Genomic DNA, 72,089 nt, shown 5'->3' on the forward strand with positions numbered 1-72,089 from the left:
CAATCTTATACTTCTGGTCCATAGAAATCTAAGTTCACAAAATTATGAGACAAAAAAATTACCTCATACAACTAGTGTCAGTTGTATAAGACACAAAACAAAATTTTCCCATAATACTTATTAGTCAGCAGGTAATGTATGACTGGAAAGGTACCAGAAAGTCAGTTATAGATAAGGGTACGGAAAGTGGAGAAAATAGAAAAGAGGAAAAGTTAAAAGAGTAAAGAAAGCACAGAAATATGGAAAGTGGGGACGAAACAAAGCTGAATATGGAGGAAAAGTAAAGCCATCTCGTCACTAACTTTTTGCATGCCCCATGTTAATCAACTTTCATGCCCAACTTTTCTACCTTCTAAGTAATATACTATTATATATATAAGTGGGCGTTTGGACATAAGAATTGTAAAATTCAAAAGAAGTGAAAAAAAATTTCAAGTGAAAATGATATTTAAAAATTAGAGTTCTGTTTGGATATAAATATAATTTTAGATTGTTTTTGAAGTTTTGTGAGTGATCTGAGTGAAATTTGGAAAACAACTTTCCGGAAATTTTCAAATTTTCGGAAAATTTCAAAATACATCTTCAAGTAAAAATTAAAAATTTTATGGCCAAACACTTATTTTGAAAAAAGTAAAAAATTTCGAAAAAAGTAATTTTTTAATGTCCAAACGGGCTCTAAGTATGGTAAAGATAAATAAATATTTCAATCTGAATAAACTAATGAATGTATAGATATATAATTTTAACTTAACCATGATTGAATTAAATATATTTTATCTCATTATTACCTAGTTATGGTAAATAAATTAAATGTTGTTTTCTTATGAACATTGATTGGTGTGAACATTTCCTTTTCCTGTTAGTAACATGTACGTTCGCAAATTATTTTTTTTAGCTTGAACTACATATGATGATTAAACAACTTGAAAGAAATATACATTTATATTACGTTTGTATTTACTGCCAAAAAGTTTTAAATTAATTGGCATTTTAATTTTACACAAATAATTGGGCGGATTCATTGTTTACATTTTTTGATCAATAGACATAAATCGTACACGGTTAAACACATATTAACATGAATTTTGCAACTATTTAAGTTAATTATGTGTTCCCTGGACCCTACTAAGAGATGGCTTAATGACATTTACTTTTGCATAAACTTTTTAGCAACTGAACCATGTTAGTTAACAAAAAAGTACAATGTTTGTAACATGGCCAGCCAGCTTCTTCAATAAACAAAAAGAAGAAGAAATCAATTACGACAAATTTTAATTGGGAAATTAAAGCAATCTTTGGAAAAGGACATGTTAAAACTGATTCCAATGTATCTACTATTATATCCAAAAAAAAAAATACAATGATTTGTTTTGTAAAACTGTCAATTTAGGCTTTTCTTAATATGAAAAGTTGAGTTAAATTGGCCGACTTTGGCACTATGCCAATTAGCATACGACTAGTAAACACATGGAGTACTAAAAAATAAAAATAAAACTTACAACAAATTATTGAATTTCTCAATGATTTGCCAATTATATAATTAGGAAACAGTGATTATATTTATTTGTTTAATTGGTTTAAGCCAACCTTTGATTGCCAAGTGTCTTGCTTTTTTTGTTTAGAGTGGAGAGAGCATGCAAGAAGTGATTATCACGTCCTAATTAGTGGGAGTATTTGATTAGGGGAAGAAATGATCCCTTCAACTTTAGTAACGATTTTGCAATCCCATGTGACATTGTCAAAATTTTATTTATTTTTGGTTTCAATTATTGTTCTCAGACGTGGGTGCATGAACATGACTATACACAAGCAAGTAAAAAGAGAGATAAGCTACTTACCAACTTTATGTTCATCCACCACATTTCAAGATTTGAATTACAACCTTATAATGAGTTTGAATCAAATGATATATTAGTTGGTTTTTTGAAAAAAATAATATTATTCCTTCATATGATACATTAGTTACGTAAAAGAAAGCACATACTGACACATATACGGAGACACGTAATTTTTTTTTTAAATCAATACACGAACAATCTTTTTACACATAATTTAAGTTTTGTACACTAATAATATAAACAAAAATTTACATCGAATTTGATCTGATTACTTAGAAAATAAATTAACACATTCTAATAAATTAAAATATACTGATAATATTATAATTTATTTTTTACATGCATAACATAAATACAGAGAGAAGGAAATGGAGACTAACATCAGGTTACCGTAAAAAAACACTTAACACTACATACAAGGGCGAAGCTACATAGTTTTAAGGATGGTCAACTGATCACTCTTTGTCAAAAAATTACACTGTCTATATCAATAAAATATTGAATTTTAGAGTTATAAAACATATATTGAACATCTTTTATCGGGAATTGTTTTTACTTCTTTCAAATTTGAACACCCTAAATAAAATTCTTGATTTCGCTATTGACTACATAGCTGAAATCCACATCACTTTTTATATTACTTAAATTTGTCCGCGTAGACAAAATGATTATATTACTATGCTTATGTATTAAACTAGGAATTTTTTATGTAATTTAAGTATAATTCATGACACGTGTGCACTCTGACTAACAAGAAAATTGCTAGGAAGGTGAAAAGAAATTGACTAGGTCTACTCGTTGAACGAATGTGCCTTAAGCGTATTTGTATAAACATATCAGTCCACAACAAAATCATTTTAAAATAAAGTAAGAAAGTTTGAAAGATCCAATAAAAAAAATATTATTATTAGTTTAATCCCTTTTATTGAATTTTTTTAATTACAATCAGGATTAATATATTAGTTGGTAGCCTGTGACCAGCTATCCGTCAAATAAGTCGAGTACAACAAAGAAACGTGCATTAGGAAGTTGACTGTACTTCTAATTACAAAAATAAAATACTTTTTTGGAATATTTATTTTGTTTTCGGGGACAAGAAAATCTTTCTTTACTTTTCTTCTTATTTACAAATAAAACCATGAAAGTTTAATCTATCTATATTATATTAAAAGAAGAGTAGTATGCATTGTGGTTAAGCCAAGTGGCAAGCTAAAATGAAGCCACTTGGCAATTTTATGACAACATTAATAATTAAAAATTATAAATGGAAACATAATTAATGAAAGTAGTTTAATAAATCTTATACATAATCCAAATAGATCTTAGACAAATCCAATCTTTATATCTATATTTATATTTATATGTATATTTGTATCTATATATATATGTCTATATATTGATTCACTCATAGATTTTCTTCTATATTAGCTAGAAATATGGAGGTAAAAATTAATTAAAAAACTAGAATAAAAAAACAAAAAATTATAAAAAGACATAAATTGAGATAAGCTATGACTATTTGTACTTTGGAGCTATAAAATATAACTAAAATTTACTTACGATATTAAAAATTTATTGAGTTTAAAAAGTTAAATAAATTCAAGCAACAAATTAAGATCTTACATAAAGTATACAAAATTTATAAGGTAAAAAAAAATTAAATAATCAAGAAAAAAATAGTTTAATAACAAGAATAACAAAGCCATATTAATATTGATAAATCATGCAAACGAATATTTTATACGTAAATATTACTGCAACATTTAGATATAATGTGTTCAAATAATTAAGAAAATATTTTTCTATGATTAATATTTGAATTGAGTGCAGTTAGTTTAAATTTGAAAGCATAACATACTTTTTTAAAATGCGGTCCAAATTAGAAAATAGAATGATGAAAATTATTTGAATTTGAGGTGAGAAAGTTTTTAAATTTTTATCAATATTATATTAGAATGAGTGTGGTAGAAATAGATATTAAATTCAAACAAGCTAATAAAAATTCACATGACAATGTAATAATATTAGTTATTGAATAATATAATATTAAAAATAAAGAATAAATAGAGAAAAAAATTAAAATTCAGATTTTTTATCATAGAGAAAAGGGTAAAACTTATTTAAATTTGAGATGAGAATTTTTTTTATATTATGATAAGAAAAGTTATAATATGGATAAGTCCACATAACTCAAGTCTAATAGATAAAATCAAAAACTAAAATATTGAATAATAAAAATAAATTAGAGATAATGTGAGGAAATTTGTAAATCATAAGTTTAGAAAATAAAATAAATGTAAATAGACAATACTTAAAAAAAATAAAATTTTCGAGAAATATTTAAAAACAAAATAAATATTTATTTTATGATTACAAAAATTTATATATATTAATAAATAGAGAAAAAATAAAAATTCAGATATTTTATCATAGAGAAAAGGTTAAAATTTATTTAAATTTGAGATGAGAAAGTTTTTTATATTATGATGAGAAAAGTCATAATATGGATAAGTCCACATAACTCATGTCTAATAGATAAATTCAAAAACTAAAATATTGAATAATAATAATAAATTAGAGATAATGTGAGGAAATTTGTAAATCATAAGTTAAGAAAATAAAATAAATGTAAATATACAATACTTAAAAATATTATTAAAACTTAAAAAATTTAAAATTTTCGAGAAATATTTTTAAAACAAAATAAATATTTATTTTATGATTACAAAAATTTATATATATTTATCTATATTATATAAAGAATATATATTAATAAATGGAGAAAAAAATTCAGATTTTTTATTATAGAGAAAAGGGTAAAACTTATTTAAATTTGAGATGAGAAAGTTTTTTATATTATGATAAGAAAAATCATAATATGATAAGTCCACATAACTCAAGTCTAATAGATAAAATCAAAAACTAAAATATTGAATAATAAAAATAAATTAGAGATAATGTGAGGAAATTTGTAAATCATAAGTTTAGAAAATAAAATAAATGTAAATATACAATACTTAAAAATATTATCAAAACTTAATTTTTTTTAAATTTTCGAGAAATATTTTTAAAACAAAATAAATATTTATTTTATGATTACAAAAATTTATATATATTTATCTATATTATATAAAGAATAGTAGTGATAATGATATTAAATAAAGTTACAAACATAAAACGTAATAAAACTATATATTAGATTAAAAAATAGCAAAATTATATTAAATTATTAAAAATTTACTATTAGAAAGAAAGGGAAAGACTATTTGAATTTGAGATTAGAAAGTTCTTAAAACTATGTTGAGAATGCTCAAACTATGGAGAATACCACGAAATTGAAGTCTTATTTATGAAAAATTAAAATACAAATACATATTTAAAAATACATAATATAGGTACTAATGAAAATTAGAAATTAAATTTGAATCTTAAAACTAAAAAAGAAATTTTTTTACGTAAAGAAATAAAATGACAGTGAAAATATTACTACAATATTTAGATATAATGTGTTCAAACAATTAAGAAAATATTTTCCTATGATTAATATCTGAATTGAGTGCAGTTAGTTTAAGTTTGAAAGCATAGCATAATATTTTGAAAATGCGGTCCAATTTACAACATAGAATGATAAGTAATTATTTAAATTTAAGATGAGATTTTTTTTATTTCATATTTTTTTTTAAAATGTCATGTAAAGAAATAAAACAGTAGAAATATTACTACTATATTTAGATATAAATTGTTCAAACAATTAAGAAATATTTTTCTATGATTAAATTAAAATTCTAAAAATATAAATTAATTTCTAATATAGGTAATTTTACTAATGATAATTAAAAATTAAATTTGTATCTTAAAGCTAAAAAGAAAAGAAAACTTAACTGCATCTAATACAAAAATAATTATAAGAGAACTCAATATATTTGGAACGTAATAATCAAATAACTTATGTACTAATATTTTAGGCTAATTCAAAGTTACAATTTAAAATAAATATGATATTATTTTGGTTATAGGTAAAATATTAATATAAAAACTATTTAAAATATAGTAGGGAAGAGATGTATAAAAAAATAAAGGTAGTGTGATTTATACTTTAAATTAATTGAAAAATAAATAAATTAAATAATTAAATTATATTTAAAAATATTACTGATAAATTTAAATGATTAAAAAATTCCGAATAAGAGGATACAAGCATAAAAATATACCAAATTTCAAGAATAAAATATTTATATTTATTAAAGACTATTAAAAAGATAATAAGCAAGATATTAATTAAATTATTAAGCTAATAAAAAATTATATGACAGTATAATAATATTAAATAATAAATAATACAATAACTATAAGAAAAGAACAAAAATAAAAAAGAATTTGCATAAAATGATGTGATGAATAAGACATATTTGACTTTCAGTCAAAAACAAAGTGATAATAAGAATTTTCTTAAAATAATATGATATAATGTGCTCAAACAATAAAGATCACAACATGACATATTTAGTATTTTTTAATATTGACACCTAAACGAAATACAAGTACTAAAATCAAGGGATTAGGTTGCTACAAATAAAATAAAAGTTGTTTACTACGAGATTTGAATAGTGATTTCATATCTTGCTTCAAAATTAATATCTAAGTTGACTGTACTTCTAATTACAAAAATAAAATACTTTTTGCACAAGAAAATCTTTCTTTACTTTTCTTCTTATTTACAAATAAAACCATGAAAGTTTAATTACTATTAATTCAAGAGAGAATAGAAGAATGTGTTGGGGGGCGGGGGAAACACGAGCATGTGCAGGCACAGCATTCATTTAATTTACAACTGCTTTCAAAATAAAGATAGATTATTATTATTATTATTATTATTATTATTATTATTATTATTATTATTATTATTATTATTATTATTATTTCATCTCTTGTTTGTTTATCAGCTACGTTATTTTGCTCTTTTTAATATTCTGATAAAAAAGAATGACCTCTTTCCTTATTTGAAAATAATTTACCTTTATGCAATGATTTATAGCCATACAAAATATATGTGCCTCATTTTACATCACAAGTTCAAAAGTCTTCTCTCTTTTCTTAAACTCCGTGCCAGTCAAATGAGTTTGCATAAATTGAAACGGAGAGAGTATTATTTTGGACCTATTATTATTATGATCACACCGAATTTTAATATAATGTTCTAAAGTTTCTTAATATTTTTAGTTTTAAAGTTTTGCAAACTAATACATAAGAATGAGTAGTATTTTTATGTATTATTATATAAGTATATGTTTTAAAAAAAATTAAAATTCAAATTAAGAGAAAATGATACTTGTTTAATTTTAGCCTTTATTCTTTTATTTTAAAGGACGAGTTCGAGCCGTGAAAACAACAATATACTTTTATTAGCCGACCGTATTAACACTCATGCGCTCGTTGAGACAAGGAGACTTTCTTTCTGGGAAAAAACTATTTTACTTTTTCAAATATTGAAAAGTAAATGTAAAAAATGAAACAACATTTGAAATAAAAATATGTATGAAGGGTTAAAGTTAGAAGGAGCTTTAGCAATATAAGTATTTCTTGAGGGAGGCTATTGTAATAAATAAGAGAGGGTAGCAACAGTGTTAGTATTATTATTACTCTTCCACACTCTTTGTGGATTTGGTGGGCTACTTAACCAATCCTATTTTCCGTACCCCAAAAATCCTATCTTTCTTTGGTTGGTATTTTTCTTTCTCACTCAACACACTTATCTTGGTTTTCCTGCTTTTTTTGATTCCTTAAAAATTAGATTCTTGATACTAAAAACTGTCTTTTGAATCTTTACTAGGGAGAGGAAATTGAAGCAAGTATGGGGGAGAAACCTGAGGTGTTAGATGCTGTCTTAAAGGAGACTGTCGATTTGGTAATGGATCTGATACTACACAAATATAATTGCTGATTTTGTTGTTGATTTTAATGGTTTTTCTTTTATTAATTTTTTTTGTGTATATGTGTGTTGTGATTGTAGGAGAACATACCCATTGAAGAAGTTTTTGAGAATTTGAGATGTACAAAAGAGGGTCTTACCGGTCCTGCTGCCCAAGAAAGGTTGGCCATTTTTGGTTACAACAAACTTGAGGAGAAAAAGGTGATGATTAATTACTCTTTTTTGCAAAAATATACTCTTTCATCTCCTCTTTTAGTACTATAGTATTTTCAGCTCTCTTCTTGTTTGAGCTTTGAATTGGTATCTTTTGGGCTAAAAATTAAATGACCTTACTTGAACTAGATTGGAAGAATTTAGTGTTTGTTTTTTTACTAAAAAGGTTCATTTCTTTAAAAAGTTGGACTGTTATGATTGTTGAAGATTACTCTTTTGATGGCGTTATAGGAGAGCAAATTCTTGAAATTTCTGGGGTTTATGTGGAACCCTCTATCATGGGTTATGGAAGCTGCTGCTATTATGGCTATTGCTCTTGCAAATGGAGGAGTAAGCACCCGCACCCGCATTCTGATTTACCATTCTATTTAATATTTTACTGGTTCTTTTTGCTTTACATATGTTGCATTTTTGTAGGGAAAGCCTCCGGATTGGCAGGATTTTGTGGGCATCATTACGTTGCTTGTGATTAACTCGACAATTAGTTTTATTGAGGAGAACAATGCTGGAAATGCAGCAGCTGCTCTCATGGCTCGGCTCGCTCCTAAAGCCAAGGTTCTACATTCACCAGCCATAATCTGTTATTCTACTTGCAGTTAGACAGCATGTGACAGTTTTTAACTTACATACTTAACTTTGATGGAAGTCTGGAGTTGAGAAACTTATTGGAAGTCGTCCTTATTGCTTGCTCTTGTTGATATGCAGGTTCTTCGAGATGGAAAATGGGATGAACAAGATGCTGCTATTCTTGTTCCTGGGGACATAATCAGTATTAAACTGGGAGATATTATTCCTGCAGATGCTCGACTGCTTGAAGGTGATCCACTGAAAATTGACCAGGTGATTAAGTTTTTTTGATTTGATGAGTGGTTGCTCTAAGCATTCAATACTTCGTCTTTAACTGCACAACTAAAATTATCTTTTACTTGCAGTCTGCTTTGACTGGTGAATCTCTTCCTGTAACAAAAGGTCCCGGAGATGGTGTCTACTCTGGTTCCACCTGTAAACAGGGAGAGATAGAAGCTGTCGTCATCGCTACTGGGGTTCATACCTTTTTTGGGAAGGCCGCCCACCTTGTTGACAGTACAAACCAAGTGGGACACTTCCAGAAGGTGAGCAGAACTTGTACTGTCTTAATTAATTGCTTAAAATGTTAGTTAATAGTCTCATTCTTCTGAATCTCACGTTCTACGATGTTGTTGATGTCTTCTATCAGGTTTTGACTGCTATTGGAAACTTCTGCATCTGTTCTATTGCGGTGGGGATGATAATAGAGATTATTGTAATGTACCCCATTCAACACCGCAAATATCGTCCTGGGATCGACAATCTTCTTGTCCTTCTCATTGGTGGAATTCCAATTGCCATGCCAACAGTCCTTTCAGTCACAATGGCAATTGGTTCTCATCGCCTTGCTCAACAGGTTTGGTAGTTACCATTGTTATCTTGAGGTTATAGTGTTTCAGCGTGTCTTCAATTGTGAGTTGTCGTAGTTCAGAAGTTCTGATATGTGATTTCATACTTCACCATTTTAACTATGCAGGGTGCTATTACGAAAAGAATGACTGCTATAGAGGAGATGGCTGGCATGGATGTGCTTTGTAGTGACAAGACAGGGACCCTAACACTAAACAAACTTACTGTTGACAAAAACCTTGTTGAGGTGAGAATTAGAGTTCAGACCAATTCCTATGTATAATTAAAAAAAAGAAAGGAGAGTGCAGTCCAATCCCTTATTGCACAAGCAGACTCTGATTTTCTTTTGTTAATTCCTATTAAATGTTCAGGTTTTTGCCAAAGGTGTCGATGCGGATACTGTTGTTCTGATGGCAGCTCGAGCATCTCGAACAGAGAACCAGGATGCTATTGATACTGCTATTGTTGGGATGCTGTCTGATCCAAAGGAGGTAACTTTAGAATAGCATGACTATGTGATCAGCGCATCCATTCTAGCTGGAAAACTGTTCTAATGCTTTCATTTATGCAGGCACGTGCTGGCATTCGTGAAATACACTTCCTTCCTTTCAATCCAACTGACAAGCGAACAGCACTTACTTATCTTGATGGTGAAGGAAAAATGCACAGGGTCAGCAAAGGTGCACCAGAGCAGGTATGAGTTATCATCTAAGTAGTCCTTCTTTGCTGCTTTTTACCTTCTATGTTTCCATTTCCTAATCACCAGCTGCAATATGGTTTTAGATCCTAAATCTTGCACACAACAAGTCAGACATAGAACGTAGAGTTCATGCGGTAATCGATAAGTTTGCTGAGAGGGGCTTGCGCTCACTTGGTGTGGCATACCAGGTATTTTGCTTTTCTTTTATCATCTGTGGAACTCATCATGTTATAAATAAGTTGAATCTTTAACCATTGAATTAATCAGTTATCTTGGCAGCTTAGGCATATAACCTAATACTTTTATAGTGGAGAGGAGGGATCACTTACCTTTATCTCCAAGTCCAATCATTGTGATAATAAAAAAAGGAAAAGAAAAAAGATAAGGCTTAATTTGTTTGATCCCGTACACCTTAATTTTCCATGCAGGAAGTTCCAGAGGGAAGGAAGGAGAGTACTGGAGGACCATGGCAGTTCATTGGTCTGCTGCCTTTGTTTGATCCACCAAGACACGACAGTGCAGAGACTATAAGGAGGGCTTTGAATCTTGGAGTGAATGTTAAAATGATCACAGGTACTTCTGATTTTAGGAAACCATGTTCAATGTGTTGAAATATCGTTAGCGAATTGACTGCATGCTATATTGGCAACTTGGTAAAAGACAGGAGTTAAAGGAAAAATATTTATTCAATGAAATTAGGTTTCCGAAGATTGTCATCAACTTAAAATGGTAATGCACTCTGCTGCTAATTCTTGGGTATTCTGTAAGCTTGTTGGATCAAAGACTACTTTTGATTCATTCCAATATCTTAATTGGACTGTGCCATTTCTTTTTTGTTTTTTTATGAGGACAATATGATAGTTGGTCTGAATTATGGTTCAGTTTAGAAGCACAACCCAGTCTTATTGCTTGCTTGAAGAGTGGTGTCTATGCTTGTCCCTTGGCATTTCATTTATTTTGTCAATTAGGATTTCGGGCATTCATAATTGAATTTTAAGACCTTGAAGGGGAGCATTGGCGTAACTGGTAAAGTTGCTGCCATGTGACCAAGAGGTCACGGGTTCAAGCCGTGGAAACATCCTCTTGCAGAAATGCAGGGTAAGGCTACGTACAATAGACCCTTGTGGTCCGGCCCTTCCCGTACCCCGCGCATAGTGGGAGCTTAGTGCACCGGGCTGCCCTTTTGATAATTGAATTTTAAGACCATTAGTTTATGTCATCTACTTGTGTTTTTTCCATCAACTTGTATTTACCAAGATGATATTGCTTTTGGATATAAAAATCTCTGAAGTAATTGGACAGGTGTTGTCTTACTAGTTGTGCATTTTTTTCTAGATCAAAGTTTTGACATGCGTATGTGCTACTTAAATTGCTTTGATGTCTGTCTTGGCAGGGGATCAACTGGCTATAGGAAAAGAAACAGGGCGCCGCCTGGGAATGGGAACAAATATGTATCCTTCATCTGCTTTGTTAGGACAGACTAAGGATGAATCAATTGCTTCTTTACCAATTGATGAATTGATAGAGAAGGCTGATGGTTTTGCTGGAGTTTTCCCTGGTATGTATCTTCAGAAAATTCTTTTGCTTCTTTAATTCCGGTATTCACTAAGGTACTTGTTTATCAGAAAATATGTTGATACCTTGTGTTGCTCATTTCTTTAGAGCACAAATATGAGATAGTAAAGCGCTTGCAAGCTAGGAAGCATATCTGTGGAATGACTGGTGATGGAGTCAATGATGCTCCTGCTTTAAAGAAGGCAGATATTGGTATAGCTGTTGATGATGCCACAGATGCTGCTCGTAGTGCTTCTGACATTGTTCTTACTGAACCTGGTCTCAGTGTCATCATTAGTGCTGTTTTGACTAGTCGAGCAATCTTTCAAAGGATGAAAAACTACACGGTATATTTCTGTTTTGTTAGTTCTCTGAGAGGAGTAATATTTGGATCCTTGTACATCCTGATTTTCTGCAGTATCTTAGCATCTGTTATGTAAATCGTGGTGCCATGATTTTAGTCCTAAATGAGCTTAATGCTTTTACAACCTGTCTCTGATGTACGATATTGATAAACATATTTGTCTCTTTTTTTGGCATTGGCAGATATATGCTGTTTCCATCACAATCCGTATTGTGGTAAGTTATGTTTGGCTGCTGCTTCTTTTCTCCTCTATCTTTATGATTCTTATATGATATTTGACCTTCTTCTATTTAATTCACAGCTCGGTTTTATGCTTCTGGCCCTTATCTGGAAGTTTGACTTTCCTCCTTTCATGGTGCTTATCATTGCAATCCTCAATGACGGTTGGTCCTTTTCACTTATAGTAATCATCTTAAGAGAACCCCTAATTTTGTCTCAAATTATTGAGCGTATTGAAATGAAACTTGCAAAAATAGAGGGGAATTGTATAAGTTTGTGACTGAGGCGTAGTTATTGCAGTTGTGCAAGTGCAATCTTTCATTTTAACTTCTAACTGGTAAACTTCACGGTCAAACACATTGTGGCAAAACTAGATGATGCAGTAGATTTGTCATTACCTTATTATCAAAAGAAGATGATAAGGGAGATTTTAAAATTGTTACTAGTCGTTGTTATCATGTCTTTCAAGTTTCATGTGTAGGACCTCTAAGGTTTAGTATCCTAAGGTCCCGTATCATTTTTCAGTGACAAGGTAATACTAATCTTGCTATTTTTTGGGACACGTTCGCATAGATGCGGTATACCAAAAAATAGAGAACCTACAAAAAAGATGATTCTTTACAGAAAACACTATCTTCTATACAAATCGGAAACCATGGATGCCCCAAAAAGACATAGGAATACGAGGCAATCAATCAAATGTAGAAAATCAGTTTCTAATTTCTTTTCCATCAATAGCTCTCCTATAAGGTTTAGCAACTTGTGCCACGGAGTTCTAGTTTGTTCCCTTGTCTTTACACCAAGTCTTCTCTACGTCTAACTTCTAAGTGTTTATAATCTCAGGTACCATTATGACTATATCAAAGGATAGGGTCAAACCATCTCCTCTGCCTGATAGTTGGAAGCTGGCTGAGATTTTCACTACTGGAGTTGTTCTTGGTGGCTACTTGGCAATGATGACAGTCATTTTCTTTTGGGCAGCATATGAAACCGATTTCTTCCCGGTGAGCATATGCGTGTCCTGTATTTTATCATAATCAGTGTTCAGTTATCTCTAATGGATTGAGTGTAAGCCTTACCAATAGTTGACCACTGTTCCGTATTCTATTGCTCCTGCTTTTCTCTCTTCTTATTTCTGGGGGCAGGATTTCTGGAAAGAGGGGGGGCTGAGCCGTGCAAATGCCCATTTGTATTGACTTTGACTCGACAATGAACACGGCCACAATATTAATAAAAAAGATGCAGGGGGTCTGAGATGTACCTGTATGTATACATATAATGGAGCTAACGAAAGAATGCTGTCCACACACACACACACTGGCCATTGTTATCTACGAACAGTGATTCAGACCTTTAATCTTACAGAATTTTGATAATCGTCTTGTTACTGTTACTGTCTGTATGTGAAACTAAACGATGTGTTGTAATTGCTGTTTGGAGTGTTAGATGTTGAAGTTGGTGTTGGTTATGTACTGTTCTTAGTTTGTAGTCTCACTCAGTTTGGTCAATTTCCAGCGAGTATTTGGGGTATCAACACTTCAGAGGACAGCAACCGATGACTTCAGGAAACTTGCATCAGCAATTTACCTTCAAGTGAGCACTATCAGTCAGGCCCTGATATTTGTCACAAGATCTCGAAGTTGGTCGTTTGTTGAGCGTCCTGGTTTGTTGCTTGTGGTTGCTTTTCTGATTGCCCAATTGGTGAGCCATCTCTCATTCATTCTGGCAAAAGTTTCCCAGCTTCATCTATTATCTAAATTGTTTGGTTACTAAACCGTGAACAGGTTGCCACCTTGATTGCTGTTTATGCAAGTTGGGCTTTTGCTGCAATTGAAGGAATTGGCTGGGGTTGGGCTGGAGTGATCTGGCTCTACAATTTAGTATTCTACTTCCCCCTTGATATTATCAAGTTCTTGATCAGATATGCTCTCAGTGGAAGGGCCTGGGATCTTGTTCTTGAGCAAAGGGTATGCGTTATGCAGTATGATATATATATATATATTCTTGGTCATCATGCTATTATCGTCCAATGGTATATGATGGTTTTTCATGGTATTGCAGATCGCTTTCACGAGGAAGAAGGATTTTGGAAAAGAACAACGTGAGCTTCAATGGGCTCACGCACAAAGGACTCTTCATGGGCTGCAAGTTCCTGACACCAAATTGTTTAGTGAAGCTACCAATTTCAATGAGCTTAACCAGTTGGCTGAGGAAGCAAAGAGGAGGGCTGAAATTGCTAGGTAAGTGACTTTGAGTGTGTTGTTTGGCAACAGAAGCATAGTGGATTAATATATTCCCATTTATGTTTCTAACAATGATAGTCCAATATGAAGTTGAACTTGCATACGGGGGAATTTTACTCTTCTCCCTTTCCTCATATGGCCATGCTACATCACCACATCAGCAGTGCTTACTTTGCTTTATCTCTACTCAGTTTTTTTCTGCTAAACACATTTTGAGTTTGCGTGACTTCTGGAACCTCAAAGCTACATTGTTCATTGCAGGCAACGTGAGCTGCATACACTGAAAGGTCACGTCGAATCAGTGGTGAAGTTGAAGGGTCTTGACATAGAGACAATTCAGCAATCATACACTGTTTGAAAGGAGAGTATGTTCGACAAGTGTGATTTAACCGGTGAGTGGTGATAGGAGTGAAGACATTATGAGGATGTGATTGTGAGTTACCTGTGGAAGAGACAAGAAGTTCATAGTAGCAACATCTTAAAAAGTGCCTCATATATTTGATATATATTCTTTAAGTTGGTTTTGCTTTTCCTATTTTCAAGTCTTGGCTCCATGAGATGTGCCAATTTGACCAGAATGAATATTAAGCTATAACAACATTCATTATCTATATTCTTTACAAGTTCTCTATTTCATGGTTTAGCAGCATCTAATTTTTGTACTTGTCTGCCTTCATCAATTGATTAATGATATTTACTTGAGGGAGGTTTTGTGGAGATGTTTGGAGGCTAGAGGTTACCGGTTGCCTATGTTAGGTTGATTAAAGACATGTATGATGGAGCAAAGATCGAGTGAGAACGATGGGTGGGCACTCAGACTATTTTCCGGTTATGATGGGGTTGCATCAGGGGTCGGCACTCAACCCTTTTTGTTTGCTTTGTGATGGACTTACTGACGTGCCACATCCAAGGGGAGATGCCGTGGTGCATGTTATTTGCAGATGATATTGTATTGATTGACGAGACGCGAGACGGTGAACGTGTAATTAGAGGTATGGAGGCAGACCCTGGAATCTAAAGGTTTGACCAAGACAGAATAGTTGTAGTGTAAGTTCAGTGGCGAGACTCAAGGAGGGGAAGGGGAGGTGAGGCTGGACTCGCTGATCATCCCTAGGAGAGGAAGTTTTAAGTACCTTGGGTCTATTATTCAGGGGGATGGGGAGATTGATGAAGATGTCACCCATCGTATTGGAGCGGAATTGATGAATTGGAGACTAGCTTCCGGTGTTTTGTGACAAGAAGGTGCCACCGAAACTTAAGAGTAAGTTCTACAGAGTGGTGGTCAGACCAACAAAGTTGTATGGGGCTGAGTGTTAGCCAGTCAAGATCGCTCATGTCCTGAAGATGAAGGTAGCGGGGATGAACATGTTGAGATGGATGTGCGGGCACACCAGGTTATATAGGATCAGAAATGAGGTTATTCGCAACAAGGTGAGTGTGACCCCTATTGAGGACAAAATGCGGGAAGCGCGACTTAGGTGGTTTGGTAATGTGAGGAGGAAGAGCACAGACGCCCCGGTGAGGAGGTGTGGGAGGTTGACATTGGAGGGCCTACGGAGAGGTAGAGGTAGGCCAAAAAAGAGGTGGAGAGAGGTAATTAGGCAAGACATGACACAACTTCAGCTGACCGTGGACATGACCCTTGATAAGAAAGTATGAAGGTCGAGGATTAGGGTAGTAGAGTAGGTAGTCTAGAGTGTTCATAACAGTAATATTTGCACGTGGTCTCGCTTTCTATTGGTAGTAGATTTTTATGACTAACCGTTGTTTTCTTTCATTGTTGATCAACTTACCGTCTTGTTGTTATTCTGCTTTTATATGGCTTTTTGGTACTATCCCTTGTCTATATTTTCATTAATGTGGTGCTTATGCTTTCGTGAGCCGATGATCTATTGGAAATAACCTTTCTATCGTCATAAGGTAGGAGTAAGATCTGCGTACACACTATCCTTCCCAGACCCCAAACCATCAGTCATCATTGAGCAGATAATTTATCAAGTCGCACTTAATTTCTTTCCTGGCTCAGCTTATGTGGCTTCAAACTAAGGATTCTTTTTGCTTCTTTTTTAACGAAACTGATATTGGTAACTACATATGAAAAGAAGAAACTGAAAACTAGAAGAAACATACTGTCCACATGCATTGTTAAACTTTTTAAGTTTTGATTGACATTTATCAATATCCCTATAGTTAGAACTTGGGGTGGCAAAATGGACAAAAGAAATAGTAGTTATTCATCCATATTATCAACCAAAAAATTGGTTGGATAATGAATTTTTTAAAAATTGGTAAAATATGAATAAGAACTATATTACCCACTTAAAAAAAATGGATAACCAATAAATTTAACTTTTACTATTGTAAAGACTCACATTGGAGGTTTCTCAAGTTTGAGAAACTAAGAATTTTCATAGAAGTGATCATATTCAAGAAGCTATGGATAATATAGATATCCATATTATTCGCCGGTTAACACATTTTCTGTACTTATTAAATATAGTCAGGTCAGATATTTTATTCATTATCCATTTTCGATCTGCCCGTTTGCCACCCGTAGTTGAACCCACTATTCTTTTCTGGGTACTCCCAACTTAAGGTGATATGTTTATTTATTACATTTCGGGGTTCATAATTGATCTGGTCATTCTAATAGTTCATCTACTGTTGCACTGCATCATAATATCTAGCCGATCGCTTTTACGACTCGAAATTATTGCAGGAGTGTTATCGAGCATTGCAGATTTATAGCCTATTTAGCCAAGCTTTTTTTTGGGCCAAAAGTGCTTTTGACCAAGAAAAGCACTTTTGGCCAAAAGTTGAGGTGTTCGGCCAAGGAAAAAAGTGCTTATGAGGAGAATCAGAAAAAAATAGCTTCTCTCCAAAAGTACTTTTTTGAGAAGTACGTTTGAGAAAAATACACTTAGAAGCAGTTTTCAAAAGCTTGGCCAAACACTAATTACTGCTCAAAAGTGCTTTTCAAATTAAATTAGCCAAACACAAACTGCTTCTCACCAAAAACACTTTTTTTAAAAGTACTTTTGAGAAAAGCACTTTTCAAAATAAGTTGATTATAAAAGCTTGACCAAACAGGCTATTAACATAATGTTATTCCCATCATTTTCAGTCGTGGTTCTTTGATAAGAATTTATCTCTTGCTGCCTGGATCCTTGCTAACCTTAAAATGAATGATTATGGTTTTGAGTTTCTTGGAATACCCTCTTCGGAGTTAGTTGTTAATTAGCTCATCTGGAAAAGTGCAATGGAATTCTTTTTAATGGACTTTGTAGAGCTATTCCTGATATAGTTGATAATATTATTTCAGAAGCTATTTAATCGCACGATTGAGGCCATAAAAAATCTTCAGGTTCATATACTTTGAGGAATCCAATCTCGGTCTTTTGGAAATGTCCACCCAATTTTTTTTCAAGTCGAACCCTGATGCTTAAGCCGAGGGTATTTCGAAAACATCCTCTCTATCTTCATAGGTAGGGGGTAAGATCTACGTATACACTACCCTCCCCAGACTCCACTTGTAGAATTTCACTGGGTTGTTGTTGCTGTTGTTGTTGTTGAACTCTGATTCTTCAATCAGAGAGGGTTCTAATCAATGCTGTTGGAGGCAGCTTGTTGTGCAATGCTAATGGTGTTTGGCAGAGGGGGCTTGTTATGTTAACAAAAGCCTAATTCTGCAAAACAGTCCAGGCTCAAACACTGCATTGACCCGGCATCCCACTTCATGACCCAACACAAGTCTTTATAACTTTATACTTTAGTTCATATTACTTAATTAATTTGTATATAAGTGAGATGTACTCTCTAGAATAGATTTTTATTCATTTTTTGACAATGTAACTTTTGAGAATAATAAAAGAGTTCAACCTTCTTCTATCCTAAATTCTACGATTTTCATTATCAATTTCTTCTCGCATAGATCAATCTCTAAACTTAACATGGTATCAGAGACGAGGAATGGATGATCCTCGATCAACTCTTTCGATCGATGGTACCCTCATCGATTTTCATGGAGGATTTCACATCGTCAAGCTTTGTCTGCTTCTATGCATTGACCCTCGAGTTTTGGGTTACGGTGTCTTCTCAGCAGCGTTTATCGATCATTTAGGGTTTTAAAGTGGTTCTCCGGCATTTTACTGGTATCTCCGGTGTCCTCTCATTCTGCTGATCTTCAGTCGACATTTTTTCTTTCTTTTTCAAGGCCTTACCTTCTTTAGGTTGCAAAGAGGGTCAATAATTTTTCTTCCACTACTTCTGTGAGTTATTAGTGTTAGTTTATTGTATCAGTCTTCCTATTTGGGATTTGCATATCTAGGGTTATTCATGGGTAGTCAAGAAGTCAGTTCTTCCCCTGTGTTGGATGGATTTGATGATTTCATTATACCTCAATCTCACCCATTCTATGTACATCCTTTTGACAGTCCTGGTATTCATCTAGCTTCTCCCCCTTTTGATGGAAGTGATTTTATCATTTGGCGCAAGAATTTGTTCACTGCCCCCTCTGCTAAGAATTAATTAGGGCTTATAGTAGAGTTCCCAAACTTGAATTTGACTCACCTTATTATTTGTTTTGGAAAAAATATAACGACATGGTTATTGCATGGATAACAAATTCCCTATCTAAAGATATAGCAAATAGTGTAATGTGTTTTGACACTACTAAGGATATTTGAGTTGATATTAATGAAAGGTTTGGGACATCAAATAGTTCAAAGTACATTCAATTACAAAGGGAAATCAGTGCTGCAACCCAAGGATTTTTAGACATTGCCACCTATTTTACAAAACTCAGGGGACTCTGGAATGAACTTAACACTGCTTATGTAGGACCAATATGTACCTGTGGGGCTTTACCAAAATTTATTGAGCAACAAAAATTATATCAATTTCTTAGTGGCTTACATGAGTCATATTCCACTTGCAAGAGCAACACTCAGATGATGCCATCACTTCCATCATTGAGTAAAGCTTATTCTATGCTCCAACATGATGAAAAATAAAAAGAATCTTCAGCTCTTATTCCAGTTTTTCAAATAAGTCTGCCTCTTTGAATGCTTATAGCATCCTGTTCATAGCAGCCCTATACAACCCCCAGCTAGGAGTTTCACTCAAAGGTTTCAGTTTGAACAAAAGAGAGGATTTGGTTCTACCTCTTAATTTCTTGAAAATATTGCAAAAAGGCTGGCCACACAATTGAGAAATGTTATAAACTTTATGGGTTTCCTTCTGACTTCAAATTCACCAAATCCAAAAGGTTTATTGCTTGTGTTCAGTCGGAAGGTACTATCCAACACTCTTCCTATACCAATGGGCAGTCTTCTGAGAACAATGGCCACGGGTTCAATAAAGAGCAATATGAGCATCTCATGACCCTCTTCCAATAGCTGCATCCTCCTGTTATGCATTCTGAACCAACAGGTTCAGAGAACATTGGGTTTGCACACTTTGCAGGTGCATTTAATTATCACCACATGCGTACGTAGATCCCTCAACAAGTAGCACATATTAAATACATCATCTAAGGGGTAGTTTTACCCTCACAGGGTTAGACAAGAGATTTACCTCGCTCCGAAATTCGATAACCAGCTCCAACGCCTTTCTAACACCTCAAACTGATGCCAAACGATCCAAAACTAATCAAACAATGTGCAAACCAATCAAAATATACTCCAATACGCGTAATTTAGCAATTAGAAACAAATTCCCAACTCCTCAAAAAAAGTCAACAAAGTCAACCCCCAGGGCCACGCATCCGGATTCCAAAAATTATCGAAAATAATTAATACCCATAAACTATATAGTATAAATTCGAAAAATCATCCAATTTAGTCCATGAAGAGCAATTTTTTGCGTTGACCGGTCAACCCAGAAATCCTTCTTCGCATTCGTGGAACCTCTCTCGCGTTCGCGAAGAACAAAGGTTCGCACCAGAAACCAGCAATCTTTCCTGACACGGGAAAGAGCATACTCTCTCATACGACATCAAAAGTTGACAATTCTTGTTTTTATGGTTCCGTTATTGCGATACAGATCTAATGGTTCAATAAAATCACAAATCAAAGGTCGTTTTCTCAATATAGTATCCTTTACACCTAAGGAAACAACGCTGAAACATCACATAAGAGCGTGACACAAGCCAAACACATCCGAAATATATCTGAGGCACTCGAGACCCTGTCCAATCACACAAATCAGTCCCAAAACATACGAGCCTATTCAATGCCTCAAATCACACCAAACAACATCAAAACCACGAATCGACGATCAAATCCTCCTTTTAACTTTCAAACAGTCAAACTTCAACAAACGCGTTCGAATTACACTTAAACATTCTGGAATAACGCCAAACTTTACATACAATTAATAAATCATGATACGAACCTATTCCAAGGCTTATAACCCCAACCGGACATCGATAACACCAAAGTCTGCTTCAAACCAAACTTAGTAAATTGTAAAACCTTCGAATTGCCAACTTTCCACAACAAGCGCCGAAATACTCCCGGACTACGCGATACTCAAACCGAACTTATGCCAAGTCTGAAATCATCATACGAAACTATTAGAACCTTCAAATCCCTATTCCAAGGTCGTTTACTCAAAAGTCAAACCTTGGTAAACTCTTCCAACTTAAAGCTTCCAAATTGAGAATTTTCCATCCGAATCAACTCCGAACCTCGCAAAATTCAATCCCGACCACACGTACAAGTCATAAAACATGAAGTGAATCTACTTAAGGCATAAACCCCTTGAACGACCCCCCACTTACACATACGTTCATCCTCGAACGTGCCAAGAGTCGCTCCGGAACTGCCCAACTCCACCTTAACACCTAGTGCACCTGCTTGTGCCACCACAACCCATGTGAGCACATTTGCTTGATCCAGACTGAAGATCCTTCCTACCACCTTAGCCCGCAAGCCTTAGACCAAAATTCCAGCATCCAAAATTCTCTACAAGGCCTGATTCTAACAAATGAACACTATATCAATCTCAACCCATTGTACCAATGTGATGACCCAAAAGGTCATCACTCGTCTTTGGAAGTAAATTCTGTGTTTTGAGGCCTTAAAAACCTCTCTTTGTCTCACCTCAATTTGCATGCACAGTCTGGGTGCGTTTTCGAAAAGCTTTTATGTGAAAACTAAGTAAAATAAGGAAATTAGCTTTTAAAATTGAATAAAGTTAACTTTGGTCAATATTCTTGGTAAACGGACCCGGCCCGTGATCCGACGGTCTCGTAGGGTCCGTAGTAAAATTTGGGACTTGGGCATATGCCAGAGATCAGATTCCGAGGTCCTAAGCCCGAGAAATGAATTTTTAAAGAAAATTATTTTCTGGAAAATATAAAGGTTTTTGGAAGTAAACTGATGCATTTTCTTGATGGTATCGGTCCCATATCTTGGTTCCAGAGCCAGATAAAAGTTTGAAATAATAATTAAGGTGAATCTGTAAAATTTGGTAAAAATCGGAGTTGGTTTGGTATAAAACGAACCTATAGTTGAGAAAATAGTAATTTTGATGTTCTTAAGTGATTTTATGAATTTGAGGTTTAATTCATAGTTGTTGATGTTATTTTGATGATTTGATTGCACAAGCAAGTTTGTATGATGTTTTTGGACTTGTGTGCATGTTTGGTTTGAAGCCCCGAGGCCTCGGGGTAAGTTTTGGATAGGCCACAGAGTGAATTTGGACTTAGGGAAATAGCTGTTGTAGGTTCAGCTGTGTTGCAGGCTATGATCTCACAATTGCAAGGTCAGACTTCGCAATTGTGAGCCCAACAGGCTTGGCAATTGCGAAGGCTTGATCGCATTTGCGAAGAAAGCCTTGCTTGCCAGTGTTCGCAATTGCGAACCACCCTTCGCAAATGCGAAGTCATCAGACAATGCCCAGTATCGCAATTGCGACTATTTGTACGCAATTGCGAGGTTAGCAGAAAATGCCCAGGTTTGCAAATGCGAGGCCTTGTTCGCATCCTGTCGCAATTGCGACATCTGCGACCAGTTAATTGGGACTTAGACGCATTTTTCTTCATTTTTCAAACTCCCTCAAACCCTAAGCTCTCTTCGGCGATTTTCTAAAGAAAAGTTCTTCTCCAAATCGATTATAAGTCATTTCTAACTTATTTTCTTTAATCTATAACATCTTTTCACATGATTTCAACTCAAAATCAAGGGTTTTCATGGGGGAAATTGGATGTTTTGGGTAGAACTTAGTATTTTCAAATTTTGGGGATTTGGACCTCGAGTTGAAGTTCGATTTCAAAACAAATTATATATTTGAGTTCGTGGGTGAATGGGTAATCGGGTTTTGGTTCGAACCTCGGGTTTCGACCATGTGGGCCTGGGGTCGATTTTTGACTTTTTGGGAAAATCTTTAGAAAATCTATTTCCATGCATTAGAATCGATTCATTTAGCATTTATTGATATCGTTAAGTAAATTGTGGCTAGATACAAGCAAATTGGTGGTGGAAACAAGAGGTAAAGTGGTAGTTGAGGCTTGAATTGTGTTCGTGGCATTGAGGTAAGTGTTTGGTCTAACCTTAGCTTGAGGGATTAGGAGTTGTGTCTTATTTGCTATGTGTTAAATGTTGAGTATGATGTATAAGCATGGTGACGAGTATCTATACGTTGGTGTCAAGCATGCCCGTGAGTCTTATACTATGATTAATGTGACTCCGTTTCGTATTGTTCATGCTTTATATGATGATTTCTATTGTTGAACAAGGCTTGTGGAAGTATTATTGGTAATTGAACATTGTAGAGCGTTGGCTCAAGTTGAGAATTGAGTTGTGAAGCAAATGTGGAAAAGAGAAGAGGTTTATGATATTGTCTCCCTTGCCGGGATGTTATTGCTTTTGATATTATCTCCATTGCCGGGATGTTATTACTCATGATATTGTTTTCCTTGCCGGGATATTGTTGTTATGCTATTGTTCCCTTACCGGGATTTTATTGTGATATTATTGATTCTCTTGCCCAAATTGCTTTGTGATTATTTCTTGGGTGAGGAAGAGTGTAAATCACGAAGGGTGATTCCGTGCTGCACGATGTTTAATGTCGTGCCATGATATGAGTGATAATGCATGAACGATAATTCTGTTCCATGATTATGTGAGGTAAAAGCACGAAGGGTGAAGCCATACCGATTCTATTGATTTTTATAGTAAGGATGCAAGTAAAAGCACAAAGGGTGATGCCATGCACGTGTTATTGAGTTTTTGATTTTTGCTGATAATTGAATTATGGCTTCCTTTACATTCTTCTATTGGTTTTCTGTTGTTACCTGCTATTCCCTGCAACATGTTTTTCCCCTCCTATCTTTAACTGTAAATTTTTGCCTTTATTTTCCGCTTTATATGATTTAACTGCACAAGTTTATTTGGTAGTCTTGTCCTAGCCTCACACTACTTCGCCGAGGTTAGGCTAGGCACTTACCAGTACATGAGGTCGGTTGTGCTGATACTACACTCTGCACTGTGTGCAGATCTCTATGCTGCAGCTCTTGTACCATTGTGAGGCTGCTGCCTTCAGTCCATCAGGCGACCCAAAGTAGTCCTGCAGGCGTCTGCGGGCCTTGGCATCTCCTTCTATCTTTCCATACTGTTTCTTTTATGTATTTCAGAAAAATCATTGTATTTCTCTTTCAGACCCCTATTTGTAGTATTCTTAGACAGTATGTGAAATTGTGACACCAGTTCTGGGTAGGTTTTGTTTATGGATTTGTATCGGTTTTATTTCAAATTGTTACATTTCATTTTTCCGCTTTATTGCTGTTTATATAATGTTAATTCACAACTGTTAAAGGATAAAAAATGGAAAAGGTAAAATATTTGGAATGATTAGCTTGCCTAACTTTCACAAGTAGGCGCCATCAAGACTCCATAGGGTGGGAAATCTGGGCCGTGACAAGTTGGAATCAGAGCTCTAGGTTTCTTAGGTCTCACAATTCACGGACAAGCTTAGTAGAGTCTGAGGGATCGGTACTGAGACGTCTGTATTTATCCCTAGAGTCTACAGAGTTAGGAAAAAACTTCACATCTATTCTTTCCTTTCGTGCGACTTGATTTCTCAATGCTAATTGAACTTCCACTTTGTTCTTTCGCAGATGGTGAGAGCACGTACCGCTTCATCAGCTGACCAGCAGCCCGAACCCCTAGTAGCAGCTCCTACAAGGGGCAGAGGTCGAGGCCGTGCTAGGGCCTGAGGTAGAGGTAGGGCTCAGTGTAGAGCTCGAGCAGCACCAGCGGCAGAGCCTCAGGTTGAGTTTGACGATGAGGTTCCAGCCCAGCCAGTTCCAGCAGGACCAACTCAGGTCCTAGAGGGGTTTATCACTATTCCGATATTTCAGGATGCTCTGGTCCGTCTAGTAGGCCTTATGGAGAGTGTCGCCCAGGCAAGCTTGCTTCCTGTAGCACCAACCATCTCTTAGGCAAGAGGAGGAGCCCATACTCCTGCTACTCGCACTCCAGAGTAGATGGCTCCCTAGTTTCAGACTCCAGCAGCTCAGCCAGTTGGGGTAGTTTAGCCTGGTGTTATGGCATAGACTAGAGAGGGGCCAGTTATGTATGCTAATGCCTTGTGGAGATTGGACAAGTTCACCAAGCCCTTCACTACTACTTTTGGTGGTACATCTTCTGAGGATCCCCAAGATTATTTGGACAACTGTCATGAGGTTCCTTGAAACATGGGGATAGTGGAGACCAATGGGGTCGACTTTGCTACTTTTCGTTTGTCTGGATCCGCCAAGACTTGGTGGAGAGATTATTGTTTGGCTAGACTAGCTGGGTCAACAGCTTTGACTTGGGATTAATTCTCTCAGCTATTTCTGGAGAAGTTTCTTCCTATCATACAAAGGGAGAACTATCTGAGGCAGTTTGAGCATCTCCAGTAGGGTTCTATAACTGTTACTCAGTACGAGACCAGATTTATTGACTTGGCCGGTCATGCTCTTCTTATACTTCCCACTAAGAGAGAGAGTGAAGAGGTTCATTGAGGGACTCGTTTAGCCTATTCGACTGCAGATGACTAAGGAGACGGGGAGCAAGATTTCTTTTCAGGATGCGGCCAATGTGGCCAAGAGAGTTGAGATGGTTCTATCATAGGGGAGTGGTCAGGGGTCTAACAAGAGGCCTCGTCATCGGGCAGGTTCAGTGGTGCCTCATCTGGAGGCAGGGATTCTTTTGGTAGGGGCCATCCTTCCAGGCCATTTCATTCAGCACGTCAGGCTTCTCACGGTGCTCCAGGTAGCCGTGGTTCCCATATGCAGTATTTAGATCAGTTGCCCTATAGTGCACCGCCAACTCCTATTAGTGTACCTCCGCTACAAAGTTTTCAGAGTGGTTATTCAGGCCGTCAGGGTCAGTAGTCTCAGCAGCTGAGGGCTTGTTATACTTGTGGCAATACGAGGCATATTGCTAGATTTTGCCCTCAAGCACCGAATAGCTCTCAACATCAGGGTTCCCGTGCCATGGGTCAGGTACTGAGTGTTCCACTGCCCGCTCAGCCAGCTAGAGTTAGAGGTAGAGGTGCTAGAGGTGGAGGTAGAGATATTAGAGGTGGAGGTCAGGCCACTAGAGGTGGAGGCCAACCGGCAGGAGGTCGACCCAGAGATATAATTCAGGGTAGTGAGGCCCAGCCCCGATGTTATGCTCTTCCAGTCATGCTCGAGGCTGAGGCTTCCGATGTAGTTATCACAGGTACTGTTCTGGTTTATAGTAGAGATGCTTCAGTTCTATTTGATCCAGGATCTACGTACTCCTATGTATCATCTTATTTTGCACCGTATCTGGTCATGCCTGGTGATTCTTTAAGTTCTCCTGTATATGTGTCTACACTGGTGGGTGATTCTATATGGTAGATCGTGTCCATCGTTCATGTATATTTGTGATCCTGAGTCTTGAGATTCGAGTAGATTTGTTACTTTTGGATATGGTTGATTTTGATGTCATATTGGGGATAGACTGATTATCACCTTACCACGCTATCTTGGACTGTCATGCTAAGACTGTGACTTTAGCCTTGCTAAGTTTACCTCTTTTAGAGTGGAGAGGGACTCCTGGTCATTCTACCCATAGGGTTATCTCATATATGAAGGCTCGACGTATGGTCGAGAAGGGGTGTCTGGCCTATTTGGCATATGTTTGTGATTCTAGTGCTGAGGTTCCTTCTATGGATTCTGTGCCTGTTGTTCATGAGTTTCCTGAGGTATTTCCTTTAGATTTGACGATTATGCCACCCGACAAGGATATTGACTTCTGCATTGATTTGGCTCTATGCACTCAGCCCATTTCTATCCCGCCGTATTGTATGGCCCCACCTGAGTTGAAATAATTGAAGGAGCAGTTGCAAGACTTGCTTGATAAAGGCTTTATTAGACCTAGTATCTCGCCTTGGGGTGTACTGGTGTTGTTTGTTAAGAAGAAGGACGGATGGATGAAGATGTGTATAGACTATCGGCAGTTGAACAAGGTTACAATCAATAATAAGTATCCATTGCCGAGGATTGATGATTTGTTTGATCAGCTTCAGGGTGCCAAGGTATTTTCGAAGATTGACTTGAGATCTGGCTACCATCAGTTGAACATTCATGAGAAGAATTATCCAGTTCATGATTTGGAGTTAGCAGCCATTGTTCACGCATTGAAGATTTGGAGGCATTATCTGTATGGCGTGTCATGTGAGGTGTTCATGGATCATAAGAGTCTACAGTATTTGTTCAAGCAGAAGGAGCTAAGTTTGAGGCAGAGAAGGTGGTTGGAGCTATTGAAAGACTATGGTATTGCCATCTTATATCATCCGGGAAAGGCCAATATGGTGGCCGATGCTTTGACTAGAAAGTCAGCCAGTTGGGCAGTCTTGCGTATATTCTGGTCGGTGAGAGACCGCTTGCTTTGGATGTTCAGGCTTTAGCCAATCAGTTCATGAGGTTGGATGTTTATAAGCCCAACCATGTGTTAGCTTGCACAGTCGCTCGTTCTTCATTATTTGAGAGTATCCGAGATCGGCAATATGATGATCCTCATTTGTGTGTCCTTAGGGACACAGTACAACACGGGGGTGCCAAACAGGTTACATTGGGAGATGATGGAGTTTTGAGGATGCATGGTCGTATTTGTGTGCCTAATGTGGATGGACTCCGAGAGTTGATTTTGGAGGAGGCCCATAGTTCCCGGTACTCTATTCATCTAGGAGCCGCTAAGATGTATTAGGATTTGTGGCAGCATTATTGGTGGAGGAGGATGAAAAAGGGTATTGTTGCATATGTGGCTCAGTGTTTGAATTGTCAGCAGGTAAAGAACGAGCATCAGAGACTTGGTGGTTTGTTCCAGAAAATTGAGATTCCTGAGTGGAAGTGGGAGCGTATCACTATGGACTTTGTTGTTGGACTCCCTCGAACTCAGCGGAAGTTTGATGCAGTGTGGGTTATTGTTGATAGGCTGACCAAGTCAACACATTTCATTCCTATGCCAGTCTCCTATTCTTCCGAGAGGTTAGCTGATATCTATATCTGGGAGGTTGTTCATTTTCATGGTGTGCCCATGTATATCATTTCGTACCGAGGTATGCATTTTACCTCACATTTCTAGAGGGCAGTTCACCGTGAGTTGGCACACGGGTCGAGTTGAGCACAACATTTCATCTTCAGACGGACGGACAGTCCGAGCGTACTATTCAGATTTTGGAGGATATGCTCCGAGCTTGTGTCATTGACTTTGGAGGCTCGTGGGATCAGTTCTTACCTTTAGCAGAATTTGCCTACAACAACAGCTACCAGTCGTGCATCCAAATGGATTCTTATGAGGCTTTATATGGTAGGCAGTGTCAGTCGCCGATTGGATGGTTTGAGCTAGGAGAGGCTCGGTTGTTGGGTATAGATCTAGTACAGGATGCCTTGGACAAGGTTAGGATCATTCAAGATAGGCTTCGTACAGCTCAGTCCAAGCAAAAGAGTTATGCCGACTATATGGTTCGTGATGTCGCATTCATGGTTAGCAAATGGGTGTTGCTTCGGGTGTCGCCTATGAAGGGCGTGATGAGATTTGGAAAGAGGGCAAAGCTTTGCCCTAGGTTCATTAGCCCTTTTGAGATTCTTGATCGAGTGGGAGAGATGGCTTACAGACTTGCATTGCCGCCGAGTTTATAAGCCATGCATCCAGTGTTTCATGTGTCTATGCTTCGGAAGTATCACAACGATCCATCCCACGTGTTAGACTTCAGCACTGTCCAGTTGGACAAGGACTTGTCCTATGAGGAGAAGCCGATAGCTATTCTAGACCAGCAGGTTCGTCAGGTGAGATAGAAGAGTTTCCCTTCTGTTCATCTTCAGTGGAGAGGTCAGCCTGTTGAGGCAGCGACCTGGGAGTCCGAGTCCGATATGCAGAGCCGATATCCCCATTTTTTCTCCGACTCAGGTACTTCTTTTCTATGTCCGTTCGAGGACGAACGGTTGGTTTAGAAGAGGAGGATGTGCTGACCAAAAAGGTCATCACTCATTTTTGGAAGTAAATTCTATGTTCCGAGGCCTTGAAAACCTCTCTTTGTCTCACCTCAATTTGCCTACGCAGTCCGGGCGTGTTTTCGGAAAGCTTTTATGTGAAAACTAAGTAAAATAAGGAAATTGACTTTTAAAATTGAATAAAGTTGACTTTGGTCAACATTCTTGGTAAACGGACCCGGACCCATGATCCGACAGTCTTGTAGGGTCCGTAGTAAAATTTGGGACTTAGGCATATGCTCGAAATCGAATTCCGAGGTCCTAAGCCCGAGAAATCGATTTTTAAAAAAATTGTTTTTTAGGAAATATAAAGGTTTTTAGAAGTGAATTGATGTATTTTTTTGATGTTATCGGGACCGTACCTTGGTTCTGGAGCCTAGTACAAGTTTGAAATAATAATTAAGGTGAATCTGTAAAATTTGGTAAAGATCGGAGTTGGTTTGGTATAAAATGGACCTATAGTTGAGAAAATAGTAATTTTGATGTTCTTGAGTGATTTCATGAATTTGAGGTTTAATTCATAGTTGTTGATGTTATTTTGATGATTTTATTGCATGAGCAAGTCCGTATGATGTTTTTGGACTTGCATGCATGTTTGGTTTGGAGCCCCGAGGGCTCAGGGTGAGTTTAGGATAGGCCACAGAGTGAATTTGGACTTAGGAAAATAGCTGTTGTAGGTTCAGCTGTGTTGCAGGCGCTGATCTCGCAATTGCGAGGTCAGGCTTCGCAATTGCGAGCCCAACAAGCTTGGCAATTGAGAGGGATTGATCGCATTTGCAAGAAAGCCTTGCCTACCAGTGTTCGCAATTGCGAACCACCCTTCGCAAATGTGAAGTCATCAGAAAATGCCCAGTATCGCAATTGCGACTATTTGTCCCCAATTGCGAGGTTGCAGAAAATGCCCAGGTTCGCAAATGCGAGGCCTTGTTCGCAATTGCGAAGCTCCTGTCGCAATTGCGACATCTGCGACCAGTTAATTGGGACTTAGACGCATTTTTCTTCATTTTTCAAACTCCCTCAAACCCTAAGCTCTCTTCGGCGATTTTCTAAAGAAAAGTTCTTCTCCAAATCGGTTATAAGTCATTTCTAACTTATTTTCTTTAATCTATAACATCTTTTCACATGATTTCAACTCAAAATCAAGGGTTTTCATGGGGGAAATTGGATGTTTTGGGTAGAACTTAGTATTTTCAAATTTTGGGGGTTTGGACCTCGATTTGAGATCCAATTTCAAAACAAATTATATATTTGAGTTCGTGGGTGAATGGGAAATCGGGTTTTGGTTTGAGCCTCGGATTTTGACCATGTTGGCCCGGGGTCAATTTTTGACTTTTTGGGGAAATCTTTAGAAAACATATTTTCATACATTAGAATTGATTCATTTAGCATTTATTGATATCGTTAAGTAAATTGTGGTTAGATGCAAGCGAATTGGTGGTGGAAACAAGAGGTAAAGCGGTAGTTGAGGCATGAATTGTGTTCGTGGAATTGAGGTAAGTGTTTGGTCTAACCTTAGCTTGAGGGATTAGGAGTTGTGTCTTATTTGCTATGTGTTAATTGTTGAGTACGACGTATAGGCATGGTGACGAGTATCTATACGTCGATGTCACGCATGCCCGTGAGGCTTATACTATGATTAATGTGACTCCGTTTCGTATTGTTCATGCTTTATATGATGATTTCTATTGTTGAACGAGGCTTGTGGAAGTATTATTGGTAATTGAACATTGTAGAGCATTGGCTCAAGTTGAGAATTGAGTTGTGAAGCAAATATGGAAAAGAGAAGAGGTTTATGATATTGTTTCCCTTGTCGGGATGTTATTACTCATGATATTGTTTCCCTTGCTGGGATATTGTTGTTATGCTATTGTTCCCTTGCCGGGATTTTATTGTGATATTATTGATTCCCTTGCCCAAATTGCTTTGTGATTGTTGCTTAGGTGAGGAAGAGTGTAAAGCACGAAGGATGATGCCGTGCATGATTTTGAGAGTGTTAATGCACGAAGGGTGATGTCGTGCCGATATTGTGAGGTAAAAGCACGAAGGTGATGCTGTGCCGCACGATGTAAAATGCCGTTCCATGATATGAGTGATAGTGCACAAAGGATAATTCTGTGCCATGATTATGTGAGGTAAAAGCACGAAGGGTGATGCCGTGCCGATTTTATTGATTTTTATGGTGAGGATGAGAGTAAAAGCACGAAGGGTGATGCCGTGCATGTGTTACTGAGTTTTTGATTCTTGCCGATAATTGAATTATGGCTTCCTTTACATTCTTCTATTGGTTTTCTATTGTTACCTACTATTCACCGCAACATGTTTTCCCCCTCCTATCTTTGACTGTAAATTTCTGCCTTTAGTTTCCGCTGTATATGATTTAACTGCATAGGTTTATTTGGTAGTCTTGTCCTAGCCTCACACTACTTCGCCGAGGTTAGGCTAGGCACTTACTAGCACATGGGGTCGATTGTGCTGATACTACACTCTGCACTGTGTGCAAATCCCGGTGCTGCAGCTTTTGGACCACTATGAGGTTGCTGCCTTCAGTCTATCAGGTGACCCGAGGTAGTCCTGTAGGCATCTGCAGGCCTTGACATCTCCTTCTAAGATTCCATACTTTTTCTTTTATGTATTTCAAAAACAATGTTGTATTTATCTTTCAGACCCTTATTTGTAGTATTCTTAGACAGTCTGTGAAATTGTGACACCAGTTCTGGGTAGTTTTTGTTTATGTCACGACCCGGATTTCCCACTCTCGAGAGTCGTGATGGCGCCTACTCATGAAAGCTAGCCGAGTGTTATAAATTCATTACCCTTTTTATTAAGCGTTTTCAACAGTTCATTATAATATGTGATCAAACAGCGGAACAAATTAAATAACTAGAAACTCGGGAGACGAAAACTTAATAGTTTAACCAAACATTACTATATGAATCCAAAATACAACACTACCTAGAATTTGGTGTCACAAGGTTACGGACTATCTACAAATACTACAAACAGAGGTCTGAAAGATAAATACAAAGCTGTCTCTGAAATACATAAACGGAACAGAATAGAAAGATAGAAGGAGACGCCAAGGCCTGCAGACACCTGCAGGACTACCTCGAGTCGCCTGAGTGGACTGAAGGCAGCCACCTCACTGCGGTCCAAAAGCTGCAGTAACGGGATCTGCACACAGTGCAGAGTGTAGTATCAACACAACCGGCCCTATGTGCTGATAAGTGCCTAACCTAATTTCGGCGAAGTAGTGACGAGGCTAGGACTAGACTACCAAATAAACCTGTGCGAAGTAGTGACGAGGCTAGCACCAGATTTACCTCTTGTTTTCACCACCAATTCGCTTGTATCTATCCACAAGTTATTTATCTATATCAATAAATGCTAAATGGATATATTCCAATGCATGAAAATAAGTTTTCCAATGATTTTACCAAAAAGTCAAAAATCGCCCCCGGGCCCACATGGTCAAAACCCAAGGTTCGAACCAAAACCCGATTACCCATTTACCCACGAACCCAAATATATAATTTGTTTTGAACTCAATCCTCAAATCGAGGTCCAAATCCCCAAAATTTGAAAAACCTAAGTTCTACCCAAAACACCTAATTTCCCCCCATGAAAACCCATGATTTTGAGTTGAAATCATGTGAAAAGATGTTACAGATTAAAGAAAACGAGTTAAAAATGACTTACAATCAATTTGGAGAAGAAATGTTCTTTAGAAAATCGCCCAAGAGAGTTTAGGTTTTGAAAATGTTGTAAAACTGGTTGAAATCCAGTCTGAAATTCATTTTAGCAGGTCTCTAATGTTGCAATTGCGACCAGGGTTCGCAATTGCGAACCCTTAAGAAACCTATTTTTTCGCATTTGCGAAGCTGTTGTCACATTTGCGATAAAGGTGTCGCATTTGCGACTCATGGCACATATTGAAAACTTAGCATTTCAAAGTGTACCTCGCATTTGCGAGGTAATGCTGGCCCTGGGTTCTTCGCATTTGCGACATAATCCTCACATTTGCGAACCTTGCTTACATCGCAATTGCGATGCCTGATCTCGCAAATACGAGATCAGAGGCCTGCTACACACCTGCAACACACCAGCAATTCTCCTAAGTCCAATTTCACTCCGTGGCCTATCCAGGGATGTACCCGAGCCCTCGGGGCTTCAAACCAAACATGCACGCAAGTCCAAAAATATCATACGGACTTGCTCGTGCGATCAAATCATCAAAATAACATCAATAACTATGAATTTAGCATCAAAATCAATTAGAAATCTCATGAACTCTTAAGTTCCATTTTTATCAACCGATAGTCCGATTCACAACATATCAAGTTCGTTTTTAACCAAATCTTACAGGATCAACTTAAATGCCTTATAAGACCTGTACCGGGCTCCGGAACCAAAATATGGGCCCGATACCATCAAATTCAAACACATTCAAATTTCTAAAAACTCTTATAATTTCAGTTAAACAATTTTCTTCAAAAATTCATTTCTCGGGCTTGGGACCTCCAAATTCAATTTCGGGCATACGCCCAAGTTCCATATTTTCCTACAGACCCTCCGGGACTGTTAAATCATGGTTCCGGGTCCGTTTACCAAAAATGTTGACTGAAGTCAAGTTAAATTCATTCTAAAAGTAAAATTTATTATTTTTCGCAGATTTTCACATATTGGCTTTCCGGATACATGCCCCGACTGCGCATGCAAATCGAGGTGAGGCAAAAAGAGGTTTTAAGGCCTCAGATCATAGAATCGACTTTTCGTCCTCGAACGAACATAAGAAGGAAGTACATGAGTCGGAGAAAAGATGGAGATATTGGCTCCGCCTATCGGACTCGTCTCCTAGGTCACTGCCTCAACAGGTTGACCTCTCCACTGAACACGAACATAAGGAAAACTCTTTGATCTCAACTGACGAACCTGTCGGTCTAGAATGGCTACCGGCTCCTCCTCATAGGACAAGTCCTTGTCCAAATGGATAGTGCTGAAGTATAACACGTGGGATAGATCGCCGTGATACTTTCGAAGCATGGACACATGAAACACTGGATGCACGACTGATAAGCTCGGTGGAAACACAAGTCTGTAAGCAACCTCTTCCACTCGATCAAGAATCTGAAAAGGACAAATGAACCTAGGGCTAAGCTTTCCCCTCTTCCCAAATCTCATCACACCTTTCATAGGCGACACCGAAGCAACACCCACTCCCCGACCATGAATGGCACATCACGAACCTTACGGTCGGTATAACTCTTTTGCCTGGACTGAGCTATACGAAGACTATCCTTAATGATACTGACCTTGTCCAAGGCCTCCTGTACTAGATCCGTACCCAAGAACCGAGCCTCTCCCGGCTCAAACCATCCAACTAGTGATCGACACTGCCTACCATATAAAGCCTCATAAGGAGCCATCTGAATAATCGACTGGTAGTTGCTGTTGTAGGCAAACTCCGCTAAAGGCAAGAACTGATCCCACGAGCCTCAAAAGTCAATGACACAAGCTCGGAGCATATCCTCCAAAATCTGAATAGTACACTCGGATTGCCTGTCCGTCTGAGGATGAAATGCTATGCTCAACTCAACCCGTGTGCCTAACTCATACTGAACTGCTCTCTAGAAATGCGACGTAAACTGTGTACCTCGGTCCGAAATGATAGACACGGGCACACCATGAAGACGAACAATCTCCCGAATATAGATATCAACTAACCTCTCGGAAGAATATGAGACTGCCACAGGAATGAAATGTGCTGACTTGGTCAACCTATCAACAATAACCCACACTGTATCGAATTTCCTCTAAGTCTGTGGGAGTCCAACAACGAAGTCCATAGTGATATGCTCCCACTTCCCCTCAGGAATCTCAATCTTGTGGAACAAACCACTAGGTCTCTGATGCTCGTACTTTACCTGCTGACAATTCAAACACCGAGCCACATATGCAACAATATCCTTCTTCATCCCCCTCCACCAATAATGCTACCGAAAATCTTGATACATCTTAGCGGCGCCCGGATGAATAGATTACCGAGAACTATGGGCCTTCTCTAAAATCAACTCTCGAAGCCCATCCACATTAGGCACACAAACTCGACCCTGCAGCCTCAAAATTCCATTATATCCAACTATAACCTTCTTGGCACCTCCGTGCCACACTGTGTCTCTAAGAACACACAAATGAGGATCATCATACTGCCGATCTCGGATACGCTCCAATAAAGAAGAATGAGTGACTGTGCAAGCTAGCACACGACTGGGCTCAGAAATATCCAACCTCATGAACTGATTGGCCAAAGCCTGAACATCCAAAGCAAGCGGTCTCTCACCAACTGGAATATACGCAAGACTGCCCATACTAGCTGACTTCTTACTCAAAGCATCGACCACCACATTGACCTTTCCCAGATAATATAAGATGATGATATCATAGTCTTTCAATAGCTCCAACCACCTTCTCTTCCTAAAATTTAGCTCCTTCTATTTGAACAAATACTGTAGACTCTTGTGATCCGTGAACACCTCACATGACATGCTATACAGATAATGTCTACAAATCTTCAATGTGTGAACGATGGCTGCTAACTACAAATCATGAACTGGCTAATTCTTCTCATGAATCTTCAACTGCCGCGAAGCATAATCAATGACCTTGCCATCCTGTATCAATACCGTACCAAGTCCAATATGAGATGCATTACAATAAACTATGTATGGCCCTGAACCTGTGGGCAAAACCAACACCGGCGCCGTAGTAAAAACTGAGCTTCTGAAAGCTTGCCTCAAACTCGTCCGACCACCTGAACTGGGCACCCTTCTAGGTCAATCTGGTCATCAGGGCTGCAATAGATAAAACCCCTCTACAATCCGACGGTAATAGCCTGCCAAAACCAAGAAACTCCGGATCTCTGTAGCTGATGCGGGTCTAGGCTAGTTCTTGACTGCCTCTATCTTTTTTGGATCTACCTGAATACCCTCTACTGATACAACATGACCCAAGAATGCAACTGAACTCAACTAGAACTCACACTTCAAAAACTAAGCATATAACTGACTATCTCTCAAAGTTTGAAGAACTACTCTCAAATGCTGCTCATGCTCCTCCCAGCTGCGGGAATAGATCAAAATATCATCAATGAAGACTATCACGAACGAATCCAAGTAACCCTTGAACTCTCGATTCATCAAATCCATAAAAGCTACTGGGGCATTGGTCAACCCAAATGACATTACCAAGAACTCATAATGCCCATACCGAGTGCGGAAAGTTGTCTTAGGGACATCGGATGTCCTAATCCTTGACTGATGGTAGTCAGATCTCAAGTCAATCTTCGAAAATACCTTGGCACCCTGAAGCTGATTAAACAAATCATCAATCCTCGGCAATGGATACTTATTCTTGATTGTAACCTTGTTCAACTGCCGATAATCTATACACATCCTCATCGATCCGTCCTTCTTCTTAATAAACAACACCGGTACACCCCAAGGCGAGACATTAGGTCTAATAAAGCCTTTATCAAGAAAGTCTTGCAACTGCTCCTTCAATTATTTCAACTTAGGTACGATACGGCGAGATAGAAATGGGCTGAGTGCCCGGAACCAAATCAATGCAAAAATCAATATCCCTGTCGGGTGGCATACCCGGCAGGTCTGAAGGAAATACCTCAGGAAACTTACGAACTACAGGGACAGAATGCATAGAAGGAACCTCAACACTAGAATCACGAATATATGCCAAATAGGCCAAACACCCCTTCTTGACCATACGTCGAGCCTTCATATATGAGATAATACTACGTGTAGAATGACCAGGAGTCCCTCTCCACTCCAAACGAGGTAAACCCGGCAAGGCTAAGGTCACAGTCTTGGCGTGACAGTCCAAGATAGAGTGGTAAGGTGATAACCAGTCCATCCCCAATATGACATCAAAATCAATCATGTCCAAAAGTAATAAGTCTAATCGGGTCTTAAGACCCCCAATCACAATTATACAAGAACGATGGACACGATCTACCACAATAGAATCACCCACCGGTGTAGACACATATACAAGATCACTTAATGAATAACTAGGCATGACCAGATACGGTGCAAAATAATATGACACATAGGAGTATGTAGACCCTAGATCAAATAGAACTAAAGCATCTCTACTACAAACCAGAACAATACCAGTGATAACTACATCGGAAGCCTCAGCCTCAGGCCTGGCTGGAAGAGCATAACATCGAGGCTGGTCCCCACCACTCTAAACTACATCTCTGGGACGACCTCTTGCTAGCTAGCCTCCACCTTTAGTGGCTGAGTGGGTAGTGGAACACTCGGTGCCTAAACCATGGCACGAGAACCCTAGTGCTGAGAACTGCTCGGTGCTCAAGGGCAAAATCTAGCAATATTCCTCGTGTCTCCACCAAGTAAAACAAGCCCTCGGCTGCTAGGGCGGAAGACCCTGAAAACTCTGAAGCAGAGGTGCACTGATAGGAGCTGGCGATGCACTATAGGACTGCTGATCAAAATACTGCATATAAGAACCATGACCACCTGAAGCACCGTGAGAAGCCTGAAGTGCTGAATGAAATGGCCTAGGAGGATAGCCCATACCAAAAGAATATCTGCCTCCAGAAGAGGCACCACTGAACCTACCAGAATGACGAGGTCTCTTGTCTGACCCGTGGCCACCCCCTGTGATAGAACCATCTCAACTCTACTGGCCACATTGGCCGCCTCTTAAAAGAAATGCCACTCCCCGTCTCCTTAGCCATCTGTAATCAAATAGGCTGAATGAGTCCCTCAATGAACCTCCTCACCCTTTCTCTCTCACTGAGAAGTATAAGAAGACCATGACGGGCCAAGTGAATAAATCTGGTCTCGTACTGAGTAACAGTCATAGAACCCTAGTGGAGATGATCAAACTGCCTCCGATAGTTCTCCCTCTAAGTGATGGGAAGAAACTTCTCCAGAAATAGCTGAGAAAACTGATCCCAAGTCAAAGATGGTTATCCAACTGGTCTAACCAAACAATAATCTCTCCACCAAGTCTTGGTGGATCCAAATAAGCGAAAAGCAGCAAAGTCGACCCCATTGGTCTCCACTATCCCCATGTTCCTGAGAACCTCATGACAACTGCCTAAATAATCCTAGGGATCCTCAGAAGAGGTTCCACTGAAAGTGGTAGTGAAGATCTTGGTAAACGTGTCCAACCTCCACAAGGAATCTAAAGATGTAATTGATCCATCGCCGATATGAGTTGCCGCTCGGCTGAAGAAGTGGTACGTGACCTCGCCATTCATGAGAGAACAAGAGTAGAATGGTCAATTTAGCAGTGAGAGAACAAAATCGCATGATAGAGAAGAATAGATGTGAAGTTTTTTCCTAACTCTGTAGCCTCTGGGGGATAAATAAAGACGTGTCCATGCCGATCCCTCAAACTCTACTAAGTTTGTCCATGAATTGTGAGACCTAAGTAACCTAGAGCTCTGATACCAACTTGTCACGACCCGGATTTTCCACCCTCGGGAGTCATGATGGCTCCTACTCGTGAAAGCTAGGCAAGCAGAGTGTTATAAATTCATTATCCTTTTTATTAAGCCTTTTCAATAGTTCAATATAATATGTAATCAAACAACGGAACAAATTAAATAACCAGAAATACGGGAGACAAAAACTTAATAATTTAACCAAACATTACTACATGAATCCGAAATACAACACTACCCAGAATTTGGTGTCATAAGGTCACGGACTATCTACGAATACTACAAACAAAGGTCTGAAAGATAAATACAAAGCTGTCTCTGAAATACATAAAAGTAACAGAATGGAATGATAGAAGGAGACACCAAGGCCTGCGGACGCCTGTAGGACTACCTCGGGTCGCCTGAGTGGACTGAAGGCAACCACCTCACTACGGTCCAAAAGCTGTAGCACGGGGATCTGCACATAATGCAGAGTGTAGTATCAGCACAACCGACCCCCTGTGCTGGTAAGTGCCTAGCCTAACCTCGGTGAAGTAGTGACGAGGCTAGGACCAGACTACTAAATAAACCTGTGCAGTTAAATCATATACAACGGAAAAGAAAAGCAGATATTCACTGTTAAAGATGGGAGGGGGAAAGCATGCTGCGGGGAGTATCAGATAACAGCAAAATACCAAAGAGGAATGTTAAGAAACCAAAATTTAATTACCAACAAGAATAAGGAAAACAAATACAGTATTCACTTTCATTTCTTTCTTGTTACAGGCGTGCAACCTGATCCCATTTCAATATTACCGTGGCGGCGTGCCACCCGATTCCATTTCATATATCTTGTTGCAGGCGTGCAACCCGCTCCCATTTCATATATCTTGTTGCAGGCGTGCAACCCGCTCCCATTTCATATATCTTGTTGCAGGCGTGCAACCCACTCCCATTTCAAAGCGACATCAACCATAAAAAAATCCCGGTAAGGAAACAAGAGTATAACAACAACATCCCAGCAAGGGAGACAATATCATAAATAATAACATCCTGGCAAGGGAGACAATATCATAAACAATAACGTCTCAGCGAGGGAACCAACAATGACAATCAACATATTAAACATGAACAAATCACAACAGAGTCACAACCATTACAATACAAGACTCACGGGCATGCTTGATACCGACATATAGATACTCGTCACCATGCCTATACGTCGTACTCTACAATTAACACATAGCAAATAAGACACAACTCCTAATCCCTCAAGCTAAGGTTAGACCAAACACTTAGCTCGATAGCACGAACAGAATTCAAGCCTCAACTACCGCTTTACCTCTCATTTCCACCACCAATTTGCCTGTATCTAGCCACAAGTTACTTAACTATATCAATAAATGCTAAATGAATCAATTCCAATGCATGAAAATAAGTTTTCCAATGATTTTCCCAAAAAGTAAAAAATCCACCCAGGCCCACATGGTCAAAACCCGAGGTTCGAACCAAAACCCAATTATCCATTCACCCACGAACCCAAATAGATAATTTGTTCTGAAATCGGACCTCAAATCGAGGCCCAAATCCCTAAAATTTGAAAAACCTAAGTTCTACCAAAAACACCCAATTTCTCCCATGAAAACCCTTGATTTTGAGTTGAAATCATGTGAAAAGATGTTAAAGATTAAAGAAAACAAGTTAGAAATGACTTACAATTGATTTGGAGAAGAACGTTTCTTTAGAAAATCGCCCAAGAGAGTTTAGATTTTAAAATGGTTGTAAAAATGGTTGAAATTCCGTCAGAAATTCATTTTAGCAGGTCTTTGATGTCGCAATTGCGACCAGGGTTTGCAATTGCGAACCCTTAAGAAACCTGTTTTCTTCGCATTTGTGAAGCTGTTGTCGCATTTGCGATAAAGGTGTCGCATTTGCGACTCCTGATACATACTGAAGACTTCGCATTTGCAAAGTGTACCTTGCATTTGCGAGGTAATGCTGGCCCTGGGTTCTTCGCATTTGTGACATTATCCTCGCATTTGCGAACCCTGCTTACATCGCAATTGCGATGCCTGATCTCACAAATGCGAGATCAGAGGCCTGCTACACACCTGAAACACACCGGCAATTCTCCTAAGTCCAATTTCACTGCATGGCCTAATCCAGAACTCACCCGAGCCCTCGGGGCTCCAAACCAAACATGCACGCAAGTCCAAAAACATCATACAGACTTGCTCGTATGATCAAATCCTCAAAATAATATCAATAACTATGAATTTAGCATTAAAATCAAAGAGAAATCTCATGAACTCTTAAGTTCTATTTTTATCAACCGATGGTCCGATTCACGTCATATCAAGTCCGTTTCTTACCAAATTTTACAGGCTCAACTTAAATGCCATATAAGACCTATACCGGGCTCCGAAACCAAGATAAGAGCTCGATACCATCAAATTCAAACACATTCAAATTTCTAAAAACTCTTATAATTTCAGTTAAACAATTTTCTTCAAAAATTCATTTCTCAGGCTTGGGAACTCGGAATTCAATTCTGGGCATACGCCCAAGTCCCATATTTTCCTACGGACCCTCCGGGATCGTCAAATCATGGGTTTGGGTCCGTTTACCCAAAATGTTACTCAAAGTCAACTTAAATTTATTTTAAAAACAAAATTTATCATTTTTCACAGATTTTCACATAATGGCTTTCCGGATACACGCACGGATTGCGCATGCAAATTAAGGTGAGGCAAAAAGAGGTTTTTATGGCATCAGATCACAGAATCGATTTGTAAAACAAGTGATGACTTTGGGTCATCGCAGTTTATGGATTTGTATCGGTTTTATTTCAAATTGTTACATTTCATTCTTCCGCTTTATTAATTTCACTGTTTATATAATGTTAATTCACAACTGTTAAAGGATTAAAAATGGAAAAGGTAAAATATTTGGAATGATTAGCTTACCTAGTTTTCACTAGTAGGCGCCATCACGACTCCCGAGGTGGAAAATCCGAATCGTGACAATTAAAATGATCTATGCATCCATGCTGAAATCACACAATGCACAATATGCCCATAATAACATCCTCCAATCGTAGAAGCTACAAATTCACTATCATGATGCCTGTATTATACCTAATAACACGCATAAGCCCTGATCAACCCTCACGATACTACAACAATGAGAGCGACCCGTAGAAGCTCATAACCGCCTGCCAAGTCAATAACTCATGGAGTCACTTCGTTTGATAAGAACCATTACCTCATTCTGAATTGACTAGTGACATTTTCTCTTTAATATACCTTACACAAATTCGATTGCACTGATCTCAGGTCCAATAACCCCATCTCACCCAGTACAAGTTGCTCGAGCAATAAGCCACCTCAAACACCGTCTAAAATCTCATACGACGCCGTCAATGCGCTAACAAGCCACTACTCGAATATGATTAATAAGGAATAACGAACCCGAATACAAGACTATCCGGCATACACAAGGAACAAAATAGCCAAACCAATTCTATGAAGCTATCTCATAGATGAAAACAAAACACACAAAATAAGTTTAAGGGATCATACTCAATGTCTCACTATTGCGGCGTGCAACCCAAACCAAACTTCATACCCGTGGCGACGTGACGCCAGATACACACACATACAATCATTAAGGAAATACCCACCGAGCCAAAATGTTCATACCCAAAAAATTCCCGAATGTCGACCACAAACACACCATGTGCATAAACACAAACTGTGGGGAGACAGATAGCGCCACGCGCTACAAAATGCCAAACACGAGCACCTATAATAGACTAAGGCAGGAATATCATCCATCACGCCCGAAGATTCATCCATAAGGAATATTATGGTGAATAAGCATATCTGATCTGGCAGAAAATACATTCATATAAGGCCTACCCACGGACTTCAAAGCTGATTCTGGTCATCCCAAAATAGGCGAATAACCTTTTAAAGATCCACAATGACATTATCCATGAAACATAAGATCAACCATCAAATTAGGAACAAACTTCCATAGTCCACAACCAAAGAAATAGAGCGTCTCTCAGACATAAATCCTCCAATCAGTGACAGTACCAGAATCTTCATCCCTGATTTCAATATCTACCATTTAAATGACTGATATGTCACACTTACACAGTCGTCCCATGGGAGATACTCCCACAGTCTTCCGCACCATGTAGCAAAATATGCACATCCATGGCTACCAACCATACTATAATTGTGATGCAAATCAAGAATCGTAAATCAATACAAATTGCCTCTTCCGTAGAACACCATTCTCAGGCGGCACAAAAATATTGCCAACATACTCTGAACATCTGAAATCTCTCCCCAGCTCTTCCGAGCTCGTGACATTCCTGTCAAAACTGGATCACAACGTTGGATCCTCTTATTCCAAGCCCATATCGCTCACTACGCTTATCATGCTGCTACGCGAGAGTACAAGAATTCATCATAAACCCAGAACCACTAGTAGAATGAACACTTCATCAGCTAGAACCCCCTTACACTCAACGTATTTAAGAAGAATAATTGAAACACGCCACCGAATTCCCATCACCGCAGAAAATGCAAACCTCAAGTTGTAGTCTAAACCACCATAACATTTTCGGGATCCATTTACATATAACAAGGCCATCAAAATCAAATACCTCCAAATCAATCAAATTACGGTGGCTATCAAGCCCGCACGTACATCTGCAAATTACCTGTATAGCTCAACGCACCGAAGGAACTAATCATTTCCACAACCATGCTAATTCGAACCATTCCTAACTGACTCAACTTCTTCCAATTTATTCCTGACTTGCCTTTGAAATAATAGTTCTATTCCAACACATAATGGAGCTCAAACAACACTCATCTCGAGTTACCCAAATCACAAGACCACATCGTCTCAATACCCATCAGCCATCTCATACCCTCCTTATGCACTCAATGGAATCTCCAACTGACACACCCGTTCTGAAAGACCTCCTGCAAATCCGAAGTTGTTTCCTCTATCTCTCTAACATCACAATGCAAACCCGGTGACATTCATAAAAATACTCCAAGTCTCTTTCACACTTCTCTGCAAAACTAATTCCTTAGCCACACGACGAACTCGAAAATCCTCAAGCACCGCACTTTACTTCTTGAACCCACTAGAATCATTGTTGAGAGTCACCCACTTGTTCCTGAGTATATAACCATGAACCGGTGCTCCGTTAGCACATGAACATTTCCAAAGAAGCAACCATATGAATATTTTTCCTTGTACATCACATCCACAAGAAGCATAAACTCTGAGCCATCCCAAGATATACACATGAATCGATAGACAGAATGTAGCACACATTCATCAAGTTCTTTGCCCGAATTACCCTTGATATTTTCTTTCCTTATTCATAACTAATCTACCAAGGTAACGATAATCCGATACTGCCAAGGCACACAACCACATGACCTAATCATAGGCAATGGGCTCCCGCACTTAGCTTTAAGCTAAAATACATAAATCTAGAACCCACAATAATTCCTCCTCCTAAGTTACTATGATTTCGCACCATTGCTCAACCAAATTTCTCCTAAGTTCTTGTTGCACTAATCATAACACATCCCAAATTATCAACCAAAATCACACACTTGACCTCGTGACAGTCATACCATCTTCTTCAAGCGTCCACAGCTCACATCGTAGTACATACTTCATGCTGGATAGAAAATAAAGTTCTTTAGAGTGCCTTTACTAGAAATCACACAAGTCCTAACACCTCATAAGAGATAGCTCACCTGCGTAACCCCATATCAACATCTTCCAACAACGTTGCCCTGATTACTACCACCACGAAATTAGTTAATCCTCCTAACTCCACACTCACCCACCAATTGAAAGTGCCTGCTCGTTCCTATCGACATCAAATGAAGGTCTACCAATGCATCCAAAACTCGAAGTCATATTACATCCCAAGCAAACTCTCTTCCATCATATTCAAACTTCCCCAGTATAGTAGCTACCATCCCAAATGAGATTTATAAACTTAGTCATTGTCCAACATGATCCCCAAATCGCTCTAAACTTTCTCAAAGCATGTGGCTATCCGACCATAGAAATCCACACGCTAATCTGCCACTCCCACTTTGGTTAAACCATCTCCTTAAGCAACTTCCCGGCATTTGCTGTTCGTACTTGACCTGCTAGCAATTTAACCTCTGCAAGACACCTCCCACCATGTCGTTCCTTATCATTCTTTGCCCAAATACTACCTCAAATCAAAATCCATCTCTGTAGCACCTGAACTAATAAATTGCTACCAACTCTAAGCCTCCTATAAGATCATATTTCTCGATCCATCAACACAAAAAACATCTATTTGACCCTGAAGCTGCCTTATACTGCCATCTCTAATAATTGTTGCTTAGGAACCATTCGGCAACCCCCAACCCCCAAGGAAATTCAAAGGAGACCATAACAATAAGGAGCCTTAATGCATTCAACAAGGACGACTACACCACGTCACAAATGAGAATTCCACCATGTCCGAAAATATCAAGTCTCGCTACTCGGTCAACCAAGGCTTGAACACCCATAGTCCAGTTGCTTTTCCTCCTCTAGAATTAAATGTCGAACCTCTAAACCATGCACCGAGAAATCCTCCTTTCAAGTCATTCTCTACCTCGACACATCAATAAGAACCCTACCATTGCACCACCATTACGCGATAATAACACATGAACATCATAATAATTTGTGCATAGCCTCAAAACCATATGCAATACTAATATAGGCTAAAATGACTAAACATCTTCCACTAGGCGACAATATAGCCTGCCGGAATATGCAGGGAGAAACATGTTGCACCAAACCTACAGTACCACTACAACTCCTCGATGCCCAAATGATAACAAGCACTCAACATCATATAAGAATGAGTAGGAAGGAAATAAAGGCATAAGCTTCAATGGAATCAAATTGCATGACGAGGAATCAAGAAGGGAAGTGCTCCTAACAACCTTGTAGCCTCTCGAAGATAAGTACTGACGTCTCGATACCGATTCGCAAGAATATACTAGACTCGCTCATGAATTGGGAGACCCAAGTAAACCTAGAGCTTTGATACCAAGCTGTCATGACCCAATCCCTGCTATAGGTCGTGATAGCACTCAACGTCGCCGTTAGGCAGGCCAACAATGAACTACCAACTTAATTATTCATTTTATTATTTTTTAAATCGTGAATTTTATTAGATAAGGAAATTAACACATTAAAATCATGAAACTTACAATTTAAATATAGATAACAAAAGTGTGTAAATGCTAAGCAAAACCACAATAAATTTTAGAACATCCAAAAACTCAATGTCACAAGTGCATGAGTGTATACTAAAGAGTGCAATAGTAATACAAACTCTGTCTGAAATATAAAATAGATATGATAAAATAAATAAACAAGATAGAGACTTTGTGGGATGCAGTGCGCAACATAGGAAGCATCTCACCATAAAGTTCCCTCAGCAGTTGGGCCTACGTGCCAAGATGACCACCAAATGAACCTGTCAGATCCTACACATTAAGTGCAGAAATGTAGCATGAGTACATAGATCAATGCATACCCAGTAAGTATTTAGTCTAACCACGGAGAAGTAGTAACGAGGGGTCGACATCGACATTTACTAATGATCGAATAAATAAAATGCAGGAATCATAAGCAGGTATGAAATACAACAAGGTCAATATGGCAAGGAACAATAGATAACAAAATCCGTTAGCAAAGTAGCATCAGTTTAAAATCCCCAAGTGCCACATGCTATCTCAACAAATAAGAACCATCAATTAAATATCCGATCTCAGGTCATAGAAGAATATCATGAAATTTCCAAGTTCAATCAAGAGAGTAATCTCGTGGATATTCGGACTCCTAATGATTTTACGCATGAGTTATGCCGAGGTCGTTCGGCCCGATCTATATAGTCTTGTATATACACTGCCAAGGTCATACGACCTGATCTATGGATTCATCCCATAATATATATAAATATTGCCGAGGCGTTCGTCCGGATCCACAGGAATAGGAAAATTCTTTTAGATTTGCGAATTATGTAATTATAACTTCAAGGTAAGCCCATAAAAGAATATAAATTCCCATCAATAACTAACAATCCACAAAATCTCTAGGTAATGAAGCCCGATTTAACATAATCTATTACCAAATTCTTACTTATTAATTCAAGTAATTTAAACTAGCAAATTGAGTTCAAATAGTGCAAGTAATAGCATAATAAAGGCATACGTCTACCTGGTAACATGATCTATCTATGGACGGACTCTCGTCACCAAGTGCATACATAGCCCTACAAAAAGTAGCACATTTCAAATACATCACCTAGGGGGGTAGTTTCTCTCTCATAGGTTTAGACAAGAGACTTAGCTCACTCCGAAATCCGATAACCGGCTCCAATACCTTTCTAAAACCTCAAGCCGATGCCAAATTATTCGAAACTAATCAAATAACGTGCAAACCAATCAAAATATACTCCAAATACTCGTAATTTAATAATTAGAAATAAATTTCCAACTTCTCAAGGAAAGTCAACAAAGTCAACCCCTAGGCCCACATGTCTGGATTCTGAAAATTATCGAAAATAATTATTAACCAAATAACTCATATAGTATAAATTCGAAAAATCATCCAATTTAGTCCATGAACCATATCATAACTTTGGGGCTCAAAACCCCAATTTCTACAATCCAAATACGGATAAAAATGATAATCAACTAAAATAAATATGGAAAAATATAAATAAAGGTCAGATATATACCCCTTTGTTGAGATGAGAACAACGCCACAAAAATTACCTCAAACGGAGCTCTAGAACTCAAGATATGCGCAAAATATTAAAATGCTCGGTCTATCCATTTAAAACACTATCCAGGTAATTTTTCTTTTTCGCCTTTGCGAGACACCTTCGCTTTCGTGAAGGGAAATTTCTTGCATTGATCAGTCAACCCAAAATCCTTCTTCACGTTCGCAGAACCTCTCTCGGGTTCGCAAAGAACAAAGGTTCATACCAGAACCAACAATCTTTCCCGATACGGGAATGTGCATAACTCTCTCATACGACATCGAAATTCGATGATTCTTATTGCTATGGTTCTATAATTATGATACGGATATGATGGTTTAATCAAATCACAAATCAAAGATCGTTTCTTAATATAATATCCTTTATACCCAAGGAAACGACGTCGAAATATCAAATAAGAGCACGACACAATCCAAACACATTCGAAACACCCGTGGCCCCCGAGACCCTGTCCAATTATACAAACCAGTCTCAAAATATAACACGAACCTACTCGATGCTTTAAATCACACTAAACAACATTAAAACCATGAATTGACGATCAAATCCTCCTTTTAACTTTCAATCATCTAAACTTCGACAAACGCGTCCGAGTTATACTTAAACATTCCGGAATGATGCCAAGCATTACGAATAAGTCATCAATCACGATACAAAACCTATTCCAAGGCTCAGAACCTCAAATGAACATCGATAACATCAAAGTCCACTTCAAACCAAACTTAGAAAATTCTAAAACCTTTGAATTGCAACCTTTCCACAATAAGCGCCGAAACACTCCCGGACCACCCGATACTCGATCCGAACATACGACTAAGTCCAAAATTATTATACGATCCTATTGGAACCTTCAAATCCCAATTTTGAGGTCGTTTAGTCAAAATTCAGATCTTGGTCAACTTTTCGAACTTAAAGCTTCTGAATTGAGAACTTTCCATCTGAATCAACTCCGAACCTCCTAAAATTCAATTCCAACTACACGTACAAGTATAAAACATGAAGTAAAGATTCTCAAGGCCTCTACCCGTTGAAAGACACACTACACCTCAAAACGACTGGCCAAATCATTACACCACATACAGTTTTACATTATGTTCTATTAGTTCCTTCTTTCTATTTCAATCTAATATCTATTCATAAACTTCTTGTTCAGTTCAAATGCATTGCAACCCTTACCATCTTTGCCTGCATTTTACAGGGCCCTTCTCTAAGAAGGCCACTTAAAATTGGTAAAGCTGCAGATGAATTGTATTTCTTGCATCTAGCTATGATTTCTTCTACTTTGTCTGTTGGTTCATTTCCTATTTTCATTTCTAGTTTTGTTCAATGTAATACTTGTAGTCCATCAATTAGTGTTCTGCCTGATTCTCCTACTCATTGAAATACTTAACTTCCCCTGATATTAATAAAGCTGACTTGTTTTGGCATCAAAGATTGGGCCATATACCATTTATTAGAATGAAATCAATTCCTTCTTTATCTGGCAAGGTATCATCTAAAAAAACCTTCTTTTGTGATGTTTTCCCAATGGAAAGACAACATATATTACCCTTTCCTGACAGTTCAATTCATTTATCTACTCCCTTTCAACTTGTACATATTGACATATGGGGTCCTTATTATACTCAAACCTATAATGGGTTCAGGTATTTTTTGACCTTGGTTGATGATTTCACCAGGGTCACTTGGAATCACCTATTATCATGCAAAAGCAAGGAGCTTTCTGTGCTCAAGGCTTTTCTTATAAAGGTAAAGGTTCATTTCTATTCTATTGTGCAAAGTTTTAGGTCTGATAATGCTTATGAGATGGGCAAAAGTTCTGATGTATAATAGTTCTTTTTTACAAATGGTATTTTCCATCAAACTGCCATTCTTCACACTCGTCAGCAAGTGGAGTGGTTGAAAGAAAACACAAACATCTCTTGGAAGTCTCTAGGGCTCTTTTATATAAACTTCCCCTTAAATATTGGGGAGACTGTGTCCTCAAAGCCACATTTCTAATTAACATGTTGCCTTCCACTGTCCTACACAACCTTTCCCTTTTTGAAAAATTATATAGCTATCCCCCTTCCTATGATCATTTGAAGTCATTTGGGTGATTATGCTATGCTACTAGTCCTAAGCATGGCATAGATAAATTTCAACCTAGAGCTATTCCTTGTGTTTTTTTTGGGGTACTCCTGTGGCAAGAAGGGTTACAAACTTCTCAATATATCTTCTCATTCTATCCTTTTCTCTAGAGATGTATTTTTGCATGAACACATATTTCCGTATCATCTCCCACCTTTCACGCTTTTCCTTCCCATATCTCTGATTTTACTAACACTCCTACTTCACCTGTTGCTTCTCCTTCCTTTCCTGCCCTACCCCTGCTCCTTCCTCTCTTTGTGCCTCCTCTTTTCCTTCGTCTTCCTCTTTTATCCCTGCTCCTCCTGCTCCTCCCCCTATTTTCAGTAGATATGGCAGGACAGTCAACCCTCCAATCTATTTGAATGATTTTGTTTGCTCTTCCCTTCTCATCCGTTTCTCTGAATCCCAATGTTTCTACCTCTGACTTGTACATGCTTGAGCCTCAATTTTACTAGCAGGCTTCCTTTTATCCTGCTTGGCAAGAGGCCATGCTAAAGGAATTTGAGGATCGTGAGGCCTACCATACTTGGGACATTATGCCTCTGCCTTCTCATAAGAAAGCTATCCCCTACAAGTGGGTCTACAAGATAAAGCAAAAATCTTATGGTTCTACTAAGAGGTATAAGGACAGAGTTGTCATTAGGGGTAACACTCAAAGGGAAGACATTGATTACACTAAGACTTTCTCGCCAGCTGTCAAGCTTACTACTGTAATATGTCTCCTTTATCTTGCTCTCAAGAGACATTGGACTGTTTTCTAGCTTGATATAAATAATGTCTTTATCCATGGTGATCTACATGAGGAGGTGTACATGAGAATACCCCATATTCTTTAGATTTCTTCTTCGTATTCATCTGCTGCTTCTCCTCTAGTTTGTAGGCTCAGGAAGTCCTTATATGACCTTAAACAAGCTTCTAGGTAGTGATTTTCTTAACTGTTTGATGCCTTGCTCTCCAAAGGCTACATTGCTAGCAAAAATGATTACTACCTATTTACTAAGTTCTATGGTGATTCTTTGGTTATCTTGGTGGTCTATATTGATGATATTCTCTTAGCTGGTGCTAATATTGCTGAAATCACAGCCTTGAAATAATTTTTGGATGCCCTATTCAAGATCAAAGACTTGGGTGTAGTCCACTATTTTCTTGGTCTAGAAGTCTCTTCTCATTCTGACGGTTATGTTATGCATCAATACAAGTACACCTCAGATTTATTGGATGAATTCAAGTGTCTCACTTATCTCCTGTTGCCACTCCTCTAGATCCCTCAATCAAATTGTCTATTGATATGGGTGATCTTCTCCCATATCCCCGCATTTATAGAAGACTGGTTGGGAAATTAAACTTTTTGCAACACACCAGAACTGACATTTCCTATTTTGTCCCGCATTTAAGTCAGTTTTTACAGTATCCCAAGGTCCATTAACAATTTCTCCTCACACAACTCAATCACTCAACTTAACATGTTATTAATATGGGGGTTGTTCTATTCATCATGCTGAAATTTGATGTGTATTGCATGGTATCAAATTAATTGGCTTTCTCCATAGGTATCAAGCGCTTTCTAATGATAATATGGCGCCCGACCGTTGACATAGTTAGGCAGAAGTGTGCTCTCAATTCATCGTGTTCTGGTCTCATTCACAGTATTGCTCAAGCCATAAGCTCTTTTGATCAAATTTTGGTATCTGACAATCATCGAGAAGCAAACTATTCAGCAGATTTTGTCTCTTTTTTGTTACTTTTTCGGCTCTAGTATTCTTATCATGATGGCTTAGGCTCCTGTCTGCTTCATGACTCATATATATATATATATATATATATATATATATATATATTCATTAGCAATGGCAGCGTTGTTTTGCCCGATCTATTCGCTACTTCTCACTCCACGTGTCTTTTTAATTCAACACTCACAAAATAGTTCTTGGAAAAAGTCTCCTTTCGTCTTTGTCAGCATACAACATAAATTTAGAAAATTGGCTAGCAAACCTTTGGCTTATAGCGTAAGATTTGTCTTAAATACTTGAAGAGGTGTCTACCAATTGTATAATTTTGAACTTGCTAAATATTTATTAGGTTATTAATCTTTTTAGTGGAAGTCAGTTGTTGGGTTTATTCTGAAACATATTGATAGCAAAATTGAGCCTCTAATTCACACTTTTACGTTTTATTTTTTTTCCAAGGGATTTTAATCTATTATCCAAGAAGCTTATAGACGTATTAATGTCCTTTTAAAAATTTTAATACTTGAATGACATGCCCGGTTGATATGCGCAGGGCTGTCACTATCCGAAATTCTCACCCTCGAGACCGTGGTGGCGCCTAATATTTTTCTTGCTAGGCAAGTCAACGTTAACTATATTTCTTAACCATTTTTAATATTTCTAATGAAATGAAAACAATGAAGCCGAATAGTCTGAAATGGAATGAATAAACTAATGAACGACATAATCCAAATACAATTCCAGGACTGATATCACGAATACACGAGTGTCTATATTACTACAGATAATAGTCTGCATAAAAGCATGACTGTCTGAATCAAAGTGAATAGATAAAATGATAGAGAAGGGGACTTCAAGACTACGAACGCCGTGCATCTATACCTCAAGTCTCCTGCTAGTAGACAAATCCGGGCAACCTCACTGTACGCTGCCGGGACCAACTCCGATATTTGCACAAGAAGTGCAGAGTTTAGTATGAGTACAACCGACCCCATGTACTCTGTAAGTACCAAGCCTAACCTCGACGAAATAGTAACGAGGCTAAAACATGCCACTTACAACAACCAGTACGCAGTAATAATAATAGTGAAAAAAATGAAATAAAAGTAACATAGTTAATTTATGAAAACAAACTCAAACCTCACTATCAGTAAGCCCAAAATGACAAACCTTGTGATTTCATATAAAAAAACTGAAACTAACACAACAACAACAACATATACAACACACACAATCTATTGCGGCGCGCAACCCGATCCCACCATATTATCATAATCAATATTATAATCATCCCTTATTTCACCATAATATCATTTATCAATATCAAGTATCTTGTATACAATCCGTTGCGGCGCCCAACCCGATCCCACCATATTATCATAATCAATATCATAATCCTCCCTTATTCCACTATATCACAACTGTTGCGGCGTGTAACCTGATCCACATAATTTCAATAAACACAAAAAATTCAATAACTCAATTTACATAAACTTCTACAATCAAAGGGTATGAGTGCAAGACAATACATGAACCACATAATAATTAAAGAAATGCAACAATTATTACAAAAACAATAGGACAAGTAATGCATGTGACAATTAAGGTATGCAAGTAAAATAGTTAAGGCGAGTAGTAACTAAGCACAGAGTCATGAAAGAGACGAACAATTCAATACAAGAATAATTAATGACATATAACAAATTACGACATAGAAAACAATTAAAGCATGTAACAATTAAGGCATAAAATGAGATAATTCATGGAATACGAGAAAACATGAAAGACAAGTATTTTGACGGCATATATACACTCGTTACCTCGCATATAAACTATTTTCTCACATAATACACATAACATATAATTCAAATTTCCTAATTCTCTCAAGTCAAGGTTAGATCCAATACTTACCTCGCTCCGCAATCAAATCAAAGCTCAATCGGGGCCTTTCCTCTAAAATTTACCTCCAAACCTATCGAATCTAACCAAATATAGTTCAAACAATTCAAACCAAACTTTAGAAACTACTCACGAGTGAAAAAGATTCAATCTTTAATGATTTTGAAAAAAGTCAACAAAAGTCAACCCCGGGCCCGCTTAGTCAAAACCTAAGATTCGGACCAAAACTCGATTACCCATTCACCTCCGAGCCCGGTTATGTGATTTGTCTCTAAATTCGACCTCAATTCGAGGTCTAAATCTCAGTTTTACAAAAATTCCTAATTCTACACAAATCCCTAATTTTTACCATAAAAATCCTAAACTTGATGTTGAAGTATCATGAAATATAATGGGTAATGGAAGAAAAATGGATAAAAGTCACTTACCAATGAATTTGGGAAGAAAAGTCTCTTGGAAAATCTCCTATAGAGTGTTTAGGGTTGAGAAATTGTGAGAAATGAGCTAAGTCCTATTTCCCCCCTCTTTTACCCAGCTGCAGATGTCGCAATTGCGAAGTATGGTTTGCAATTGGAAACATCGCAAAAGCGAGACAAGGGTTGCAAATGCGAACCCTGTCACAAAAGAGCAAAAGTCGCAAATACGACAATATGACCGCAAATGTGAACTTACCACTATCGCAAATGCGATCAAAGCTTCGCAATTGCAAAGCAGACACAAGTGGTCAGTGATCGCAATTGTGACCACTTCTTTCGCAAAAGCGAAGGTCCACAATTTGCAAATACGAACAAATTTCTCGCAAATGCGAGATTCACACAACCCAGCCCATGCTTGCAAATGCGAAAAATTCTTCGCAAAAGCGACGCTCGCAATTGCGAGCCAGTGCAACAGAGCACCAGAATTGGTATTGCGCCTGCACACTTTTCATTAGCAAAACCCATCCGAAATGTATCCGAAACTCACCCGAACTCCTTGGGCTTTAAACCAAAGATGCACAAAAGTGTAATAATATCATACGAACTTGCTCGTGTAATCAAATTACCAAAATAACATCTAAATCTACGAATAAATCCTCAAAATGAATGAAATTTCAAAGTAAACATAAGAACACTAGAATCACATTTAGGCGTCCGAATCATGTCAAATCAATTCCGAATTGAACCAAATTTTGTAGACAAGTTTCAAATAGCAATACAGAACTAGTCTAAGTTTCAACATCAAAATCCGAACCGGTTAGCTAAGAAGTCAACTTTCGGTCAAACCTTGTAATTCTTCAACTTTCAAAAATGTTAGTTTTCAGCAAAATGAGTTAAAACAAGTTAGAGAATTTCGAATTTAATTGCGCGCGTACGCTCAAGTCCCAAATCACGACACAGACTTACCGAGACCGTGAAATACTAATCCGGGTTCGTTTATATAAAATATTGACCGTAGTCAATTCAAATCATTTTTAAGGTAAAATTTACATTTTCTTAAATTTGTCACATAACAACTTTTCAGTACAAGATGCAGATTGTGCACGCAAATCGGAAAATACTAAAATGGAGCTAATCGAGATCTCGAAATATCAAAATTAAGGCTAAAACCCAAAATGACCTTACGGGTCATCACGAGGACTTTGTATGAATATATAATGATTCGTATAATAACTAAAGGAGATTGGTTTGTTGAGAAAATGAGAGGTTTTCACGGTTGGATGCTAAACAATTCTAGACCATTTCCTCCTAATTCCCAAATATTAAATGTTAACCAACTCAAGACCATTTCCTCCCATTCATCACAACTTTTCGAACATTGGTGAAATGTTAATGTACTTTGAGTGTGTGTCATTGTATGTGGACATTTTATTTTCTTGTTTGAGATAAGGGAATATGATTTGCTTGTTGTCAATATTCAATGTTTCACATTGAAGCTTTCCTGAGTTCAAATATATGTTATGTGACATGGATAATTGATTTTATGATTAAAAAGTAAAATGCTTCATTTTTTTTTGATTTACCCAGCCTACTTTATAGTTTTGTAATTCTTTTATCTCGACATTTGAGACACTTGAATTTACATACCTTATAAAGAAAAAGAATATTTGACGCATCTGAATTCATCTTACAACACAAGTTCTAAGGTTCATGCTTAGTTGTTACCTCGGGTTATTATTATTATTATTTTTCATATAAAGAAAGTATGCCGATGATCAAACATATCAAAATATGCATCAATAAAATTCTCGACATATAGAATGACATGTATCTTGACTTAAACCAATTTTAAGGCCTGAAATAATAAGACGTTGTTGCCGGAAAATGAAAAATATTGGGCCCGTGCTTGCATGGTCTAACCTCATCTAGTATATATATACCGTGCTTGCATGGTCTAACCTCATCTTATATATATAGATATAGACACACACACATACAAAAAATCAAACCTCTCTATAATAGCATCATTATATTTTTTTAATTTTTATAGTGAATGGATGTTATACACCTATAAAAATATTTTACGTTTAAATATATTTTAGTTATTATAGTTAAAAATTAACCAAAGGTCATTTTTTTTGTTTTTAATGTTATATATAAAAGATAAAAATTTAATTTAAATTAAAAAACTTAAAAAATATACATATTTCACTGACTAAATGTCCAAAAAAGCTAATATATAAGTAAATTCATAACTAATTATACAAAGTTTTAAACTCTAAGCACACATTTTAAACCTACAACAACAACAACAATAAACTAATGTGATCACGCAAGTAGGGTCTAGGGAAGGTAGTGTGCACATAGACCTTACTCTTACCTTGTGAAGGTAGAGAGGCTATCCGATAGAACCTCGGCTCAGTAAAAATATAGTCACAACATTATTAAAAAAAAATATAGTAATGGATACAATAATGGAAAATAATCAATAACAAGGAGCATTAACATCAATAAGATTTAAATTCTTCCACGATTGATGAAAAAAATTATGTAATTATAGCTTGTTATGAGAGGAATCAATGTGTTACATAAATACTTTAATGCGCTGCAAGAAGTATCGAGTCTAATGAAAAACTTAAACTTTAGAGTGTATTCTTCAAATCTTATAACTTATGGACGAAAAGAACTGTCACGACCCAAAATTCGATTCCACCAATCGTGATGGCACCTAACCCAATCCGCTAGGTAAGCCAACTAATAACTATCCGATTTAATGAGATTTATTAAGAGAAGAAATGATAATACAACTACTTTTATACAAAAAATTTCCCAAGGACTGGTAGTACAAATCATGAGCTTCTAAGATTTAATTTTTAGAAAACGAGTTTAAATAATTACAACATTTTTTTGAAGAGTAAATGAACAGAATTCGAATCTAAAGCTACCAAGGACAAGTTATAGCCATAACTGGGATGCAATTACATCTTCAAATCCAGCTTCCGCCGTACACAACAACATTAACATCCAACATCTGCACACAAGGTGCAGACGTGTAGTATGAATACAACCGATCCCATATACTCAATAAGAAACAAACCTAACCTTAGGTTGAAAGTAGTAACGAGTTGGGACAATGGTCAAAGTCCATCTCCAATAACTAGCAATAGTTCATAACAACATAATCAAAATGGTGCAGGAAATAACTCAGAGGTATGATGCTCAACTCATTCATAATTAAGATGTTTTATTTTCAGATAGCACGAGGAAAGTACATCTTTATACCTACATGTTGATATGCAAGTAAAATCATGAATGTCACCAAAACTGGGTAGCATGAGGGAAATATATCTCTATACATGTATCTCAAGTACGCATGTCAAATGCAATGGATCTTAGTGATGAACTCATGTATTCACGCTCTCAGAGTACTCATTCTCACCGTCTCGTATTCTCACTCATCATGCTCAATACTCAGCACACTCAATCACTCAAGACTATAAAGGGGATCCAGCTCAAACGTAAATAAATACTCACACTCAGTCACTTAGTACTGTACAGGGAAGATCCAACCCAAAATGTAAATAAATCCATGGCAAATCCAGCCTAATGCAAATGAATTCAGGGCAGATCCAGCCCAAAAATCAATAGCAATTGCACTCACTGTTGGTGTGCGTACTCCAGAGGGGCAGATCCAACCCAAGCGCTATAATAAGCCAAATTCTGTCATGAATCGATAAAGCCTGCCACGATGTGCATTCGATCCCATAAATATCACTCATAATAGGCCATCGCCCTCACTCAGTCATCAATCTCTCTAGTCTCTCGGGCTAATAACACTCATGCTAAGCAACCTAAATCAATGATACGAGATGTGACGCTATGTAACGACCCGATTGGTCGTTTGAAGTATTTGCATTTCACTCACCAGTTCTTGGGCATGACTAGCCCCATAAGATGTATTATGACTTATGTAAATCGTCGGTTTTGGTTTTCAAGTTAGTTGGAATAGATATGGAAGAATGATTCTCATCTTGAAGTTTTAAATTTGAAAGGTTTGACCCAGTCTTGAATTTTTAGTATTCAGTCTTGAATTTGGATTTTTTATGATTTGGTTAGCTCCATTGGGTGATTTTGGACTTAGGAGCGTGTTCAGAATGCAATTTGGAGGTCCGTGGGAGATTTAGGCTTGAATTGGCAAAATTAGAAATTCAGCATTTTCCGGTCATTAGTGGAAATCTTGATATCGGGGGTTGGAATGGAATTCTGTAAATTTAAGAGGTCCGTTGTGTCATTTGCGACATTTGTGCAAAATTTCAGGCCAGTCGGATGAGTTTTGATAGGTTTTGGCATCGTTTGCGAAATTCAGAAGTTTGGAAATCCTTAGACTTGAATCCGAGAGTGATTTGATGTTTTGATGTTATTTTGAGTGTTCCGAAGATTGGAATAAGTTTGAATGGTGATAAGTGACTCATTGACATGTTTGGTTGAGGTCCCGAGGGCCTCGGGATGGATTTGAGTGGTTGACGGGAAGTTTAGCTTTGAGTGTTGTTGCAGATTTTGATGCTTCTGTCATTTCCGCATTTGCGGATTAAGGACCGCAAGTGCAGGGTCGCAGATGCATGAGGAAGGCCGCAGATGCGGTTTTGGACCAGTTGAAGCTTGATCGCAGGTGCGGTGATTTTATCATACCAGCAGGGCCGCATGTGCGGTGTTGTGATTGCAGAAGCAGTTTCTGAGGGCATTAGTGGGAACCGTACCTACGATGGAATTTTCACAAGTGCGGCGTCGCAGAAGCGGCATTTTGACCGCAGATGCAGTACCTTTCGGCAGAAAGTATAAATTGTGGACTTCGCAAATTTTAGTTCATTTTCCTCCAGTTTTAGTCGGCTTTTGAGCTTTTAAGAGCGATTTTGAGGAGGAATTCAAGGGTTTATTAGTAAGGTAAGTGGCTTGAGCCCTAATACTCGTATATGTGATGATTTCCCATTATTTAATCATGTAATTTATGAAGATTAGGGGTGAAAATGAGGGGTCAGGGCTGGAGATTTTTGGAGAGTTTGATTGAGGATGTGAGGGGTCAAATGGAGTCGGATTTTGATAAATTTGGTATATATGGACTCGTGAGAGGATAAGAATTTTAGTTTTGATATTTTTATCGGATTCCGAGATGTGGGCCCGAGGGTCGGGTTTGACCAATTTTAGGAATTTTGATTTAATTTGATAATTTTCGCGTGAGCCTTGTTCCTTTAGTATGTATTGATGATATGATTCTGATTTTGGATAGATTTGGGATGATTTAAGGCCGAGTCGAGCGGCAAGGGCATCGTGGTGTATATTTTTGTCTTCTTTGAGGTAAGTAATGATTGTAAATATTGTCTTGAGGATATGAAATTCCGGATTTCACATCATTTCACTACTTTGAGGTACAACACACGCTAGATGACGAGCGTGGGAACGTGCACCATTGGGGATTGTGACTTGGTCCGTCCCGTACGACTATTATGTCGCGTATTTGATTGAAAACTATTTGATGCTATTGTGTTTTGGAAAGCATTACTATGTTTTGAGCTGGATGCCATATTTGGGCCTCGTGCCAACTGTTTGGACCCTTAAGGGTTTTCTTTACTAAAATTCCTCACTGTTTTGATTTAATAACTGTACTTAGTCATGCTATGTTTTACTGATTACATAACTCAGTCTTATTTACCCTAATTTGATGCATAAATGATATTTCGACTAAGCATCCTGTTTTATTGTAGCCCGAGTGGCTTGAGAGGTTTCTGACAGAGTGAGGCCGAGGGCCTGTGTTGTGAGGATATCATGGGATCGAGCTGCGCGCTGCAGCATATTGTACTGATTTGTGATATATTAGAGGCTGAGGTCCTGATTTATTATGCCACGAGGTGGCTTGTTATGTGAGGCCGAGGGCCTAATCGATTATGCCACAAGATGGCTTGTTATAGCGCTTGGGCTGTAGGAGCCCCCAGAGTCTGAACACCCCCAGTGAGCGCGGGTACCCAGTGTGAGTGATGTGATGTGGCCCGAAGGACTGTTTTGATTTATGTTGTTGCCCGATGGGCTGATTACGAGTGATTGTGAGGTAGCCCGAGGGACTGGTTCTGTTGATATTTTGCCCGAGGGCTGGTTTATGATTCATTTTGCCCGAGGGGCTGTATATGAGTGAGTTTTTGCCTGAGGGGCCGACTATGTTTTCATCATTCCTACTCACTATTTCATCACTTGTTTGAAAACTGCTGAAAGATATTTTAAATGGATTTTTTTCACATCTTCAAACAATTTCTACCGAAAACTAGATTTTTAACAAAATGATTTGACATATATGCCATTTTGGAAACACATTGTACTCACTGTGGTGTTATGACGTGGATTATGTGTTTTTTTACTGCTAAGTTTTTATTTACTCTTATTACTTATTGAGTTGGCGTACTCACATTACTCCTTTCACCTTGTGTGCAGATTCGGGTATTTCTAAACCCTGTAGCGGGTATTGATTACTCAGTGGCAGGTTCATCGGAGTTAGCAAGATAGCTGCCCGACGTTCACAGCCTTGCTCTTCTCTCTCTTATCTTTCTTAGACTGTTATAGTATATTTTTAGGCTCTTCATTGTATTCAGACCTTAGTAGATGCTCGTGACTTGTGACACCCTGATATCGGGCTTGTGTTATTTTCTTCCGCACTGGCTATTTAACTTATGTTATGAGATTCTGTTAATTTAATAGCTTAAAAATGACTTTTATGAAATACTGGTTTGATTTGGGATTTGTGTCAGCTGGCCTAGTTTCATTATAGGCGCCATCACGACCGGGTCGATTTTAGGGTCGTGACAAGTTGGTATCAGAGCCTAGGTTACATATGTCTCACGAGTCATGAGCAGGTTTAGTAGAGTCTCGCAGATCGGTACGGAGATGTCTGTTCTGATCTTCGAGAGGCTGCAAAACCTTTAGGAAATCCTACATTCTTGAATTCTTATCATGTGTCCTTGATTGAGCTTGAAATGTAACTCTTTGAATTCCTTCCACGCGTTCGTATGTGCGCATGAGCACTCGGTATTAGCTGTGCATTGACGGGTTGTGATTCCTTGATCGAGGGGCGAGATGCGATTTCTTTGTGTAGATGTTGGGCCAGTCTGGAGGATTTGAGGCCGGACTCTACTTGTAGCTTGAGCACTGAGGTGTTGATTGTTTGAGCACGTGCTTCTGGATATATACGTTCATAGTGTCCCTATTAGTGGAAGTGATGACTGGATGGCTATGTGATGAGTATGATGTGATTGCGAGAGGTGTTCATATGATTTGAATGTGACAAGAAGGGCCTGCTTGAGGATAGAAAGAACTATTTGGTACTCGATTTTCATCTTGATTGGATGTATATCCCCGAGTTATAGGTGTGTGAAGGATCTTTAAATGTTGTCTAGTTGGGGAGTGGTGTAGATTTCATGTTACGATATGAGTTCAAACTCAGGAAGAATTAGTGATTGCGTGATGTCTATGACGGTGGAAGGGTATGAAGAGATGTTAGTTTGAGGCTAAGCAGGTGGGTTATCTCCTGCGGAGTGTTCTGAAGTTTGTGTGATCCTTATGTTATTTGTTGGAAGACCTCTTTTACCAGTGAAATATATGTGTTGCAATTTGAATTTGGATCGCTTAAAAGAGTGGGCTTGACTGTTACAAGAGTGAATGCGAGATTTGCCGAAGATTTGATGTACTAGATGAATTGTGTTGCATGAGCTTATGAAGGGTTGAGTTTAATCTTGCTATGGTATTATGGTGGTATTGGAGTATAGGCATTGCGAGTTATTGTGTGTTTTGATCTATGGATTTGAGCCACATGGGGGAGTCTGCTATTGATCAGTTGATTGCATGGTTATGTGCTATGTTGGTTCCAGTTTGAGGCATACTTGTGAATCAGTTATGGCTTACAGAGGTTGAGATCGAGGATGACTCGAGTAAAGGAAATTTTGGATAGGGGTTGTGTTATGCTTTATGGGTGTATAAGAATCATGGAATGCCTTGAGTTGTTATTGGTGAAGGATGTAATGTGAATGGAGCAAGAAATTATTTGGTCGCATTAAGGTGGGGTTACATTCCGGGGTGTTGGAGTGCTGATAGAGCATAGGTTGTCCAGTCTATTTGATTAGTCTAATTGAGGTTTGAGCAGAGTGGATGACTTCCGAGAGTGGTTTTGAAGGGTTCAAGATTTACATGTAGCAATTGGGGGATCTTCAGGATGTGTATTTGGCTAGAAACTGAGGTTTACATTGGAGGGTGTCAAGACTTGTGACATTTATATATCATTATGGATTCTACATATCAGTATCAAGAAGGTAAAGTTAATGGCTTTGGATTCGCAGGAAGTCTCTTTATGGTAAGTATTTGAAATGTGATGCTTTTAGGGATATTTAAGAGAGTATTCATCGGCTTATGAGCCTTAGACTGTGTGATTTTATGCTTGGGTCTTGTGTGGTGAGTCTGGGTTGAGGACTGCAGTATCATGGTGTATGCGGCGAAATTGGAGGGTCCAATTTCTCGTCATCAAGGCACCTCAGAAGATCGTCTCGAAGTCTCGATGCTACTAGGTCATGGTCGAGTTTCCTTCCTCGAGGTTCGTCGAGGCCCAATCTTGGGATAACATTGACCGCGGCTGTGATAGAGATGGGGAGTTCCTAAGGCACGTGGCCAGGACTGATAGGGCCTAGTGGACTACTCTAAACCCGAATCAAGGCTTCACCTAGGTGTCCCATCTCCATATCTTTGTAATTAATGAATTTTGTACTATGTTGGGATTCCCCTCCTATATAAAGGGGATCCTTGTCATTTTGTAAATCTCTGTTGCGTCAGTTGCTCCACACGATATATGCAAGAACATTCTATTTACTCTCTAACATACTCTCTTGATATTATTGCTTTCATTTATTATCTTCACATTTGTTCATCTTTTATTGCTTATCATTGGCCATAAAAAGCCTCCATTAACTCTATTATAACTATTAACCGTATTCCGACCCCCCTCGATAGGTTCCTACCGAGCTTCAAAATAGACCCCGAGGCCCCGAATCGACAAGCTCGAGGCCCCTATTATTGGCCCAACGGTTTGATTATCACCCTATCCTTAACTCTTATTTCGTTTCTAAGTCTTACATGCATATCACCAACTGCTTAACAAACTAGCATACAAATATATAACGTATTTTTAGAATCCCATAATCAAATTTAATTGTTATTACCATTTTTACGGTAAATAGTTTGGCGCCCACCATGGGGCTAAAAATAATAGTAATTATTTTCTTGCTGGTTTCATCACACAACGCAAGTTATCTTTCACGTTTTTTCTTGTCCAAGATCTTCGATTTCAGGTCAAAATGTCTAACTTAGTGAATGGAGGCGGAAACAACAATCTTGAGGACCACAGAGAGAACGACGTGGATGTTCCAGGTGTTGGTGTGACATCAAAAAACCCTGGGAATATGCCAGAACCAATCCCCGTGGACGCAGTCTCACACGATGCCCAACGCATCAACATAAGATTGCATACCGATAGGAGCGTGCGTTAGGGAGATCCACAAGAAGCTCAGAAAACTCCGACTAGGGAAGAGTGTGAGGTTAGCCTTCATGTTATTTTTGAAATGTTGCAGGCACAACAGCTAGCTATTTCTCAGCTGCAAAGTCACCAGAAAACTCCCAGCACGATAGCAACGGGGACAACTCCCCCAGCCGGACAGGTACTAGAGAGATAAAGCAATAACAGGTCGATGATCGATCCCGCCATCGTAAAAATGCTCGAGGGCCTCACCAGAAGGATTGAATCGGGTGAGAAAATGATAGAAGCCAATGACAAGAAGGTCAAGACATACAACTCCAGGGTCGACCAAATTCCGAGCGCACCCCCGGTCCTAAAAGGTGTGGATTCGAAAAATTTCATACAAAGGCCGTTCCCAGAGGAAGCAGCCACGAAACCTATTCTAAAGAAGTTCAGAATGCCAGATCTCCCAAAATATAATGGGACCTTAGACCCCAATGAGCACGTTACCACTTATACCTGTGCAGTAAAGGGCAACGACATAAAGGACGACGAGATCGAGTCCGTCTTGTTAAAGAAGTTTGGGGAATCACTCTCGAAGGGGGCCATGATGTGGTATCACAACCTAGCTCCCAACTCCATAGACTCATTTGTCATGCTGGCAGATTCCTTCATAAAGGCACATGCTGGTGCCATCAAAGTAGCAACGAGGAAATCTGACGTGTTCAAGATCAAGTAGAGGGAGAATGAAATGCTACGAGAATTCGTATCCCGCTTTCAAACAGAACAAATGGAACTACCACCAGTCTCCAAAGACTGGGCAATGCAGCCTTTACTCAAGGTCTAAATGAACAAAACTCGATGGCCTCAAAGCAGTTGAAACAGAATTTGGTCGAGTATCCCACTGTGACCTGGTCGAACGTCCACAACTGATACCAGTCGAAAATCAGGGTCGAAGATGACTAGCTAGGAGACCCCTCGGGCTCAGTATACCCAAGAAGGCTTCAGACGAAGGAACCAAAGCCAAACAAAGAAAGATATCGGCCATATACTGAAGACAGGAGGAACGCCCCAAGGCGCAACCCACCTCGCAATGATCGGAGGATAGACCAAGGATAGGATCCTCGAGGATTCATCAACAGAGCCAGATTCGATTGGAACGTAGGGCCAATGGGGTACCTCACTTATCAGAATACAACTTCAATGACGATGTATCGGACATCGTGTTTCCCATCAGTAAAATCAGAGATGCCAGGTGGACCAGGCATGTACAATCAGATCCTTCACAAAGGAATCATAACTTAGTGTGCGAGTTTCACAACACACACGAACACAGGATTGAGGATTGCCACCAACTCCTAGAAGAGGTAGCTTGACTACTTAACAAAGGTCACCTCCGAGAATTCCTCAATGACTGAGCCAAAATTCAGTTCTGAGAAAGAGAGGCGGCCAAGAAGAACGAAAAAAATGAGCCACAACATGTCATCCATATGATCTTGGGAGGCGTCGATGCCCTGTAGGAACCCATGATGAGAATGACAAAAATATCCATCACCAAAGAAAAGCGAACCCGTGGGTATATACCCGAGGATGCCCTCACATTGAGCGAAGAGGACACCGAGAGCTTGTCTCAATCTCACAGTGATGCACTGGTAATCTCTTTCCTTGTAAATTCTTTTCAAATAAAATATGTACTCGTGGATCCAGGTAGCTCGGCCAACATTATCAGGTCGAGGGTGATAGAGCAGCTCAGACTGCTTGACCAAATCGTGCCCACCACTCGATTCCTCAACGGATTCAACATGGCAAGTGAAACAATGAAAGGAGAAATCACCCTCCCAGTCACCGTGACCGGCACAACCCAAAACGCCAATTTCCATGTCATCGAAGGAGACATGAGGTACAATGCCTTGTTCGGACGGCCGTGGATACACTGCATGAGACTAGTATCGTCCACTCTACACCAAATGATGAAATTCCCGACAAAGGATGGGCTTAAAACCGTCTATGGGGAATAGGATGCGGCGAGGGAAATGTTTGTGGTGCACGACGTGGCACCGACACCAATACCTCTGCTCGCAAAAGAGCCGAAGGGTAATCAAGACACACCTTCGATTAAGACCGATTAAAAAAAGTAAAGGACCGTACTGCGCCCTCATCTCGAGTAACTAGGACATATCGGTCCTTGCAACATCTCTGGCACATCCCACACTAAGGTATAACCATCTCCCTTTTTGTTTCATATTTCATACTAACCCTTATGCAGGCGCCCAACCAAAGCAGTCAAAGTGCTAACCCAGCTCAAGACCTTAAGGTTTTAAAGTATCCGTTGCACTCTTTTCCTTCGACCGAGTTTTTATCCCAGGAAGGGTTTTACCGGCAAGGTTTTTAACAAAGCAACACCTACATGTTACCTAAGGAAGACTCAATGAGTATTCGAGGCTTCTTTTGCAATCAACCTCGAACACTAGGGGGAGGGGGGAATCCCCCGGAAGGTCACCCACTCGAAAACACCAAATGGGGTCCCAATAGAAAAATGATGTACCGGGCCAAATGGTCGAACGAACCATGTCCGTATAGCCGGGCTCCCGACGGCGAAAATATGTACACTTGTACCAAATAATTGAAGAATATTTTTTATCAAAGCATCTTTGTTTACCGTGAAAATGGTAACAACAATTAAATTTGTAAATGAGATTCTAAAAATACGTGATCTATTTCCGAGCCAGTTGTTAGAGCAGTTGATGCTAATAATATGGGGTTTGATGATGAAATGCAAACTAAAACGAGATAGTAATCGAACCAAAGGGCCTTCTGCCCGGATATAGGTCGGGTCAATGGGGGACCTCGAGGTCAACGTCAGGGTCGAGCTCGAGCTATCGGGGATAGTCGGGGGTGGGATAACAACTAAGGATATAATTAAACAAGGCTCTTTATGGCCAATACTAAGTTATATGATGAAGAACAAGTAAGAAAGCAATGAATATCAAGGTGACTTCGGGCCAGCAAGAACGAATAAGTTAGAAAGAAGAGAGAGAGAGAGAGAGACATTATTGCACTTGTGGAGAAATGGAGCAACATCGGTCCTTTACAAAGTGGCATGGATTCCCCTTATATAGGAGAGGGAATACCATATAGTACAAAGAGTATTGAATGTAAAGACATGGGGATGGGATGGCTAGGCATGGTACTAGTGCCTATTGACTCTAGCCGCTTGCCTCGGGAGTCCCCCGTCTTCGTAAACTTCGTTGGGTCGCGGACAGATTCCTTATCCTCAGAGTCTCTACAGGGTCACGGACGATCCTCGAGGGAGGTAGCTCGATTGTGATCCTCCAGCCTTGAGATGCTGGCATGAAATTCCGAATGTAACTCAATGGCGGGAAATAGATCCCCTTGATTTCACCGCATACAGATAATCTCCGTGTTTCCTAGAATGAAGTAATAGGAAAAGATATTGAATCATCGTCTCGAGGTCATTATTGCCATGATGTCAACCATCTAAGAGCATTATATGCCATGCCCCAGAGAACCGTGCAGGGCCACAGTCAGATGCGATAATCGAGAAACCCACAAACTACCATAGGCTCGTCTCTTCTGCTTCCCCAACAATTCCTATAAATGCACCGATTGCTAGATACTTCCCATCTTCACCCTTCTTACAAGTCTGCGAATCAGAATTTTACTATTTGACATCCTTCCCTTTTTTTACAGAAGGGTTTTACCATTTTTCATGGCTAGGACTTCTAGGATGGTTCCCTGATGGAACGATACTGCATCATCGTACTGATTACCTGAGGGAGAAAACAGATCGGTTCCCACTTTAGAGCAAGGTGCTCCACTCGATCTTGACACGTCGACGGATTTCAACATCGAGACTCCCTCGTCTATGCCGGGTCGATGTGAGCACATGTCTCGATATGTTAGCATCATGACCGATACTAGCAAGGTGAGGGAGGACTGCCGATGGAGAAAGGCAGTGGAGGTAGAGATTCCCGGCTCCAACAACAATATTACTGACTTCAAGGCTGGCTTCCTTTATATATACACTTATCCATTCACCCTGAGCCCTGATAAATCGGTCGAATCTCCTCCCTTGGAAATCGACCCGGTTATTCTTGACTTCTGCGCCTAATACCAGGTGACCCTTGGTCAGATCTACCCATCATTCTGGAGGATAATGTTAATGCTTAGGCATTTCACCAAAGGGGTTAGAGGTAAGGTTTTTACCCTTAGCCATTTGATCTGACTACACTGCCCTAGGTTGTATCGAGGCTTAATCAAGCTCCGCCACCGGTCCAAAAAGTCTTTTTTCATGAGCGTTGATGAGGGGAAGTACTGAGGATGGATGTGCAGGTTTATCCGAGTGAGGACCTAGGACATCATCCCGGCCCAGAGGATGCCCTTTTTGGAGCAGTGGAATGCTCGACGTAAGCGAATTTCCCTTTAACCACTTCTCGACTATTCTTTCATTCATCATAGTAACCTCTTTGTGCTTTCTGCAGCCGCTGCTTGACATCCGGAGGTGGTCCCAAATTTGTCGGGATGGATCAGGCATTTGGACCAGAAGTTCCCATACCGCGTTCGGTTTTGGACAGTCCTGGCTAAGGAGCGTTGGGTGACCAAGAATCACGGTGAGGTTCCTTTACCGCTTGTGCTTTGCATTTTGTGTTTCCTTCCAAGCCATTAGCGAAAATGCATCGTGGTTATTGTGCTGGTGCAGGTCTTGGTGAGAATATGTAGATGAGGCCGCCCTCTGATGGTGAATCAGAGGCCTTGGAGCCTGATATGAACAAGAAAAGGAAGAACATGACATCCATTGCCCGACCCGATAGGACTGCTGCTCTAACCTCCGGGTCGAATCGTGATATTGAAGGGCAGGACGATGATGTAAGTCCATTGAGGAGGAGAACAAGGTCCAGTGCAAGAGATTGTAGGTGCCCTGATCGGAGGCTACTGAATTCGGAATGGCTGGCTTCGGCTGAGCTGGTGAGCAGACGGTCCTTGAAGATGATGCTGATTTAGCTTTGAATTGTATGGCCGGATTTGGTGTAGCTTCTGCTAGGAGGACCGTTGTTGTTGACCCTGAGGGACCGAAGCTTGGGACCCTCCAGGAGCGTGGGTTGCTATTTGGAGAGATCGGCAAACCGAACGATCTTATTTCGAGCTTTTTAGTTTCATTAGGGCAGCTGAGGGATGCTGAAAGGATGGCTGGTGTCACAGCTGGGACTCCTCCTAAAGGGGAGATTTCATTGCCAACATTTTCGATTGCGTAATCGATAGGGATGATGTCGATATTTTTGGCGCTGTTACAACATCGAAGAAGTCCATGCAACAGGTGATAGTTTTCCCTTGCATATCTCTTTTCATTCTCGGGCGTTATTCACCGTCTTTCTCAACTTTCCCATAAGGAGATGTATGACCATGCCATTTTTCGGCTCAATGGGGAACGTTTTTACCACGAGAAGGAGCGTAATAACATTGCTTCGAAGCTGCAGGACTCGGAGGCTCGTTGTGCCTAGGGAGGCAAAGAGTCGGGAGAACTTCGGACCACTTTGGAGGCGACGCTCCAGGAGAAGGCCGCTCTTGCTGCTCAGGTACTCTGCCTCGCTCATACCCGCCCTTTTACCCCGTATCCACACATGTTATGGATTTATGTATTAATTGACTTGCCCTTCTTCATAGGTCGAGTTGAGTAACTTGTGGATTAGTCAGTTGAAAGTGGAGATCTTCGGGCTGAAAGAGCAAAACAAGATTGCGGCCGGGGAATTGGCAACATCCCGGGATCTTCTCGCGGATGCTCGCAAGGATATTGTTACTTTAGTGGCGGCTAAGTCTGGGGTCAAATGAGATATTGCCACTTATAAGGAGGATGCGACCACGACACATACATCTGAGCAGAGATTAATTTGAGCTGTCGAGTATGCCAAAGCGGAGGCGTAGAGGGAGACCCTGGAAGAACTTGAGGCCAGAGGCTTCAAGCTATCTGTCGATCCGGAGGAGGCTCGTGCTGTGGAAGGAAGACTGGTGCTCTTGATTACCCCTGATAGGGGTGAAGATGATAATGGCGAGGAGTAGTTTCCGAGCCTTTTTTGTATGCCTTTATTTTTGCTTCGTGTGTCCCCCCGGGAAACAAATAGTGTAAAGACATTTTTTTCTTTTCCAATGTATAAAAGGAGCTTTTATCCTGTCAGCCCTTCTCCTTGCTTCTTTGTTTTTGTGTTCCAGCACCGGCCTTTCGGGACCTTTTCGTGGGACAACCAGGGGCCCCGAGTCTAGCCAATCCCGAGGTTGAATCGATAGTTCCTCCTGAATCGACATTTATGACATCGGGGATCTCCCGAGGTCCCTCGATTTTATGAGTTATGTGGGATCTTGGAATGATTCTGCCAGTGCACTCCCCAAGGAGAAGCTGACGGTAATGCGGCCATAATTAATTGGCCCTCTTGGGCAAACGAGCAGTTGTCGCTTAGCCTTTATATATTTGCTTATCTGCCCTTCAAGCGGCGATTTTGCTGTTTTTGATAAGCCTATCTCCTCTGCAGAGCCTGGCGCTTTGTGTGAGTCCTTCCGCTCTCCTACTTCAGAAAGTTTTTGCATGGATCCTCATCTTCTTTCTTTTATTCTGCTGTAATCATGGCCGCTGCTTTGACGGCTGATCCTCGGACGGAGGGGAGTCCCTGTTGTGCTCTGCCTTTGGTTGGTACCAGCGGCTCACCCCCGATATCGAGAGAGCGAGATTTGGGTTGCCCTTCCTCGAAGAAGGCTGTCACACTGGGGAGACCTCCCAATGTTCCAGGTCTTCGGGAGCATGTGTCGAGGATTATTTCATCAGTGAGGGAGGAAAACCTCGAGATGATCAGGAAAGAATACGGATGGGGGAAGGCGTGATTTTGCGAGCACCTTCCCTCGAGGAGAGTATCATGACATATGTTGAGGGGTTCTTGAGCGTGTATATTCATGTTTTCTCGCCGGGTTCCCCGGATTGGGTCGTGCTTGATTTCTGTAGAAGATATCAAGTAACGTTAGCGCAGGTTCATCCCTTTCTTTGGAGAATATTGCAGTTGATGAGATATTTTGCTTACAAGGCCGGTATAGAATTCACCCTCAGCCACCTCGTGAGGTTGTATCGGCTATTCCGCTATCGGGGCATGATTGCTCTTTAGCGTAGATCCACCCGAGCTCCTATTTATCAGCGGCGAGGAGGATGAGGACTGTGGATGGATGAATCGGTTCGTTCAAATCCGGACGACTGATATTATCCCCGGAGAATTTTTGCCATTCCCTGAGAGATAGAACCTCACACGTAAGTGCTTCGTTTGAACTGTCTTTTAACTCAGCATGGGGTTAGCCCCATAACGGTATCTTTCTATTCTTTGTTTATAGCAACTCATTGGTTGCCTAGCGAGATCCCTGATTTAGCCGAATGGTCTTGTAAGCTAGCAGCTTGCTCGACCTACGATAGGTGCCGGTGGCGATATCGATCAAAAAGGAGATGGGAGGCGAAGTATCACGGTAGGTATCTGGCATTCTGCCACCCTAAGAGGTGGCTTCCTTCTTGCTGGCTCATCTGATTTATCTACTGCAGGTGCCGGGAGTCCTTTTGAAGCGAGGTCGAATCCCCCGAGAGAGGAGGAGAAATTGCTGGCCCCGGGGTCAAGGAACACCGGAAAAAGGAAAGATGCCCCAGGGTGCGAGAAGTCCTGTGGTATGGCACCTTCTTCGCAGCGGTTAAGGGGAAGCAATTCGGCCAACTGACAACCTTCAGGGATTAGTGCATCATCGGACGTTGCTTCGGCCTTCGGCGAGGCTCAGCGCTTTGGCCTTATGGTGAGTTTCGGCTGCTGTAAGGATGTTCTGGCCTTGCGCTCCTCTCTTTTCTTTTTTGTTTACCTGGCTTTCTTTCTCAGGCTTTTGACAGGCTCAAGGCCGAACTGCTTCGTTGTGAGGCCCCGTTGCGGGATGATCGAGACAGGGAGAAATCCCTCATACTTCTTTGTGTGGCAAAGGAAAGCGAGCTCGTCTCTTTACTGCGTGAGGTGGACCGGAGTCGGGCCTAGGAGGCCCTCTTGGAAAAATAGGTAACCTGCATCTCATGCTGGCCTATATTTCCTTTTTGTTTTGCCGTCTTGACGTGTTGCTGTTTCAGTTGAAGTATAAGGCAGATGAGCCGGAAAAACTCTAGGGCGAGGTTGGCAAAGCCAAACGTGAATTCATCGAGCTACAGGTGCATGTGAATGCCCATTCTACGGCCAAAGAGAGGGATCAGGCCGGGGCTTCCATTCTTGAGGCGCAAATTCAGGCCGCCCCATGCGAATGATTCTGCTCGGGCGAAGATGATCGTGAGACTCTCATCCGAGCTTTCAAGGGCAAAAACCAAGGTGGTGAATGTCCGGACCGAGGTTGTGATGAATAATACCCGGGCGGGACATAAAATGGTGGCTTATTCGAGATGTGCTACTGCTGCTAAAGCTGAGCTGAAGAAGACCCTCGATCATGCAAACAATAGCAAGGAGTACGTGAGGTGCAGATCCTGGAGGGAAATCCTTGAGGAGATTCACGCTAGGGGCTTTGATCTCTCGAGGGAGATCGAGCAAACCAAAGGAGAGGAGTACAATGCCAAATTCCTACTGTCATATGTTGAGGATGATAAGGAGGAGATCGCCGGGCTATAACTGCCGAAATAAGCAGAATGACCATTCCCTGCCTTCTTTATTGTGTATATATAGCTTTCATTATATAACGCAGGCTGAGATTGCACTTTATCGTCAATTTGTAGCAATAAGGGGGGAACCTCGCAACTTGTATCTTCTGTACTTCTGCTCGTTGAAGTTTCAATTGGGTCGATTCGATCCCCGATTTGCCCTTAGGTTTGCATGCTTTAACCATCTTCGGGTTTAGTCTCCGAGTCGGGATCTGACTCGAGCTTAATTTACCCTCGAGTTTTGCATTTGTTTGGGATGGCGATGATGGTTTTTATTTCTTACCCCTGGGCATTTGGTTGTTTCAAATATTTTCGGTCCAGTCTCCGAGTCATGTTGCGACTCGAGCTTTAATTGACC

General features: G+C 39.2%; 1 protein-coding gene across 2 annotated transcripts; it reads left to right on the top strand.

Moving 5' to 3' along the window:
* The first annotated feature begins 7,344 nt into the window (after window positions 1–7,344).
* Window positions 7,345–15,107, top strand: LOC107781513 (plasma membrane ATPase 2). Of its 2 annotated transcripts, none has more exons than XM_016602228.2 (22): window positions 7,345–7,557; window positions 7,669–7,743; window positions 7,849–7,968; window positions 8,212–8,310; window positions 8,398–8,535; window positions 8,686–8,820; window positions 8,913–9,092; window positions 9,197–9,403; window positions 9,524–9,643; window positions 9,768–9,887; window positions 9,968–10,090; window positions 10,180–10,284; window positions 10,525–10,669; window positions 11,490–11,654; window positions 11,759–11,997; window positions 12,197–12,229; window positions 12,316–12,397; window positions 13,077–13,237; window positions 13,749–13,934; window positions 14,018–14,200; window positions 14,295–14,473; window positions 14,738–15,107. In XM_016602228.2, exons 2-22 carry the CDS (start codon window positions 7,690–7,692, stop codon window positions 14,832–14,834), a joined length of 2,871 nt encoding a protein of 956 aa, XP_016457714.1. In that variant the 5' UTR covers window positions 7,345–7,557; window positions 7,669–7,689; the 3' UTR covers window positions 14,835–15,107. The 2 variants fall into 2 exon arrangements, with proteins under 2 accessions (XP_016457714.1, XP_075075672.1); XM_075219571.1 differs by having other exon boundaries at window positions 7,349–7,561.
* The last annotated feature ends 56,982 nt before the right edge of the window (window positions 15,108–72,089 follow it).

Source organism: Nicotiana tabacum, chromosome 8 (genome assembly GCF_000715075.1).
Source record: "Nicotiana tabacum cultivar K326 chromosome 8, ASM71507v2, whole genome shotgun sequence".
Taxonomy (NCBI): Eukaryota; Viridiplantae; Streptophyta; class Magnoliopsida; order Solanales; family Solanaceae; genus Nicotiana; species Nicotiana tabacum.

Coding starts and splice junctions, on each gene's coding strand:
- LOC107781513 (XM_016602228.2), top strand. CDS start 7,690: ATGGGGGAGAAACCTGAGGTGTTAGATGCTGTCTTAAAGGAGACTGTC. Junction 9,644..9,767: donor TTGACAAAAACCTTGTTGAG/GTGAGAATTAGA, acceptor TTAAATGTTCAG/GTTTTTGCCAAAGGTGTCGA. Junction 10,285..10,524: donor CACTTGGTGTGGCATACCAG/GTATTTTGCTTT, acceptor TTTTCCATGCAG/GAAGTTCCAGAGGGAAGGAA.